The sequence below is a fragment of the Cinclus cinclus genome, chromosome 5 (assembly GCF_963662255.1).
Source record: "Cinclus cinclus chromosome 5, bCinCin1.1, whole genome shotgun sequence".
Classification (NCBI taxonomy): Eukaryota; Metazoa; Chordata; class Aves; order Passeriformes; family Cinclidae; genus Cinclus; species Cinclus cinclus.
The window spans coordinates 10,141,002-10,212,855 of record NC_085050.1 but is presented as its reverse complement, the minus strand read 5'-3'; the positions used below and the strand labels follow the sequence as shown (position 1 = coordinate 10,212,855).

Here is a 71,854-nt window from a genome sequence, read left to right as displayed (position 1 = left end):
TAGTATGACTGCTATGAGCATTGAAATTATATAAGCGTATGTCTGCTTATATGTGAAAAGGTAGCAGGAGTATATATGTGCTTCCAGGGGCTAAGGAGGCACTTTTGCAAGCCCACCACAGCAAGTCTGAGCCTTCTGGTCTCAAGTAGGTGACTGTTTCCAGCCTCATAAGTGCAAGTAAGACTGAAAGGTATGAAGTATTATGGGGTCGCTGCCTGTAAATGGGAAAGGGTCAGCAGAGGACTCACATGCCACAGGAAGTTATGTGCATAGTCACATTAACAAAATTCCACTGAAAGCAAAAGGAGAAATACAACAAAGTCATATCTACTGGGTTTTTTGAGCCCAGAATATTGTTGCAGGGTATTATACAACTCACTGTACATGTGAAAAAATCAGAATATTTTTCTCCCATCTTTTTGCCACCTGTTTATTTTCTTGTCTTATTTCAATCTATCCTTTCTGCATCAGCTTTAAGAAACAATTCAATCTTCATTTGAAAAAACTGCATGAGAGAAATTATGTATGTATGTATGTATGTATGTATGAGAGAGAAAGAAAGAGACAGAAGTTGTCCTTAGTCTGGATCTAAGAGGAAACAGCTTCTCAGGTAGCTATCAGTGAGGGAACTGCACTTCTAGGTTGTCTCTGTGATGATATAAAATAGCATCTACCCCACCTGACACCACTACTCAGACAGCCTCTGTTCCCAGATGGCTAACATAGAAGCCCCATAACCCTGTGATTCTGTTAAATGAAATATAGGTCATATATGGGTTCTGTCTAGTAGGAACTGTAAGAATTACTGCTGTGAGAGAGGGAGTAATTGCAGAACCTTTGCTCTGTAAGGATGCAGCCAGGTTCTTCCACAATGATTCATTTCTTCCTAATCCTTCCCAAAGAGTGTTGGCTCTCTGATGATAGAAATGCACCAATTGAACTCTGAGAAAACTGGTATTGTCATGCTTTTATAGATTTCTTTTCCCTCAAATGCTTAGACAGATATATATTGGATTTTTGTTCATCAAGCATAAGCCCTGTCAAATGTATCTGCACTTTTTAAACTTTGGAAATGACAGCTTTGTGATCAAAGAAAACATTCATTTTCTTTCCATCCTGAGGAATAGTACAGTACTGGTTCACTTCCAAATAACACATCTCATGTCTTGTTGCTTTGCTCTTTCCTTAAGACGTATTATTTACCATAGCAAGCTTTTCAATTAGGGCCTGATCCAAAACTTTAACTACTCTTGGGGGAAGAAATGCCCAACAAAACCTGCATTGCCTTCAGGCTCTTTCAAGCAGTTTTATGTACAGTTATTCACACAGTGGTCACACTTGCGTGACAAGGCTACACTGTAGAGACAATATATACAATACAATATTTCCTTAGGATATTAATAGTAATTTGGATAGTAGGAAAGCTACCTTTTCTTCTCCTTTTTCTTCATGTCAGTTCTGGCGATCAACTGTAAAATGTGACAGTGATTAGACATGACAGCTTTTTTCTGTACCAGTATTTGGATTCACCAAAACTTAGACACTTAGACTCTTTTCTCTTTTTTTTTTTTTTTTTTGGGGGGGGGGACACTTAGCTATGTGATCCACATTTCTGACAGCTGCAGAGTGGGAATTTCTGTTCTCTTTCTTGTCTATATTTTCAGCTTTTGCCAGAATGTGATAACAGAAAAACCTTTCTGACTACCATACTATCGTGTTATCAGTGTGACTGGAAAATTGTAAATAGAGACACTTTAGTTTTCCATATTGTGCCAGCATCACCCTGATGTAGGGTACTTATTCAACCAGGTGGTGAGCCAAAGCACTCAAAGTGGAGTCTAACCGAGAAACATCCCTCACTGCTGGCTATCTGGTGTGAATACCCAGAGGGCAATCGTAGCAAGCATTGTTGGGTGAAAAGGACACGCAATCCCTCAGATGGAACGGGGGAAAGCCTGCCAAGGGGCACAGACACCAGAGTTCGAGCAGGTTTCAGGAGCGATAGATACAGCTGGTGCGTTCACAGTGTGCCCGAGCACAGCGCAGTGATCAAACTACCAGTAACTCATCTCCAGGTCTGATCCGTCCTGAGCTGCACACTAGCGGAAAGTTGGGCTTCCTGCTGCTCTCGCCTGCGATCCGGGAGTGGATAAGCCCCACGCCGCGATCCCTGGCTGAGCCTGTGCCTCGCAGCCGCTCGTCTGCGCATGAGTCGCTGCGGGAAGCTCCGCGGCTGGAGTATTTGAGGGGCTGGGCAGCGGGGGAAGATGCTCAGAGCCTGCGGAGGCCGCGCGGCCGGCGGAGCGGAGCCGCGGCGGGGCGCGGAGGGGGCGCGGGCTCGGGCGCTGGGGGGGCCGCGCCCCGCGGCTTGAAGCCGGAGCGGAGCGGCCGTCGGGGCAGCGCCCGCTTCAGCACCGCGGACAGCGCACGGCGAGCACCGCGCCCCGGCCCCGGCTCCCCCAGCCCCGCTCACCGACCCCCGCTGCCCCGGCTCCCCCAGCCCCGCTCACCGACCCCCGCTGCCCCGGCTCCGGTCTCCGGGCGCCTCGGGCCTCTTTCCTCCAGCTCCGATTCTCGGGTACCCCCATCTCCCCGCTGTCTCCCGATCCGATCGCTGCGTGCCCCAGAGCCCCTACCCTCGGCTCCTGCCACGCTCCTCCCGGGCTCCCCCGCTGCCTGACTCTGCTGTCAGAGAGCCCCGGCCCTGCTGTCCCTGTCCTCCCCCTCTGCCCCTTCCAGCCGCCCAGTGCCGCTCCCCTCGCCCCTCTCTCCGCTCCCCGCCCCTGCCCTCCTCGCTGCCCCCGGCGCTGTCCCCGGTCCCTGCCCCGCTGCCGGCACCATGCGCGGGCGGCCGCGTTGGGCGGCAGGCGAGGCTGCGGTGCCGGCGCGGGTGCCCCCTTCCTCCTGCCCTCGCCCGCTCCAGGCGACCCGCTGAGAGATGGACTTGGCAGGCGTGCTGCTGGCGCTGCTCCTCGTGCTGGTGCTGGTTGTCTCTCTGCTCTCCAACCTCCTGGTGCTGCTATGCTTCGTCTACAGTACGGAGATCCGCAAGCAGGTCGCCGGGGTTTTCCTGGTGAACTTATCCTTCTGCAACCTGCTTCTCACCGTTCTGAACATGCCTTTTACCCTGCTGGGCATCCTGAGGAACCAGCAGCCCCTCGGGGGCTGCGTCTGCAAGGCGGTGGGTTTCCTGGAAACTTTCCTGACTTCCAACACAATGCTGAGTATGGCAGCGCTCAGCATCGACAAATGGATTGCCGTGGTGTTCCCCCTAAGCTACACCAGCAAGATGCGGTATAAGGACGCTGTGATACTGATGGGCTACTCGTGGCTCCACTCCCTCACGTTCCCCTTGGTATCCTTATTTTACTCATGGGTAGATTACAACAGCGTTTATGCCTCTTGCACCTTACACCTGAAGGAAGAGACGGAGAGGAGAAGGTTTACAGTGTTCACCATTGTCTTTCACTCCACCAGTTTCATGCTGTCTCTGGTGATCTTGTGTTTCACCTACTTAAAGGTGTTGAAAGTTGCCCGGTTCCACTGCAAGCGGATAGACATTATTACCATGCAGACTCTGGTTTTGCTGGTGGATATCCACCCCAGGTAGTGCGTGCACGTTCGGATTCACAGCCCCCGGTCACTCGCGGTAGCTTCCCCGGGAGAAGCGATATCCCGCCTCTCCAGCACCCTTCCCTGCCTGCTCGGCCGCGTGGAGAGCGCTCCTGCCGCTAGTTTCAGACGCTGCTGACAGTGCCGGGAACGCTAGCTTGTGCATCTGTAGCCTTCTCTGTTTAAACGCTGCTCAGGCTCTCCGGGTTATCCCACTTGCCTGAGCTCCCTCCACTGCTTTGCTGAGTGCGATCGTCCCGAGGCTCGGCGGGGCTGGGGCTGTCCTTCCCCGGGGCTGCCTTCCTCTCCCCGAGGCGACTGCCTTCCTCTCCCCTTCCCTTCCTCTCCCCTTCCCTTCCCGTCCCCGGCTCGGGGGCTTTCGGGCGTGGAGAGGGTTCTTGGGCTCACGTCTCACCTCCTCCCTTCTTGCTTTAGCACCCTTACCGCTCTTTTCCCTCCGTAGTGTGAAGCAGCGCTGTCTGAACGAGCAGAAAAGGAGGAGGCAGCGGGCTACCAAGAAAATCAGTATTTTTATAGGGTCGTTCGTGATCTGTTTTGGTCCTTACATTATCACCAGGTTAGTACCCCCTGCCGGGGTGGGGGACTTTGCGGGATCAGGATGTCCTGTGATGCGCAGGTGCCCGGGGGTCCTACAGCTCATTTTGTGGTGCCAGAGCCAAACGGATCCCCGGGGCCGGTGTTGAGGGGCAGAGCACGCAAACATACACACAAACATCCTGACACGCCGCTCCTGTCCTCCCACCCGGTTCTAGGGGCAGCCCCGGCAGGACCTGGCTCTCCTTCCCTCGTCGCAGCCAGGTCTGGGAACCTCTGCCGAAAGAAAGTGGCTTTTAGGACAAGTACCGGGAATTAATTACATGCCAGTGGGAGATAAAAGCAGTTTAAAATACTGGCCACCCTTCCGTATTAGCATAACCCTAGCAATAGAGAAAAAAACAGACTTTCCTGATTAGCTTAGGTTTTCTTATCTGTGTTTTTATTTTCTTTTTTTTGTTTGTTTTTTTGGAGGGGGGGTGTGGTTGCTTTTTTTCTTTTTTTTTGTTTGCTTGGTTTTTTTGTTTGTTTTTTGGGGTTTTTTTGGGTGTTTGGTTTTTTTTTTAGGCATAAGGCCAAGCTTGCTGCTATTGGAAGCTGTGTTGATTTAATTTAAATTTGTCTAGGCTGATAATTTGTCAGATAAGATTTCAGGCTGGAAACATTAATGCCCATATTGCTGATGGTGCAGCACAGACTTGTGACGAGGTGTAAAAGTTATCTCCCAGGAAAAAGAATAATTAGACTCCTTAAATGTATAGGAAACACCATGTTCCTCAACTGGGCAGAATTATAGGCATCCATCCTGGTGGTTTGAAGCTTTTGAAGTGTCCATGCATCATTTTTGTTATCTACTTGTGTAGTCTTCATACAATAGATGATTATTATTATTATTTTTAAATCTTGTATAAACCAGTCAGCTGGAAGTCAGTGTAACTACACTGAATTGCAGCATCCCAGCATTTAGCCTTTCATCTCTAAAGTGAAATGGGCTACATCTTTCACAAGTGATTTTTATAAATATTTCCCACTTTCACAGTGTGTTCAAGACAACCTTGAAAAGTGCTGACTTGTGTTGAGAGAGGTGAAATAGTGTGCAAAACCCCCTGGTGAGGGCTTCTTCAAGGTTGTTACCAAGCTTCCAGTGTCTGCAGCCACAGCAGCTCATGGAAATTGGACAGCTTTAGTGCTCTGATCTCACACAGTCACACACATACAGGCCATTTATGGTCAGTGTCACTGCCCTTGTCTGAGAAGAGTAGGGGACAGGCTAAGGTCAGTGCACTAAGCAGACAATATTTTTAAAATTTTTTAAATGACATTTTTTTCAGTTCCCATTTATATGTTGAAAGGGTTTCCTTCCTGATTGCCTGGATAACTACATCTTTTTTCTGCAGCTGAAAGGATTATTACAAATATTAACACGACATCACATAGTTAAAAGGTTAATTTGTCATTGTTCAGTACATTTTGGGTCATGTTCTATTTACTTTTGCCATAATCAGTAATTTTATTGAGCAAAGTGGATTTTGTCATTTTCTTTCCATCTGAACATTACCAAGCTCAGCAAATTCCAAAGATGGCCACATTTTTCAGGGTGGAGGTATTTCTCATAAACTTCTAAAATAAAAGTTACTTCCTTCTTCAGACCTTGCATTTGGCAAATATGAGATGGTGCATTTTCTGTGTGTGACAAACCGGTACCTACTGAATCACTACCGAGAAGGCTGAGGGTTGATTTATGGAAATGTGTGTCAAGGCACAGCTTCTGTCTGTCACAGGGACTGAGCTGGTTCAGTGACAGCAGAATGGGAAATATCTGGGGAGGACATCCTAAAAGGCTCCTTGTCTCAAAGACAAGACAGTGCCAAGAGAGCACTTCATGAAAGGTGGTGATGGAGGTGAGATTGGAGGACTTGCTACTATGTCTGTTTCTCTGCTCTTCCTTCATTCTGGTTTTTAGGGGGGTGGCACTGAAGCAGTCTCTGGGGAGGCAATGTAGAAGCCATCCTCCCTGTTGTCTTGCTCTTGGCCTGGTGACTCAGGTTGCATTGTGAGCTCAGTATTTGCTCCTCACTTCAGAAATTTGAATGAGATTAGACTTATTAGCAATATATTCATCTGTTCACTGAGAGACAACAGATGAATTTCATATCTTCTGTAACAGCTCTGAAAACAAGAAAATCATACCAAGACGCATTCAGATAGGTATTTTTAAGTCTTGACTTTTTTTGGCCAGACCCTTTATCTTATTAAAATCCATGTAATTTTTCTTCTGTTGGCTTCAGTGCAATTAAGTTTGGATCCATAATGCATTAATGGGAACATAGCAATACATCTATTTTTCAAGACTGAAAGATACCTTACTCTTCTTATTTAGTGTCTTTATAAAAACATCAATTGTGTAAATACCAATTATATATTTCTTGTATTAGGATGGTATGCAGGATTGGATAAACCTAAACAACCACGTAGCAAGTGTCCTTTATTGTACATTTATTTATCATATTTTTTATCTTCCTGTTCCACCTATTCTGAATTCACTGGAACATTTTCTGAGCAGCTTCAAACAGAATTCATCTGGTGTTTTTTTATGTACTTGACATAGGAATTATTTAACTTTTAGTCATATAAGTAAGAAACTTTACTGTCACTTGTAGCAATGTTCAGTCCAAATGATGGTAAGTCAGCTTTTCTATGAGGAGGGACTGGAACAGCTTCAAAATTCAACACCCTGCAAGTAGGGAGCTCTGCATTTTGGAAAGAGGACAGAAGGTTCTTCAAACCTCAAGAAAGCTTCTGATCTCACATCTTCAAACAATGATGTCTTAGAGTAAAGAAAAGGGCTATTTTATCTCCCAGAACACTTTCTTTTCTTCTGGGATGAATAGAGCAAAGTAGTACACTCTTGTTCTTGCAAAAGGTTTTACAAAAGATATACACAAAATAAAAATTCTTCATCCTGTTCTTTCTTCCTGGAGGATTTGCCACTGCAGATGAGCTGGGTGAGACATTTGCTGGAATAGTCTGAAGGATTGCCCTCACTTCTGTGGAAAAATTGTTTAACTTAGTTGTGGTTTCTGCCCCCATGATTAATACATCCCTCTCAGATGAGGTGCTGAGGCCACTAATCATCTGTGAAGCACAGACCAGGAAACACAGGTCTGGAGGTAGCTGATTGATCATATAACGATGATAAAAGTGTTGTCTCCTTGTTTTCTCTGGCCAATCTAGAAGTCAGCTAAATGCACACAAAAAACTTCCATGGTTAAGTAGTTGTAGGTGTGTGGCTAAGCATGCTGTGGGATTGCAGGTGCCAGACCTCCTTGAGATACTGCCAGATTGTTCTTCATACTGCAGTGCTCTGACATGAATCCACTTTACATCCGTGCTGATTCACCACGGTGGTGTAATGAAGGTTTGTTGATCTGTGTCTGAGGGGATGGATTCAGTGACCTAGACCATATTTCTGGTGTCATTTGAGATGCTGCATGGTATCCAAGCCCTTTACCTAGGCTGGCAGATATACCACAGGATCTAAAGCAGACCTACCAGGAGCAACAGCCTGATGCCAATGGGGTTATGTCCGAATGTCTCGAGCGTCACTAAACGGCTCTGCTCAGGAAATTGAGGTCAGTGAGTCTGGGTGCCCTGAGTCATATGTGTCTATCTCAAGCTTGCTGTGGAAGAGTATTTATGTCACCACAATTTTGACCACTTACCAGCACAGCTCAGTAAATTCAGAAAGTGAGTAGTAAACTGCTGCACTCTCTTATCTCCTCTGCACAGAAGCACTACTACTGAAAAAAAGTTTTTCCCTCTTTCCATAGTAGGAATTGATTTTGTCTCCCAGCTGCCTTGCTAGGAAAGTTCTCTTTGCCCTTATTGAATGTGAAGAGTACACAGCCCTTCTCCTGCAGGGATTATGTACTGTAAGAAAATAAATGTTACTTGAATGTTTCATGAAGCCCAAGTTGAGCGCTAGCCTCAGTGTGAATATAACACTCAAGTGTTTCCATTTCTCTTTAATGTTTAACAGGTTGATAGAGCTCATTCCTTTTGTTACCATAAATTACTACTGGGGAATTATAAGCAAGTGCCTCACCTACAGTAAGGCTGCATCAGATCCATTCGTTTACTCACTTTTACGTCAACAGTACAAAAAAGTTCTGATCAACATCGTCAACAGGATACTTAAGAGGGACCTGTATCCATCATCGGGGTACAACAGTTCTCTCGACACTGAAAACGACTACTGCTTGCACAGAACAAACTGACAACATGAAAGCATTCCCATTCCAGGGAGGCAGGTGTTTGCTGCTGCTGGAAAACTGCCTTTCTCCTCTCATGCTGACAGCACTGACAGTGTCTCCAGGGTGTGAAGGCTGCATTAACATGACACATTTCATCATGGACTTTCATAAAAAGGCTCTTCCCTAGTCTGCAGCCAAGCACACTTCATGGCAGCCTTGTTCCCAAGTGAACAGAGTTGGCTTGAGGGGTTTTAATAGAGCCTTCTGAGGATTTAGAGGAGCTTAGACAGCTCTTAATGATTCATGTGTAAAGACTGGGTATGTCTCGGAGTGTTCCATATCCGACATGATGTTCCAGAGCCTTCTGGGAGCACAGGAATCCCCACAGTGGAAGGACAGGTTCAGAGTTCTCCGTGCTGCACATGTAACTTGGCAGCCCAGGATCTGCTGTTAGTTTTGAACATTGAAAATAGATCTTTTAATTGATTGATTTATTGTATTGGTGCCTCAAGTGAGTCAGCACTTTGAATCTGAGATTATTGTTATTATTATTATTATTATTATTATTATTATTATCACGATCATTATTATTATTTATTGCTAGGCATCATGATTGTAACATAGCCTTTAGGAAGTGGTACATATATTTGATATGCCAGTATTCTATCAAGCATAACCAAAGTCCACATATCTGAGTTACTAATATTTAGCACTTCAGTGGTATGTGATTACAATAATTGCAGCAACAGTAATGAAGACATGTATGGAATTTAGTTAAATAGCACTTAGTTCCATCACTGAGCTAGTACTCCTATTCAAGCAAGCTTTTTATTGAGAAAGAAACAAATCAGTAGAAGTGACAGATACCATTGTGTTAAAGATATATTACTTCAGAAGATATCTGTTTTCAGAGGAAAGGCAAAAAATATATTAATTCTTTTTAAGGGATATATAATGTGTAAAATATTTCATGCATTGGCTATATATGGTGGGTTGTCATAATACTGTACAATCTTTTCTTTAATAATGATCAATTAGTCTGGTGATTTTAAATAACAACAAGAGACGTGACAAATATTATAACAGACCTGCTGCCAAATACCCAGAAATATAAAGCTGCTTATTTATTATATGTATTTTTCTCTTTTATTTATTTTTAAATTTAAACAGGTTTTGGGAAAATGTGGGAATTATTTTTGAACAATATTCCTTTGGCTATGTAAGAAATTAAAATTTCAGAATTCTATGGCATTCAATAAATGACTATTTTCTAATTGAGTACATAAGGAGCAAAAAAAGAAATTCTAAAGTATATTTTAAGAAAAATAAAAAGAAAGATGACAGTAAAGTACTCTTATTTTTTATGTAACAATGCACTTGACCTATAAAGCATTGAGAAGGCTATTTCTGATAAAACTGAGCATATAAGCATGTGATTAGGCACAAATATAATTTTCTTTGAAGCTTACAGTTCTATTTCCATGCTAAAAATTAAGTACACACTCAACAGTTTTGCAAAATCAGTGTTGAGCTGTCAGCACATTGAGAGGGTTTTTCCCACCATCCACAGTGAGAGAGTGTCTTGTTCAATCCCACTGAAGTCAAGGAAAGATGATGCTGCCTAACAAATACAGTGTTCTCTTACCTCCTGCTTTTAGTCTCTGGGGCCTTTATGATGCTGTTTTTTGGGTTTTTTTTTTTTGGTTTTTGGGCTTTTTTCCCAATGCAAATACCTAGGCCTCTGTGCTTTGCATCTATAGTTCTGCCTGTGTTCAGATTGAATGTACTATAATGGTTTTGTCTTCTTAGTAATGTATTTGTACTCTCTTCAGTTTTGTGTAAATACAGTATTTCAGAAAAAAAAAACCAACAAAAGTTGTCTGTGGAATCTTTTCAGTTTAAATGTCTTCCTGTCTCCCCATGCCTCCCCCTCTTCCATGCTGCTAGAAAAACCTGATGTTTCAGTCCCTCATTTCAGCTGCAACATAAGGACCTGATAACTCTATGGAGAGTGGGAGGGATGCTAAATTTTCAGTAACTTTTAGTCAGTTTTGTGCCAAAAAGTTTTTATAGCCTACGGTGCCTGTCCATGAATAAACATGAGCTTAATGATACTTACAGTTGTTAGTTTACTCTTGGTTTCCTAAACAAAATGGTCCTCACTTTGGGAAAGGAATATGTTACATACAGTTAAGGGTATTAAATTGTCACCTTCAAGACATACAAATGAAATAAAGTGTTATTATTAGAGAAAGTGGAAGAGGAGAAAAAAATAATAAACTTTAAAGCTATTACAGTAATAAACTTCTAAAGCTAATAAGCTGTAAGCCACATTTTAAAGGTATAAAACAGAACCTAGTTAAAATGCTACCTCTGTTATTAGCTTAATTAATGACACTTCCATATGTCAGTCGAGAGTGTACACTTTACAATAGCACTCAACATCAATAAGCATTGAATATTCCTGGAGGTGCTCAGGTCTAGATGGGAAAAAAAAAATATATATATATATATATTTCAGCCTGCACTAGGTGTTGCAGAACATCTTTTAGATTTCATTTCCACATGGAATTAGGAAGCCAAGATCTGCAGTGCTGCAGAGCAGAAACTAAGGAAGGGCAAGAAGAGCTGTAGTGCTCTTAGTTCTGATTTGCAATGAAGATTAAGAGTCTTGTTTAGCATTACCAAAAAGCATCTCCCCCTGCTCAGTATTCAGGTAATTTTTAGCTTTCTCTCTTCTCACCACCCACTCCCCACCAGAGAAGGTCTTGCTCTACTTTTTTAACAAAACAGGAAACAGTAACTGAGAGGTCTTGTTTTCATTCCCTTGGCTTCCTGACATAGGCAGAGCCCATTAGGTTTGTGCTTCATTCACCATGCCGTGAGTTATTCAGGGACAGGAGGAGCTGGGGGAAACCACACTCTGTCCCCATTGTTCTGGAATGCCACAGAAAGTATCCAAGGATTTAGTGCTACATATATCTTACACGATGGAAACATTCACCAGAGGTTGTGGGCTCCCTCTTACTGGCATACTGACATTTTAGATAAAACAGGGTGCACAGTCCAGACAGCAGGGTTTAGTTTGGATCAGAAGATTTCCAACAAAGCTGAAGTGTGGTGTCCAAAATGGCCTCTTGCCATTGCCACACTCTTGCCAACTCAAAGGTAGTGCTCTGGGAAACTGCATCTGCATTTCCTGCCCAAGGGCCTGGGGTGCCTTTGCTAAGAGACAAGAGACTGGCAGATCCTCAGCAGGCTTGTTGTGGAGGTGGGAATGCCACAGGGGTCAGCAGGAACTGCCTCAAACTGTGACTTCCTTAGCAGGAGGTGCTGTCACCCACCTGTGGCTGTTGAGGGGAAAGGATGGTAAGTTGTTAAGAGTGTGCATAGGAAATTTTCTCAGAACATTTGGGTCCCCAAAACGTTCCTGAGTGTAGTTATTCAGTTCCTGGTTGCAACTCAAATTCACAAAGTCCTCTCCTCTTCTCCAAACTTGTATTTTGTCTGCAGAGACTGGAGCTGAGAACTGCCCCTCTCCTGAATGACATCCTCCACCTAATGGCAGTCAGGGTATAAACTCTGCAGCACAACAAACTTTAATTAGTCCATGCAACTGAGGAGACAATCAACTTTAGTTCTTAATGCACATTCACCAAAATATTTCCAAGCCTGATGATTTGGATAGTTTCAGGTGAGATCCAGGATGGCATTTTGAATCTGCATTTTCAGAGGAAGAAATTGAGTCTGTGTGCCTCACTTCATATGTGAGTGCTCTGATATTCATTTTTGAAAAATGGGGTCACCTCTTCAAGAAGAAAATAAAGCTTTATATATAATATATATATATTTTTTTTCCCCAGGTAAGCTCTGAGACTGACACACTGAGTTTCTGAGGCAATGCAATCAAAGTATTTCCTAGACTACAGATTCCCAAAGGTTTAGGTATGAGCTGGCTTCCAGCCTGCTAAATCCTGACAGGATGGATGTGCTTCATTACAAAACTAGTTTTCTTGGATGAGAACTTTAGTGTCTCTGAGCTTAGATGGCAGCTGAGCACTGAGGACCTTGAATTCTGTGAATTTTCTCTCCACAGATTCCTTAGCCTCACTGAAGAGCAGGCGTGTTATTCATCTGGGTAAATGAGCATCTAATAAACATCTGCAAATAACCTGTGCAGCTCAGTAATTACTAAATACATATTTACCTCGTCTTAACATGAGTAATGCTGCTGTTGAACTTAAATTTCAGAGCTAATTGCAATGTTAGGCTTGTTACATGGTTAAATATGTTTACAGTTGGAGTCTGTAACCTCAAACGTAATTTCCAACTTTAATGGCTGTATGATTTTAAGTGACAATCCAAGTTTCTTAATGCAAGTGCTTGGATATGACTAGAGACTTATCATGCTTTTTACAACTGCAGGTTAAAATTTGAGCTCTCTGATTAATTTAGCAGCACTGAGCCTTATTGAAAAAAAAAAAGCCCTATAACACGATAATCAAGCCCCTATATGTGGGATGCTTAAAAAAAAAATCAAACACAAAACACAAACTGAAAAGAACTATTTAGTGTGAGTGGGAAGGTTTGACTACATCACCTAGAGGGCATATTTTCTGGTGTATTTGAGGTGTTTTTTCCCCCTCAAATAATTACTTGCACTTCTGCACATGGAATGAACAAGCAACTGTGTGTCTGTCTCAAAAGCACATATAATATTTCAGTATTGTGCAGAGCAAATGGCTTGTTCAGTCTGGTTCAGGAGGACACCTGGTTTGTGGGAGGTGTTAATTACACAAGTAAATTAGAGGTTCTGCTTTTTATTTTTGGAAAGTAGTCCAATTAATATTTAATGGCTCAGCTGGAGACACAGCAGAGATGACCTTAAGAAAGGTTGTAAATATATGAATATCTTTCAGTACCAGAACCCTGGGGGAGAAAAATGTCACCTGGCACAGTATATGCAGCCAGCTCCTTCTCCTAGCTGGAGCTGCTTTTCCCTGTGGCTTATGAGTGGGAAACAGGCCAAATGACTGGTCCCATTTCTGCACATCCCTGATTCTTCTCCCTTTAATGTCAGATTCTCCTTGCCAGGACAGGAGGGTGCATGATGCAAACTTGGTGCTTCTGCTCTTTTCTTCAAGTGAGCAATGCATGAACCATGAGCTGCTCCCAGCCAGGCTTCTCATATATTCTCTATGCAAATGAAACATATTGCAAAGCAGGTATGTTAGATGTCATAGGGCCCATATGCTTTTAACAGTAGTTTTGAGTGTTGAGAACTACAGATATTCCAGTCCACTGACATCACTTTTTAACTAGATGCCTTAAAATATTATAAAGTATAAGTGAAGCACCTTCATTTCAGTGTCCAATCCATTATTGCAAGAGTTACAATTGTTAAGCAGTCCACTGTGGACGGTAAAGATACCAAAAAATACCCAAAAACATCTCCTTTTGGACAGAAACTAAGTTTTGTCATGCATGTTTCACCCATCTCACTGCGTCCTGCCGTGTCATATACAGGTTTGTATTCAGCAAATTTGAAGCAAACTATCCAACATATCTTGAAGTTTACAAGTTTCCTTTCCTTTATTAAATGGATTGAAAGCTTCAAACACTTTCCAAGAAAACTCCTCATGATTAACACTAGAGTAGTTTTACTTATCCCACCTTCCCAATTTGATTTTTTTTTACAACCAAGGCATAGTATTCAAATTGTACTTCAATGAAGCTTGACCATAAGTGGCAGACTCATTACCACCCTCTTTTCACTTTTATAATTCCAACCCCTTACATATCCAACCCCTCTGCTCTCTTTGCTTGCAGCTGTCAGCCCTGATGCACATTTTCAGAATGTTGTCTGAAACCAAATAAATTGCTCAGTGTCCTTGTTCCATGGCATGGACTGGAGATTGGGTTTGTGTGGCTTGTGTGTGTGTCTCCATGGAAATATTTAAACATGTTTTAGATCTACGTTTCACATTTTTCTTTTAACATGGGAAAATAAAATCTGAATTAGTGACATGCGACCTTTGTGTTACAAAAGGCTGTTGATCACTCCTTGCAGCTCTTAGCTCAGACTGGCTTTCAGCTTGAAATCTGGCTTTTTCAGCTAATCAGACCCTTATTGTTATCATTGTTAATGAAGCCTGTTTTAGGCATTTAAAATATTATTTGGGTTTCTCACACAGTAGTCTGAATGCTTCATTATCCTTTTATTCTTAATACCTTGCTGGAAGCCAGATTAGTATTAGAACTGCTGTTCTCAGGACACCTGAGGCAGAGACAGATGAAAGAGCATACTGCCAGGAAAGGATCAAAATACATGAAATGTGGTTTAGAAGATACCTAAGAATGAAAGACAAACAAGGTCATCCTGAATCTGTTGGTTGATCTTTTACTCAAAGTTTGTCAGGCATTTAAAAATGTGCTTCTCATAATGGTTAAGTGCACTTGTAAGCTCCTTTCTTCCAGACCCAGAAGAACACAGCGACAGTGGTTCTGAAAAGCAATTCAAACACAGGTTCCTTCCTTCTTAAACCCCCTGTTTATTCTTCTTGTTCATAAATTACCTCCTACTCGATTATTTTAATCTCTGGCCTTAGAGCTGAGCAGAGAGACAAACAATATTTGCCCTTTGCCAGCCTGTTTTCCCTCATCTACTGCTGGAAGCTCAGTCAATTCCCATGCTTCCTCCACCTTTGTCAGCTTATAAAGTTTCTACCTGCCCTGTGGCTTCTCATGTCAGCTGAAAGGCAGGCTATTCAAACCCTTCTTTCCTTGATGCATTCCCTTGGACTGTTGTGATAGTACTCTCACTTTTTCTTTTCTTCCATTTTTTGCTTGTTTGTTTGTGTTTCGTTTAGTTTTGGTTTGATTTTTTTTTCCCTGTGGTTTTGATTTTCTGTGAGGTTTCTTTGTTGTCTTTTATTAGTTTTCCACTGACAGCCATTTCAGTTTTTAATTTTGTGCAGCTGAGCAGGATTACAAAATATAAATTAAAAAAAAATAAGAAGAAAGCTGTGTTGTTTTTTTTTTCTTTTTTTGCTCAAGAAAATAAGCTGATAAAGGAATAAACCCAAGAATCTTACTGAATCTTCTTTGTCCCTTAGGATTACAATCTACCAATTTCTACAGTCGGTGGTACGCAGAGACTAATAATATGACTACTGTCACATTATCACTTTCAGATAAAATTGCCAGATATCCATTTATGGCTGAATCAAGGTATTCAGCATGAATTCCTCATAAAAATAAAATTCTTACCGATAGAGCTTTCATAAATCTTCCCACCTGCTGTCCTAATAAGCATAATGAAGGGGAGATTGGATGGAAATTCAACATACCCCATGTGGATGCATAGTGGGTTTCTTCAGGCTCTTTCTGCAATGGCTGAATGTCTGTAATTGCCTGGGCACTTCAGAGTCTCTATGTCCCAATCTGATGCTCTCATGTTCAGCCCTTGAGTATCAGCCACGTTTTGATTTTCAGTTGATTTTCATATCACGATATGAACCTGCAAAAATCCCAGATAAATAGATCCCAGGACCTTCAGCTTTGTAATTCCTCCCATTGCCATGACATTGATTTGGTGAGCCCTGAGGGTGGCTGTTTTTTGGCAGCTGGAAGCAGAAGAAGACTGACAGAAGGTGGAGTATGTAAATAGTTTAACACCCTGGCTTCCTCACAGAGGTTGGACTTGCCTTCTGGTACCATGCAGTTTACTCCAGGGAGAAAGGGGTGATTTGAGCTCTGTCTAGCACAATAATCTGCAAGGAAATGGGGAAACTCAGGAATTTCTCTGGATATCTATTCTCCAAACTTGTCCTGCTTAGCAGCGCTTTAAAGGAACGTCCTGACTAATAAAAATTTTGACCAGTTGAGCTAATCTATTTTGATGAGACACTAGTTCTTTTTTTGCTCCCTAATGATAGTAAAAAATAACTCAGTGATAGGAATGGCTGAGGAAAGTTAGAAAAACACTAATTCCCAGTTTTCATAAGGATCTCAGCATCACAGTAGCTCAGGTGTTAATGGTATGTCTGGAGCTACCAATGACAGCCTTGAAGCTGTTAAGGTCCTGAAGCCTTGTTGGCTGAAGAAATCTCTCCCATAGAGTTCAGTCTGATATGTGGATGAAAATGCATTTCTCATACCTGTTCAAAATTTAGTGGTTCTGGATCAGCTCTTTAAACAGGGAAACATGATGATATCACTAGCTCTAGATTACTTTACACTGGCAGAAGTTTTATTCCAGCATTCTGGGTATTTAGAAAAGCAGAGGAGAGTATTTGACTAACTGATGGAGCTGTTCCCAGAGTTTAGCCCATGACTGGTATTGTTGCCACAGTTTGGCCTGTGGCTAGTAATTAATATGTTATAGTTGTTCTTTTACTTTCCCTACTGCCTTGTCATGACTGTCTTGACCTCTCGTAACTCTGTCTTGTCCTGCTCTATCCCAGTTATTTTTTCAGACCCTTGGCTATCAAATTAATCATTATTTGGCCAAGAAAAAACAAATTCAACAGCTCAAATTATTTCTCACGATGAGTCAATGCTTAAGCCCCCGTCCAATTTGCTACCTCTCTGCAAATGCTTTCCAGTTTGTTAACGCTTTTCCTGAAATGGAAACACTCGTGCTCCTCACATCGTTGGATGCACAGTAGCCTGAGTGAAGGATGGCACACAGCAGTGTTTGCAGGACTCTGTACTCTCTAGTGGACCCTGGGACACGCCATGAGGCAGCTCTGGAAATGACACAGCACCACCACCTTGCACTTCTGACACAGGACTTTGTGCAACCTACACTTGAAATTGCGATCTAGAAACTAATGAGTTTTTTACAAATAAATTGAGGAGCCAGGATGCTGCATGTGGGTCTGGCATGAGTTATGCCCATGTAGACATTGGTGAAGCTGGGAGAACAACACTGGGGTCAGCAGGCTGTTTGTGATGGCTCTGTGGGGCTGGGTTTTGTGCTGCTCAGCACCCCGGCACCATGGCACCCTGCACGACATCAAGGACAGCCTCCAGCCTGGTCTCTGCCCCTTTGCTATCTCTATCCACTACCTTTGGTGCCTATGGGCAATTCAGCACATCTTTAATCTGAACATGATGAGTGGAGTATGCCTGAATACCACAGAATGGAGATAATGTCTTCCAAGGATTGTCTGGTAAAAAAAAAAAAATGGTTTTATATTTGGTCTGAAGTTTCCACTGGTAGATGTTTTGCAAATTCTATTAATAAATGAGGTAAATAAAATTTGAACTAACCCCCCCTTATCTTTTGAATGATTCTCTATTTTTTTATACCCTGTGCCACTATAAAAAGTTGGAACCTTGATATAAAAAACAAATATTAAGACAAATATTATCATGGCCCAGATACTGAGTGTGGTATAGATCCTCAGGACAGTGCTATGTAATTTTAAAGTGCTTAAATATCTTTTAAAACATTTTATTTTTGATTTAACACATTTTTTTCTCCTGGTGTAAAGTCAGACCTGTGCTTCAGAAGTATTTCTGAAAGTGCAGTTAAAATCCTCAGAGCTGTGATGATAGTATCATCTGAAATGGCTATTGGCTCTTGCTATCTGAGATGAGCTCCCAGTTTTCTGGGGAGTGCCAGCCTTGGAGGGCCTTATTTTTCTTTGGAAAGTGTCAAGGATCTGCTTTAAAAACATCAGGGTCTCTTAAGTACTTCCCCCATCAGGTATCTTCAAACTACAGCACTCCAAATCACTTTTTCAAAATGCTTCCCAGCACCTCTGTGAATGTGAAAAGCAAGCCCCAGAGAACTTCTTTTGAATGTTTTGGCATTAATGTTCTGAGAGACAGGGATAAGAGATGAAGTGAAATGAGTCTCAAAATAGGACTGTCAAGTTCTTTTCTGGTAGAACTTACATTAATTTTTAATACTCCATCTGTGATCAGAAGAAAAGAAAGATCTTTAGTTCTCAGCACAGATCTTTTTTGAGCACACATTTTTCCTTGTAGCTGTTATATATTCAGTTCTATGATTCACTAACATATTTGTATTATTTTTCTTGCTTTATGGGCATCAGGCAGAGTCACCTTTGGGCCTCATCTTGAACAAAACCAGCAAAATGCATCACCAGTAACCCCTCAGCAGTAATCCTGCTTTGCTACTTTACATGTGGGAGTAATAAGAGGCAGCCTTTGAGAAGATAACAAGGTCCTTATGTCAGCTCTATCTTTTTAATGACTGAATTTAAATAATATTGTGTGCTTATAGCAGGATCTGGTGATAAGTGCATGTTATTTTGCACATGTTCTCCTGGATATAGAATCATATTTATTACTGTTGTCCCTTTGTGGTCTCATTCTACCATCTGGTGCCAAGTTCTCTTCCAGTCTTTTGTATCATTTCTGCCTTTGATCATGGCTGAATTTTAACTAGATATAATTTTCTCCTGTCATCAAAAGAAACTTTCTGAGTGGCTTCATTTCTTACTGATCAACTCAAACAAGCAGGGAGACCACATGAAGGGTAGGCTAAAACAAAGGCATGAATCCAGTTGAATCTTTTGGGGATGGTAGGGCCTGCTCCTGTTTTAATTGCCTTCTTCTGCTTTATGATAGGATCAGTTCAGTAAATCACCTGGAAATGGTATAAGCAACTACTTTTGTGGGTCAGTTCTTTAGTTAATCTGTGACAAGTCAGAAGATTAAAACAAAATTTTTATTTTCACTGACAGTACTTGCATTGAATTTAAATAATTTAAATATTTTTCAAGAGCTGCATTTTTTAACATGCATTATATTTAATCAGGAAGGAAAGATGTAGCTGTGACTATTATACTAAGTGAGGGAAGTAAACTCACCCACTCATTGCTTGCTTTTGTTTCCAGCTTATGAGGAAAAACTGTGGGAAAGAAATTGGGAAAACCTGTCAAAATTATGAAAATAAAAATAAAACCATGACCAATTTTGAAGCCATTGCAGGAAATTTAATTTTTTGAGTTTGGGGAAACCGGTTCACAGTGAGGAGGTTTACTGGAGCATTATTCTTTCTCTCTTAGTGAGTTGGGACAAATATGTACTTGTTCAATAATGAAAAATAAGTGGTAGAAGTTACAGGGCATTTTGAAGTATTTGAGACATGTAGGCAGTTGTAGTCCATGGTCCATTTTAGGTTAAAATTTTAGGGTACAATATGTAGGAAAACAGGAAAACTTTTCTTGTGGTCTTTTTCTTTACAGCCTCTCAATGAAATTTCCAGCACTCAATGTTTATCTGTGGCAGTTCCTAAAGCAAAGTTTTTAATCCTATGGGTCATAAGGGGAACAAATTGAAAGTTGAGATAAAAGGTTCCACTGAAAAAACTCTCAGTGAGAAAGTTAAAAGCTCCCCAAGTGTAATGTAGATGGTCCCAGAAGGCACAGAGAAACATCCCAAAATATCTGCTTAAGTGCAGAGCTCAGAATAGCCTGTATATCTTTAGAGGAAATTAGCCATCTCTCTTATCCACATGCATGTTAATTTGAATTAGAAATATTTTTTTTGAGAACAAATCTGTTTTCCTTTTTTAACTTAGCAGATAGAAGCTGAAAGAAAAGCCCCTGTGGGCCTTTTTCAGTCCTCTGCTGCTACATGAAGCTCAATCCGTTCACAGGGAGATAAGGTCTTGCAAAGACAGGTAGAATAGGGTTGGATTTTTTAATATATTGCTGTTGCTCTGTAGGAAGTTCCTGATTTACTCCATCTGTCCTGAGAGCAGTTCCTCTTCTCTGCCCTGTTTTGCAGAAACTGAAAAGGGAGGGGAAAAAAAATAAACCAAACCCACAGAATGCAATTGGTTGCTTCTGTGCAAATGAAAATATCTCCTGGATTAATTTAAACTACTGTAAAGTCCTAAAACCACAGCTGCTGACTTTGTGCAGGAGCAGATGTGATGTGATGCCAAACACTTTCTGCCAGCTTCACTAGCACCCAGTGGGGGAGAGAATAACAAGCCACGAAGGAGCATTTTCATCTGGTCTCTGTCTGTTTGTCCTTCAGAGAAGTTATCTAGACAGCACTGCTTCTGTTTAGTGTTCAGCCTCCTCTCAACAGAGTCCAAATAAAAAAGAACCCTTCAGGTAATGAAACCCTGTCTAAATCTAAGATATTCCTCTGCTAAATTTCTCTTAGGATAATAAGAATCATGAGAATGCAAGCAAGTTAAATGTACTGTATTTAATCCCACCTTGAGTACCTGCCAAGGACATAAACCATTTTTGGTATTTAGTCCAGTCTGAGCATTTCTGGACTGCTGCTGCACTGTGGACTGCAGGCTAACAGAAAGGTCAGATCAGGAAAAACATACTCAGCAATAGCAGCTAGTGAAATTATCTACCTTTATTGCAGTGATTCAAATGCAAATGGAACCCAGGTGATGGTATTACAACTGCTTAACAGTCTGGGGTCCGCTGGTTCATTTTTAAGATTCTTTTAGAATTGGGATGAAAATATCATATTCAACCATAAGCCAGAACTTGTCAAGTTTCTGAGAAGATTGGAAGATTTACTAAAACCCAGAAATGAAAACAGAGAAGTTGAGAAATCCCTCTATTCCCAACCATCCCTAGCTGTTTTTAATGGTTTTAGGTTTGGTCATGCAGCTGTGTCCTGCTAGTCCCATTTGATATAGTTAGTGTTAACACACAACAAAAATGTGAGAAGGGCAACAGATACACACAAACTGCTTATAATGGGCTGAAAAATCCAGACAAGTTAGAAATGCTGGGTGGCTAGAAATATTGTATAAGTGGTAAAAGCAGTATCTGAACTACTGTTCCCCTCAGAAAGGCACAGGTCTACAGAGGTGAAAAACATGTCAAACCTTCACAGATAAACACACTGTAAACCTGGGATCAAATCTCTTGGAAAGGACGACAAGAATAAGCAATCTAAGCTAAAAGTGAAATAACCCTTCCAGACCTTCTCTCTTCTGTACCTTAGGGCATGCAAGCATGGAAACATTTATAGATGGTAGTGACAAACTGATAAATTTACCTTTGTTTTTAATTACCTGAATGTCATTCTTAGGACCCTATCTATCCTACTTATGCTCGAAATTTTTTATCCTGGTATCAAATAGACATCCTGATTGAATAGAAAAAGTCTGTGAAATCTGAGGAACAAAGAAGCTTGGAGCTTGCCAGCTACTGACAGCTTTGTTTAGTTGAGGCAGTGGAGCTTGTCAAGGATGTGATGTTTGTGGTGTCATCCAGGCAATGAAGACATGTGCAAGTTCAGACAGAAATGAGGGTGAGTACCACAGTGGCAAGCACACACACATGATTTCAGACAAGCTGGTTTGCCACCAGCACTCACGTAAGTGCAGAGAGCCCAGTCCTGCTGTCCCTCCATGGCTGCTCAGCCTGGAGGCCCACTGGTGAAAACACACATGCTGCCACTCTGGGTTCACGGGTGTGCTCACTCCCACAGCCTCCTCAAACATCAGCACAAGCTCTCAGGTCATGTCTGCACCCTGGGCCCTTTAGCCAGACACTGATCCACACCCTTCGGTCTTTCCAGGTCAGTCCTCTCCTGCTTGCCTGCTAATCCAGACTGAAGTTTGCTGGCAAACTGCACCTGCACGCACACATGGACACACGATTGTGCTCACTTGGGAAATACAAACACATCCAGGTCTCTCCAGAGGCTGGCACCTAGACCCTGCAGCTTACACCTCTGTCTCTCAGCTTGTTGGCATTTTTGACCGTTCAGCTCGCACACCTAGGTCAGAGAGGGAGAATGCATAGTAAGAGAAGAAAAAGAAAGGCTTCAATATGAAAATAGACTTCAGTGATCAGGCACAGGACTCAGTCAGACAAGTATACAGCCTGACAGCCTACCTGTCTTCAGCCATTCCTTTTCATTTCCTCCTCTGATTTTCCTGCTCTTGGCCTTGCTGGCCCACACCGGTTCTTCCCTTTACTCTTTCCCCTTAGCAGGCCATCGTAAGTTTTACATGATCTGAATTCGTTCCTAATATCCAATAATAATGACGTTAGCCACATTTTATGTTTCTAATTACTGACAAAGTTCAGCCTGACCCTCCTCAAGGCTGTGCCCAAACTATTGCTTTAATAGTGCATCAGGCACTGACCAACATGTTCTAGTTCCTGTCAATGTCTCCTCCATCACTTGGTTGTTAATTCCTGAGGGTTGTGGGTTTAATTTATCACTTGTTTATTCTGTTGTTCTGGATGGTCCTCACATTGCCTCCATATGAATCTGTTGAAGTTGATACAAAGGCCCAAAGGATGATTGGACTGGGTGGGGTGGTGGTGTGGGGAGCTGGAAATTGATTCATGGACAAGCCACAAATAATATTTGGTGGATACAATATCTTGAGAACAATATATTACCTAATGTCTGCCACAACATTTTAGTTCAGGGAAATAGCAAATGAACATTCCCAAATAACACCAAATCAGTGTTCTCAGTGGGGTGAGACTTTGTCTCATTAGCATTTGAAAGTAAGTATGAGGGACAGTATGAATGTGGAGTATCACAGTGTTAATAGCACTGGTGAAAGCAGGTGACAATGGATTGCAAAATGTTTTGGGGGATCCTAGTAAAAGAGGCTTACACTTGCTGGTGCTTTAAAATACATGGTCCCCAAGTATGTGGCATCTACAGTGGCGGGTGGCTGAAGTGAAGTGGAGGGGAGAAGGTGCTCACAAGAACAAAGTTCTAGGCTGGAGGATAGGAAACATTAAAAATGCAGGCAAAAGCCCTGACAACAACAACAACAACAAAATACTATAGATAGTACAGGATTAGTTCTGCAGCAGAGTTTACTGCCACAAGCATTGGAATATATGCAACAGAATCTCCCCCCACACTCTCAAGGGCGGCATAAATATGCAGTAAAGACATGAGCATTTCCAAGGGCTGAGGGTTGGCTTCTGTTTGCAGGTATAACCTCTGCTGCCTTTTGTTGTAAAAAATTGAGCCACATCGCCTTGTTTAGTTCTGAGCAGCTTTTTTTCCCCCCCTTTATCACAAAATGCACAGGATGGGCACACAACAAGCCTTGGGCTGGGACACACCCTCAGCTGTAGCTGAGCACATCAGGTATAAGTGTGGCAGATTGGCATTCAGAGCAGTTGTTGGGGGGTTAAGCAGAAGGTGAAATATTCCTTCCGTTGGAGGCCACACTTCCAGTGCTGTGTTGTTCCTTTTTTTTTTTCTTTTTTTCTTGAGGGTCCAGTCATACTGCTGTGTAATCAGGACAAAAAATAAGGTAGGTAAATAATATTCTTGTCCTTGGAAGTTTGTTCTTTGAACTCCAATAGGCTTTGGTAATGTTTAGTCTGTTAAGACAGGCCAGACTCTGCAGTATCTAGATCTAGAAGGAAATCCTGGAGACAAAATGCCAACCTGCCTTGCAGAGCCTGGAAGCAGAGGACATACTTGACTGCTGAGCTTCTCAATGCATCTTTTTCAAATGAGATGAGACATCAATTACTTTTTGAGACACACACAGCTTTCTCCTGCCCTGTCAGCCTCTTTAGTGAACCCCTATGGGGGGTTCATTTGATTACATTATCATACAGCACCATAACTCCCTACTGATCTCCAATACTGAGCAGCAGGAGCCAACATGCTCCACCTGCAAGGACAGATTCTCTGCTCAGGGTGTAAGCAGGTGTCTGTTCTCAAAGAAACAGGCACTGCCTGAAAAAATAGGATGCTTTTGTCTGTTTAGGTCCAGATTTCTGAGGAAAAAATCCTTTTTTCCCCCCCTGTGATATGTTTTCTGATATGTAGGTAAGAAATGAGGAATTTGCATCATAACTGAAGTACGCTTCTCCACCATACCTGTTGCACAGAAATAAAAACACACAATATATATTTCTCTAAAATATACTGAAAAAACCACCAAAACCAACTAAACAAGAAATTAAAAGAACCGTTTACTATTGACTTAATATAGATTTACCGTCCAGTTTTAACCTTATAATGCTGTCCTGGAGTCCTAGCTACACATTTGTGAAGTTATTCTTTTTTATGAATAGACAGAAAATACTGGAATCCCTCCAGACAACTCGATCTTATCTTAAGTAAAATGCCCAGGAGGAGCATGCAGAGGGGGATCCTGGTGGCTATTCTGTGTGTTCCCATTCTCTGTGTGCTGCAGGGGGTGCAGCTCAGAGCCCCTTCACTGCCATGGTATGTTTTAGACTTGCAGTTAAGCGTGTGATGAAATACCACCGCTTGAGAGGAAAGTTGCTTTCAGTTGTTTGCTTTTCTCTGTCTCTCCCCTCTGCTCCCTACAGACAGCTCTCTTGGCTTCAGGGGAACACGTTCTCAAGAATGTCCCTCGTCCCTTAGGAAAAGTACTGCATGAAGACCGAAGGGACCGGCGGAGGGGAGCGGCGGGGCACAAGCCTGCGGGGACCCCCCTTCGCTGAGCCTGTTTGTGAAACTGTAAACCAGGCTGCAAGAGGGAGACGGTCTGGAGACAGAGGGGAGGGGGAGCTCATGCCTCCTCCCTCTCTGTCTCAAAGCCTTTTGCTTTCCGAGCCGAAGTGCAGCTGAAATCTGACGCCTGGACTGCACGCACTGTGAGACGTGGGCATGCCCTTGCAGTGCTCTGATTTCCTCTGCAGCCCGGAGAGCCAGAGCTCAGAGGCTCAGCACAGGAGCCGCTCCATCAGGCACTGAGTGCCACATCACTGTGCTGCCTGTGCAAGGGGCTCCAGCATGGTCCTGAGGCTCCTGCTCCTCCTCGGTGGGCTGCTCAGGGCCACCAAGCCAGCACCGCGCTGCGAGACCGGCCAGGAGACCCTAGGTAAGCCTAACCACCCCAAAAGTCCTCCTTCGTCCCTTCTTCCTTCGCCTGGAGACAAGTAGAGTTCCGCCTTCAAGGAGAGGGAGACAGGAGCTGTCACTCTCCCCTGGAAATGAGGGGGATCAACTCTTTGGAAATCTGCCCGCTGCTGGTGGTGAAACTGGGGTTGTGCTTGGGAAGTATGGATGGGAAGGTGGGAGGTGTGTGGCTGTGCTGCACAAAAAACAAGGCTGTGATGTAAGGGGCCATAACGATTCCTCATCACCCTCTGTGAGGCTGTGGCAGAGATGTCTTCCTGTCAATCTGTGAAGTTCCCTGTTGGAAGGACCCCCCTCACTCTTACGGGGAATGTAGAAGGTTCGCTTCATCCCTGCCCTTGCCTTCTAGGAATGTGATAGTTAGATTGCAAGAAGGTGAACTTTTGACCTCCTGTATGCTTTTCTGCTTAAGAAAAAAAAAAAAAAGCGCTTTCATTTAGCTTTAGGTCATTTATTTCAAATCCAAAGTATGAGATTTATTAGGATCTGACAGCTGTAGGGTGTGTTTTAGCTTGCTATAAGCAATATGGAATTTGTTTGAATTGATTGGCTGGAAAAGCAGATTTACCCTTTAGAATAAAGGTTAAATAGGAACATCCTGCTAAATTAATTGAAAATTTTTATTCAGTTACCAGTTGACTAATAAAATATATTAACAGTGCCTTTTAAAAATACATTTTTTTTTTTTAATCTAGTGTGCTTGATTATGTGGGGACAGTAGAGACAAGAATTTCAATGTAGTGACAAGGTCTATTCCAGGAAAACTATTTTCAGAGAGTTTAAACTTAAAATGAGTCAGAAAAATATTTATTTAATAGGATTACAGGAAGAGATAAGTTAACCTGAAACTGACCTTAATGCTACCCAAGGAAATTCAACTGTATTTCAGTGCTTAAATATAAACCATGGTCTGTCACTGGCCCTGAACTGCTACACAGTGCAGTCCACGTGCCATGTACTGCATATAATTTGAGAGTGCCGTTCCCACGAACATCAAAGTGAGGTCTACCACAGCCTAAAGGGATTTTATTTTTGGATAAAGCTGCACAAAGAGAAGAGTTGTAGACTATTTACAGCCAATTACAGGAAGAGGCTGTGTGGTTTGCAGCATGGCCTTTCTCTGTGAGCTATGATTCTGCTCCAGTTCCAGCTGATCAGAGTCTTGCCATGGGATATTAATCCTATCAACCACGAATGTATGGATCATTGAGGGTGACTCTGAGAGTGTTTTGTGTGTGTTGACAGCTGTGGTGTCTTAGGGCAAGGCTTGCAGAAAGGTGGCTGAATATACTGCCAGAGTGATGGCTAGAGGTAGGGAAAGGGAGCTGTCAATGGCACCACATTGTGTGTGGTTTTATAGGCTATACCTCCAGCTGCAGCAGTAGGATTTGCTCTCCTGTTTTGGGATCCCTTGTGTAGGTCTTGCTGTATCCCAGTGGTCAGACCTGTAGCACCCTGCAAGAGGAGACCAGCCTGGAGCAGCTCTTGCAGGAGAGAATAGCAGGAACCAGCACAACTGTCTGACTCCCAGCAAGGCTGGAGCTGCTTTCTGCAGGCTTCCTGGTGGTATTTTTTCTGCAGTGACTCATTTTGCTTTTGATTTTTTTAAATACGAAGCCAAAAAGAAACATGATTTACAATACCAAGATCCTTTGAAAATGCTTTGTGTTCTTCTTTTAAGAAAAATAAGGAAATGATTACTGTCCTCCAGCTCCACAATATGACACAGGCATCATACACTATATGGTGAGATTTTTGGGCAGCAGCTGGGAGCTGTGGCACTGGGAGAGGGCATATCCCTTCTCCATAGCTGTATCAGGTATCCCTGGGGATTCAGTAAGCTACTGTCTCTCTAAGTGATAAGATGCTACGAGGTCCATTTTCAGGCCATTATGATTTTAACTGGCCTCTTGGACTATAGTGTGGGTGAGAAAAGTACAGTTTAGCATGTTTCCTCTGAGAGATGGCCAAATTTTTTCAGAAGGAGCTAATAAACCTGGTTGCTCTTTATCCAAATTGTGCACCTCTGCTACTGACTGATGTAGTCCAGGGGTAATTAGTTAAATGAAGTGCTTTATAAATATTAACAACAAAACTGAAAACCCATAGAGACAGGTTGAAGTGATATGTCTTCAAATAGGTGACTTTCCTTGCACCTTGGGACATCTCTACAATTGATGCCACCAAGGTCAGGCTAAGGCTGCATAATAGAATCATAGAATAGTTTGTGTTGGACTGGACATTAAAGGTCATCTCGTTCCAGCCCCCTGCCATGGACAGGGACGCCTTCCACAAGACCAGGCTGCTCCAGCCCCTATCTAACCTGGCCTTGAACACATCCAGAATGGGGCATAACGACGGAAAAACCTTTATCAATAGTGATGATAAAGGCAATAAATCCTTTCCTTTCCTGTCACTTGTATTCAGGGAGCGCGTTCCTGGGGAATTCGGGAGCAGGGGTACCCCGGTGTTGCGGTGGGGTTGCAAATCCCCAGTGCTCACCGGGGAGAGGATGGGCTGGGCCGGGCCGGCTCAGCCCCGGTCCCGCGCGGCTCCGGACTGTCCCGGTCCCGGTCCCGCACGGCTCCGGACTGTCCCGGTCCCGGTCCCGCACGGCTCCGGGTGTCCCGGTCCTGGTCCCGCACGGCTCCGGGCTGTCCCGGTCCCGCACGGCTCCGGGTGTCCCGGTCCCGGTCCCGCACGGCTCCGGGCTGTCCCGGTCCCGCACGGCTCCGGGTGTCCCGGTCCCGGTCCCGCACGGCTCCGGGCTGTCCCGGTCCCGCACGGCTCCGGGCTGTCCCGGTCCTGGTCCCGCACGGCTCCGGGTGTCCCGGTCCCGGTCCCGCACGGCTCCGGGCTGTCCCGGTCCCGCACGGCTCCGGGCTGTCCCGGTCCCGGCCCCGGTCCCGCACGGCTCCGGGCTGTCCCGGTCCCGGCCCCGGTCCCGCACGGCTCCGGGCTGTCCCGGTCCTGGTCCCGCACGGCTCCGGGCTGTCCCGGTCCCGGCCCCGGTCCCGCACGGCTCCGGCTGTCCCGACAACCTCGCCGCCGTCTGTGGTGCCACCGTGCGGCTCCTGGGCTCGCACACAGGCTGCGGGGCGGCACCGACCTGAGCCGCCTCAAACCCGGCGGGGCTGCCCGAGCGCTGGAAGGATGGTTCGGGCAGGTGGCACAGCCTGTCTGATGCCGGATCTGTGGAATTGCTGCGGTTGGAAACGATCGCGATGATCTTCGAGTTCAACCAAGAACCCAACACTGCTGAATTCAGCCCCAAACCGGGTCCCTAGGCAGCACATCGTCACTTCTTTTAAATCCTTGCAGAGATGGTGACTCAACCTGTTCTCTGGGCAGCCTGTTCCAAAGATTGACAACCTTTATGTGAAGAAATCTTCCCTAATACCCAACCTCAACCTCTCCTAGACCGACCTGAGGCCGTTTCCTCTCATCCTTTTACTTATTACCTGGGAAAAGAGACTGACCCCCTCTTCCTCACTACAACCTCTCTTCAGGCAATTATAGAGAAGATCCCCCTGAGCCTCCTATTCTCCAGGCAGGAGTTCAGAGGAGTGGAACTGTTTAACCTGAAGCTGTGAAGGTAGGAGAGCAGCCAGAGTGCTGCTTGGCGCACCTGTCAGTTCCAAGCACTTTGTTGTTTTCATCATTTTGGCTTTCTCCTGAGACAGACATTGTCCCATCCTGAGGATCTCTGACCTTAGCCACTGGAGATGAGAGGGAGTGTGGAGGTACAAGGAAGAGAGATGAGGAGTGAGAAACCACCAGGGGAGGAGGCAGGGGACAACTACAATATTTATTCTGGAGCCCAGAGCAGATTTTGCAGCACTGGCTCCTCTCTGAGCTACAGCATTGAGTAAGACTGATTGTCAGACTGACAGAAAGTTTTCTTTCCCCTCTTCTTCTCTGCAGCTCCAAACTCCACAACGTGCCACAGTTTTTGCTAAGTAAAAGGCAAAAAAAGGGGAAAAGTTATTTCCTCCCATGACCTTCATGCTGGTCCATGCTCCATGAGACCTGAGCAAATTTGTTCACCTGCTGTGGATGTTTCTCATGCTGGTTTCCTGGTGAAATCTGTGCACACACAGAGGGAGACCCCCTCCAGCTGCTGCTGCTCCTGTGATTGCACTGAGTGACCTGGCAGTGGGCTGGGGTCTTCTCCCTTCCCCAGTGGGGTGGTCCCTCACCCTGCTGTGGCTGGCACTGGCAGGTGCTGACATGGAGCATGACCACAGGACTATGCTGTTACATGTGGGAAAGCCCAAGCTGCAGGAATCCCACTGGCTGGACCTGACATGGATGTCCAAGTTGTGTCAAAAGAAAAAAATGCAGAACTAGCATCTACATCGTGCTCACTCATGAGATGAGAAATTCCTGCTCTTTGTGAAGCAAGTTGTCATCACTGAATCATGTGAACTCTGCTGAATTCCTGCCAGTGGCTCTAGGATTTCTACACAATTATTATTTTAGCAACACTGGCCTTCAGCTCCTTTTAACATGGGAAATGGGATCAGAAATGGACACATGTAGGGAAAGTAAGTTTATATTGAAAATAAAATACACAGGTATCTCCTTATACTGCTGAAATGATTTATGCATGATTTTAATCTGAAGGCAAAGTTTTCTTCAGAATACTTGTACATACATCTAAAAAGTGCGGGGGTGTGAATACATAGAAGTCAAAATTTGAACAAAACCCTGCTGCTCTTAGTCACAGCTAGGCTTTTAGCAAGACTTAATAACACTAATAGTTGATCCCCTATAGCATTTCCAGACACTACCTCTCCCTTCACACAGTCACAGTGTTTGAGGATGCTGGCTGGCTGACAGCTACCATGGTTCCCTTTGGGCTGCTGATGCCATGTGAGAGCCAACTTCTCCTGAAGCCTGGGCCATATGCTGGATAAATGCCATGTTTTATTGTCTGATGCAGGACTGAGCATGGAGGTACCATTTAAGAGTCACCTATCATGGTGTGAGCATGGTGTTTGAGGCTGGTGGGCCATGTCCCAGTCTCTTTGCCGGCCTTTTGTGGCCCAGGGATTTTATGGCTGCTGAATCTTGTTAGGACAGAATCACCCTCCAAGTTGGATGCAAAGATTGGTAGATTTTAGGGACTTGCGGTTACTTTGTCCACTTCAGAAATAAAACTGAACTTTCAATCCCTTAATTTATACTGTTGTAACTCCACTGCTATAATTGACACACATTTTTTAGGGTTATAATAGGATACAGTTTCTAGGAGGCAATATGAGATTAAGGCACAGATTTAAGTCAAGGTTGTTAAATTAACTGTCAGTCTTCTGTAACATAAAAGTACCACGTTTGGTACTTTTATCAAATGTGATGTTAATTATGATAGTGCTCATACATCTAAACTGAAGAAAAGACAGAGTTGATCTAGGGGGATGGATACACTGTTTAAAGAGGATGGGATGATGTTTTGGCAAATGTTTTGGAAATATTGTGGCAGAAAAGATAAAACCCTCAATTTTTTAGACATGATCTTCTGTCCCTTGGCATTCAACAGTTGGGCTTACTTAAAGGAAAGCTTCTAACTGTGGTAGGTTGTTGGCCAAAGCACTTAGACTACTACATCCTTAAACCATGGGAACTGAGCTGTAAAGAGTGTATGGTCACAAAGTAAAGCTATGGGGGTATCACAGATCCAGAATATCTGATTAACACGTGTTTTCATCCTTTGCCAGGCCACCTGGCAAAAACAATTGATCCTTTAGATGATAGTTGTAGATTTTTTCTGACCTATTCCACCTTCTTACCCAGCTGTGGTTTAACGCCATCATCCCCCAGATTTGAGCTTATTTCCTCTTCCTTCACTGACCAGACCTTGAGAAATGATCTCCACGTGTCTCCAGATCATCCTGGGGCAAAGGAAATGCTTGTTCAGCTGCAGCCCTGTCACACATGCAGCTCACTTAGCCTTCAGTCAATTTGGCAACTGCTGGCCCACTTGTCATCATCTTTGTTGCATTTCGTTTTCTCAATGGGTAATATTTCCATTGGAAAAGATCTCAACTGAGGCCATAAAAAGGCATTTAGTAGGTTTTGTTTAGGGAATTATGTTTATATTCAGGATTTTCAGCTCCTGAAGGACCCCTTGAAGCAGCACTTACCAGCCAGAGACACAGGTGGGGTGACACCAGAGTCATTAGAGGCACCAAGGCAGTAGTGGGCATAGACAGACAGGTAGAAATACACTTCATCAGTTCTTTTAGGCACCACCTACAACTGCAAACATGTTTAAATTGCATCTGAGCAACTAGAAATGAGGGAGAATTACTGGTGCCCACTAAGGCTGTCTTTGTGCCCTTGCCTTGCGACGGGTCTTGGGGTACATCTGCACAGATTTTGACCTGTGGTCTGCAGGTTGTGACCTTACATCATCCATGGAAAAGCTTCAGCACCTTACTGGATCCAGAGCAGTCCTAAGAGAAAAACAATCCTGAAAGAGATAATTGCAGTGTCATTGCTGTGGGAACACCTTCAGTAATACAATAAAAGTGGATGTTTAACCAAATGCCAGGCAGCAGGTGGGTTAGAAAGAAGGGTGATTGGCAATGAATACTGGCTTGCATCTTCCTGCTGTGATCTTGCTCTGCAAAATAAAGGCAGATGAAGCATTAATCTCTTTCAGGTGCTTTCAGGCTTCTTCAAGTGAGGGAGCAGGGTTAAAGGAGGGTTGCACAGAGCTCTTGGGCACTGCTTCTGCCTGCTGCAAACACAGCCCTCCCCCAGGCAGTTACTGCAATTGCTGGAGGGTTAATAACATCTATTCAGTCCTCTACTCACAAAAATCTTTGACGTATCCAGAAAATTGAGTTAACCACGTGGCTGCTTTTTGCAAGCACTCCTCTCTACTCCAGTTTTCCTGGAATATCTTCTCTGTGGCTGGTAATCTTCTCCACTTCTGCCCCTGTGTGTATGCCGTGGGGGTGTAGCTGCCTTCTCTTCTGGGCTTTCTGCTCAGCCATTCTCCCCCTGCCCAGGCTACTCAGCTCTCTCATTACTCTGCCACTAGTCCCCTTATATCCCGACTCCTCCCACACTCTCCTCCTGATGATTCTGATCTATTTAGTGTAATATAATGGATCTTGTCCTGCCCTTGTCTTTCTGCTGGAGCTAGGAGCTGGCTGTGGAAGCAGACTGTGCTTTGTCATTTGAAGGTGCTGTTACAGTGTTTTGAAAAATGGTACAGCTCAGCAGTGTTTGTACCTTGCTACTAAGTTTTCTCTCTTTAGTGAGGAAGGCAGAATATCACTGAAAGACTTACTTGATGAACCACATAAAACAGCCAGGAGAGTAATAGTAATGTGTTAAGGACATGCTTTGTTTGGAAAAGTGGAGGCTTTGACTATAAACAGACTAAAACAAATACGTGTGTTCTTCTAGGTTACAGAAGTGTTTTAAGAAGCCCAGAAAGATAGGAGGGGATATGCTAGTCTTTACAATATAAATTATCTCATCTATTTTGATCTGTACTGACCAGCACACCCCATACCAATCTGCCTCACTGAATGACTTAGATATTTCAGAATTAAGACTTGCCCTCGGGCTTATTCCAGATCATCAATCGCATGAGTCTCCTGTTGGCTTTGCTCTTGAAAAGGCAACTGGCCAGCCCATGGTACCAGAAGTAGCTGTTGAGCTCTGTTGTCTGGGTTAGGGTTAATACAGCAGCTTGCTTCCTTTGGTGCTGAATCATCAAGGGGAAAAAATGTAAGCTTGGCAGTAAAATATGTATGTGCTGCATTGTAGATTTTCAAGCTTGCCTTTGCAAATTAAAACCAGAAGCGTATTTTATAGAGAGAGCTCAGAAAGCTTGAAATGGCTTTTCTCCTCTTCAATAAGTTATTTTATCCAAAATCTTAAATAGAAGCTGAGCTACTGAAAGGACTTTTGTAGCTCTGGTGGAATAGTTAGAGTACAAAAATAAACATAAAAATTGAAAAGGCTGTTCTGGGTCAGGAAGAAGAAAGTCTCTCTGTACCAACCTGTTGGTGGATGGCACTTTGAGAGGAGGTGACATTGTCTTCCTTTGAACCCAGGGAAGCCTTTGCACAAAAAAACCCTGAAAAATTTTAGACTCTTTCAAGCACAGAAGAAGCAGCGATTGAAGCCTGCCAAGTGAATTGGGAGACCTGAGAAACTCTTTGTATATCTGCCCCTCTCATTTTTTTATGAAAACGAGGAAGGGAGTGGCTGATCTCTTCCAGCATTGCTGGAGCTTAGAGAAAATGAGCTGTCATGGGCAGGGATAGGGATTTTGTGGTGATTTCTATGTGCAGAAACCCAGGCCAGTGGATGCAAGGTTGCGGGAACAGACCGTACATCTGCAGCCTGGGAGCTGGCCTTGGAGAGCTTCCTGCTGCTGGCTCTCCAGGCAGGCAGGCTCTGACCCAACTACATATATCCACACTTATTTATATAAGCACACATCCTGCAGAATTATCCTTGGCCCTTGCACAGCTGCACCCTCCAAAACATATGTAAGCATTGGCGTTAGGAATCATTGGCGTTAGGAAACATTGGGAAAGTCAAAACACCACATCAGCACACATACACATTTGTGGCTGGCTATAAAGCAAGGTTTGGTATAAACCAGACCTTTTCTCTCTTGATTTTATGTATACTGACTCTGATAGCCTGAAATCTCAAGCTGTCTCAGTCCTGGGTGTTTACAAGACAGAGCTGTGGCTGGTATATAGGTCATACAGCAGCTTGTATGGTGGGGAAAGGTGGCCAGAAGTTTCACAGATGTCTCTAGTAAGGAGAGACAAAGAGAAAATGCCATGATATGCTGCAAAAGTGTGAGGCTTAAACCTAACTTTAGCTTAAATCTAGATTTAGGTTTAGATTTAGGACCCAGCAGCAAGGAGCCACTTTTGCTAATAAGTGAATGAGTCTTGGTAGCCTTGAGTTTGTAAGGCGCATCCTGGATCACAAGTAGTGGAAAAGCTTTGTTCTCCAAGCAGGGGTATTGGAGAATCACCTGTCTTTATCACATACTGAGATGAATAACTTCAGTTGCCATGGAAGAAGTTTGTATGGTTTTGGTTCCTCATCTAAAAAACAGATTTATCCTCTTCAGACAGCGTCTTTGTTAATGAGCAATCATTGTGTTGCTTAATAGATTTCCTCTCTCTACATAAATATGGTAAAATTATCAAAATGTGGATGGCATGTAACACAGTCTGAAACCAGAGCTGTCTTTCCCTCTCCTGTTCTAACATCTCCTTCTGCTCACAAAAGGAACCAGTCCTCAGATGAACCCTGGGGCAGCATATCAGTTGCATTTCACATCTACTCCATCAGCTCTCCATTGCTTCCCGATGTCTCTCCTCCTGGCCAGCTGGGCAGAAAGAGGCATCTGTTAAACACAGCAAGGCTGCTGCTGCCTGGAGAGCTGGAGCAGGGAGAGCCAGCACCATGTCTATAGCCTGCCTGCTGCATTTCCCCTTTGGTTTCCTCTGCTTGTTCCAGCTGAATAAGCAAAATTCTGAGATGCCATTGAGAACAGGCCTGTGCCACCTCTCCAACTGACTGATGACTATAGCACTCCTGCACAGCAAAAGTGGTTGGAGAGACTGTGTGTGCCTCAGTTTCAGTATTTGATTATTGCATGTCAGAGAGATAGACTAAAAGGACATTTGTAGTTTGGTCCTGGAGCCAGCAGAAGGGGAAATGCCTCTTACCTTTGAGGAAATGTGAGCAGTTGTAGAAAGACCGTTCATACTCCCCAAATGCCCCATGAGGAACTGTGCCCAGTACATACAACCATCTAGTCTAAAATAATATCTACATTAATTTTCTGCTCAGGAGAGGGCAAAAAGTGTGCCAAGTATTTCTCATCCACCCCTCAAGGTAACAGAGGGGATTCATTGCTAATGACCCTGTTGATAAACAGAGATAGTGTCACACTCTGCATTGGGACGTGGCTAAACTCAAGCCAGTGCTCTCCACACTACATTTTCCCCTCTGTAAGGAACATTTGGCTGATTCCAGACTCATGTCCAAGGTCTCTGAAATGTGGGTGTGATGATGTTAGTATATAAGACTTTCCAGATTCAGAGGGTAGTGACATCCAATTTTATCAGCAGGATTAATTGCTGGAGCTCTTACTAACGAGATCAGTTCTTTCTCTCTCCCAGCTAGCATTGTACAAAATGCTATTCCTTGATTATCCCCAGATGTAGCACTGCATGCAGTATCTGGCTGAGATGAAGTTTTTTTTAGAAATGTCTTGACCTTAATAACTAACTCACAGAGGGGATTGTGCCTAGCTGGGGGAAACACTGAACTCTTATAATGGAAGGCACTGTGGATGAACCAGGTATTATTTAATGCAATTATCATAATGTACTGAGCCAGGAAAGGAGTTTGTATGGGTATAATTTTTTCTAGCTTGCTGCTTAACAGGACTTGTTGGTGTTGGGGATGGGCTGTTTCTGCTAGTTCTGAAGCCTCATTTATTTTATGAGGTAATGTGGCTCAATTACAGTCCATAGTATAGAACCAGACTAATTTCCAATTAAATGTCCCCCTCTAAGATAAAATCCCAGGGTTAACTTGGTTCTCAATACAATGACTTTATTTTGACTAAAGAACAATCAACTCATGAGCAATACATATGCTGCTGATTACATTTAAACAAATATGCCAGGAGCAGAAGTTTAAACTCTCTCTAGCAGGAAAAAAAGAAAACATAATGAATTTGGTCTTGTGAGGACAAATGCTTCATTTACTTAGCAAGAAGCTGGATGCCTGTCCCCCCAGTGAGAGCAAGAAGAAATAGCAGCAGAACAGATCCCCACTACATCACAAGAAAGGTGAACCTGGTGCTGTTCAGGCTTGCAGAGTGATTTAGCTCCTATGAGGCACGGGTGCAACCAACTCCAATACCTTGGGAGAAATATATTTCTTTAGTTATATTGGAAAAGGACAATATAGTATCATTGGCTACAGGAGCAAATGAAGCATTTCCTGGGTCATCAAACCATGTTCCTTCAAAATCAAGAGACCATAATTTATTTGACCTAGTAAAAAAGAAAGCAGAGGAGATCTTTGCAAACACAGTGTGAAGGAATGCACCAAGGAATGCAGAGAACTACTTAAGCTAAAGGACAATGCTGGCACAAAAATAATGGAAATAAACTGGCTGCAAATACTTTTAAACAGGAAATTAAAAGACAATTTCTAGCCATTAGAAGAGTGATCTTTTGATAAAGCTTTCCTATGAGAGTAGTTGGGGAGAGAAATAATCAGTTTTAAAATATTATTAAAAGTGTGATAAAACACAACTGCCAGAGATATGATAAGTAGGATGAGGAAGAAATAAAGTCTCCTCATATCTACCAAAGGCTGAATTGCTTTACAGGAAAGGTTTCCACAGCATTATGTGGGACAAAAAGATGGTTTAGGGGAGATTGATAAAACACCTTGATATGTACAGAAGGACTCATGTGGACTTTTAGATTAATCAGATTAAAAAATGCCTAGGTTTTGATTAGTGAAATTTCTTAGGCACCTAACTGTGTGTGGATGAGGGGGAATGGGGTTTCTCAACTCAGCCTATTCTGTGATTCTGTAATATGTGCCTGCTAGGATGTGTGTTTGTTGGTATGGCTGGGCCTCAGGACACAGAGCTACAGCAGATACCAGATCAGCCAATTCCTAACACAAAGGAGGAACCATGTACACACACCCTGCAGTGATTTCTCTTTTGCTCTTTATTTACAGGTCAATGCCAAACTGTACAGAAAGGTATGGAGTGTCTTTCCTTGCTGTTCTTGGAGAACCTCAAAACCATAAGTATTTCTTCATGATTTCCTGACAAGTATACTCATGTTGGTGCTACAGTGGGTTTTGTTACAAGACAAAAGTGCTCTTTCACACAGTGTAGTATTTTTCTGCTGTGACAACAGTGTTTGTTACCAGAGTCGTTACCAAGAGAAGGACACTCAAATATAGACCCATTACAATAACAGCCAGGAATTTCATGAAGAGATGTCTTTCACTCTTCTTGTCTTTTCACTCCTTTTCACTTCTGAGTGGGTTGAAGGTGTTACCAACACTTATCCTTCCTAAGACCTCCTAACCTGATTTCTTAAAATGTATTGGGTTTATGAGAATATACCTGTAATCATATTATGGGTCTGCTCACCTGTGACTTAAGCACCAGAATGACTTTTCATCTCTTTGGGCAATTTCAATCAAACTTCATGGAGGCTCTGTACTTTCAGAGATACTAAACTCTACAAATATTGTGGGGCCAAGGAGAGAAAAGAGATAACTTAGCAGTACGTTCCCCACTAAAGAAAACAACCTGTATGATTTCACACCTACTCAGAGAATACATATGACAATTCAAGGACAGGGGAGAGAGTGATATCACAAATGCACTTTTATTCAGAAATCTGAGTTTTTCTCACCAGCAAGTTCCCACCTTTCTCTTAGGAATTCTCTGGTCAAATTCCTAAGCTCAAATTATATCCCCAGAACCAAGCATGCTTTTCATCATCTTTGAGTGGTTTTAAACATGCAATTCAGTTTGCAAACTGTTTCCAGCCTACCTGAGAGCTAAGGAAATAAGTTCGTTGGACATGGTATTTGCTATGTTCTGTTTGTCTATTCAGAATGTTAGTGAAGAAAGTTATTTTTCATATGTTTATCTCCTTTTCATAGCAAAATGCGTGGATATTGCCCTGAGTTCTTGTACTGATGTTGCCTATACTCAAATGGTGTATCCTAACTTTCTGGATCAGAAGTCTCGAGAGGTGATTGAGTACAGCTCTGAGTACCTGCTTATCAGCGTGCTGCACAACTTACTGCAGGGGGAATGCAATCCTGACCTCAGGCTCCTGGGCTGCTCAGTGCTGGCCCCGCAATGTGAAAAGGACAAAGCCATAAAGCCCTGCAGGCACGTCTGTGAAAACCTCAAAAAAAATTGCCTTCCTGCCTTTGATGCAATAGACATGGCCTGGCCCTACTTCTTGGACTGTGACCGGTTCTTCGCTGGGGAGGAAGAGGGGTGCTTCGACCCGCTGGCAAAGCTGAGAGGTGAGGAGGGAAGGAAACTCTGCTGGCACACCTTGTCTGCACAGCAGGGTCTCATCTCACTCAGCTTGGCTTATCTATTGCACAAAACCTCTTCGCTTGTCATCTCAGCCTGTTGTCTTTGTAGAGCCCTGTAACGGGTCAATACTTTTGTTACACCTATTTTAAAGACTTCATTAAACTGTGCTCAAGAATTATCTTTCTCTCCCTCATGAGAAAAGAGCATCAAGAGAGACAGCTCAGAGCAAGATATTTGGTTGTATTTAGATAAGCCATGTCCTGTATGATAGCTGTCTATAGATTTGAAATATTTTTTAAAAACAGAAACTTCTGTGTGCTTATAAATCTGTGACTGCCTGTGAAGCTTAACAGCTCATTAAAATATTCTCGTTAATGATTGTCACAGATTTTTGTTTGGATGAAGAAGATCCAGATAGCTGAAGACAGATGAATCTCATAAAAATATGATTCACCAAATTTAAAGGGGAAAATCTGTACAATTTGTTACTGAAATGAGCTAGTATGCCAAAAATCAAATTTAACTGGAGACTGCACAAATATTTGTTAGTGTGCATATGCATAAGTAGGATTTTGCAAGCAAAACATGCCACAATATAGTGTGGGATGTACTACATATATTTAAAGTTTTGATTGCATCTTTATTTTCTGTAATTCTTTGACTTATAATTTGAAAAAAAGATCCAGGTTTTCATACAATCCTCTGAGCACTATGGTTTTAAACACTGTGCTATGATTTTTCATTGCAGGGGAAGTAGATGCTGAGGACGATTTGCCTTCAGACTTGCCAGCAACTTTTATTCAGTTCAAACACCATTCATATTCCCAAATGGTGAGCACACTGAAGAAGACTGCTTCTAAGTGCTCCCACATTGCAACAACTTACAGCATAGGTCGCAGTTTTGAAGGGAAGGATCTTTTTGTGATTGAGTTTTCAACCAAGCCTGGACACCATGAACTGCGTGAGTTATATCAGTGCTGATCAGGAGACCAGATTATCCAAGTGAAAATAGGCCCTTTTACTGGGACATCACTTAAACCGTAAAAAGCATTAACTACAAAACATTTCTCCTTCCCTGTGCTCCTGATTTACAGTGATAGTTTATGATTCCTTGTAGAAATTCCAACCCAGCAGCAATTTCTTACTGTTATGAACTCTGTCCATGACCATGCTTGGTAATGCTGTTTCTTGTATCACCCTGTATTTGGTTGCAGTGATATCACTGTTACTTATTTGTGCCCAATGTACAAATCTGGGATACTTTAATGTTGCTGACTTGCCCTCCCTATCATCTACCACTTCCTCACTGTCCTTCACATCCTGAAAAACACAAGTCTTCTGAGAAGGCCTCAGATAGAGAAGGACATTGACTCTAAAAAAGGATGATTCAGCGCAGAAAACAATCCTCCTGAACAGAGATTCATGTCAGAGTAACAGGTGGATGATACCAGGAATTTATTTTATCATAGCCCCTGAATAGATGCTATTATACTATATGCAGGTGCTAATATATACATTAGGATATGAGTCCTCACAAATTTTCTTCAGAGGGGAGCAGTACAAATCTCCATTTTGTAGCTTCATCACTAAGACAGCAAGGGCCAGATTTTTAAATTAAATTTTAAATTTAAATTTGTGTTTTAAATTCTTCACAAAGCAGATAACTTTCTAGGGCACTATTAGGTATCATTTTCCAGTTACCAGCTCTCAGGTCAAAAATTGTCCTTGTCTAGATGTGGTGGATTGCTGTGGCCATCGCTGAGAGCCTCAGACTGTTTCTCACCAGAAGAGCTGCAGCATCAGCAGTGTGGCAGAACTGGACTACATCTGACCTAACACTTTATTGAGATTATGATCTCAGGTCAGGCTGCTGTGTCCTCTGTGTGCTGTGCTGCAGGGGACTCAGAGAGGACAGCAAAGACTGGTCCCTTTGCTTACTCTCAGTTGTGCTGCCTTACATGGTCTAGAGGTATTTTGAGGTGCCTTTAAACTTAATCAGGTCCCAGTAGATGTCATTAACAGAGCAAAGATCTACTTTTTGTTTTCCTGTCCTATCACCCTTTGTCTCTTGTTCAAAGAAAATAAGTTGCAGGTGTCTTTTTATGCTTGTACTCTATTTGCCAGGAAGACACAAAGCCTATGAATCAGGCTTTTAAATGAAAATTGTGATATGGCATGATAAAAGATGGTAATTTAACACATTTCCTAGCATTTTTCTCTAAATCTGTTGCTTCATGCTGCTCGGGACAGCATAAAAGGAGGTAGAAATTGCTCCAGAGCTAGAGATTTTGCCAGCCTGAGCAAGTGGCATAATAGCTCTGTGCCAGGCCCCCTCCAGTGTCTAAAGCTCAAGGCTGGCCAGGATCAAAGGCAAAGATGAAGGGGTAGACAGGAAAGGGTGTCTCCAAAGTGCACCTATTTTCTACTTTCCATTAGTCTCTAAGGAAGGATGGAAATTGAGAGAATAGCTACAGGGAATTGCAAAGTTACGTGTTTCTAATGGGCCTATTCCAGGGTTATTTAGCCTGAAAGACCCTTTTTATGCATAACCCAACTTCTTTTCCAAATAGAGGGGTAATATATTACACATCTGCAGGTCGTTTCTAGGATCTATGACAAAATGAGGCATTGAAGCCCCCCAAGGTAGGTTAGGGTGCCAGGGTTGTGTTTTGTTCTTTCCCAGCCATGGCTTGATGTTTTTGTTTTCAGCATACTTTGCTCACAATTAATGATGATTCTAGCAAAAGCTCAAGAGTAGTGATCGCCTCTTATGGTCTGGAATCCTGATAGCTTGGGCTTAACTTTATTTCACACTATTTAAACTGTTGCTGAACTGGTGTTTAATGGAGAGAAGTTCACCTAGAACTGCTGTGCTATTTGCAGGAACGTGTGCATGAAATTAGCATAAACAAAACTTCGACTCATCAGTAAGCAACTTGGGTTAGTCTGAGTTTGGAAGCCATTGAAGTATAAACAAATAAAGCATCTCATTATTTCACATTCCACAGTCAAGCCAGAATTTAAGTACATTGGCAACATGCACGGGAATGAAGTTGTGGGGAAGGAACTGCTGATATACCTCGCACAGTATCTGTGTTCAGAATATCTTCTAGGGAACCCTCGCATCCAGACCTTGATTAACAACACCAGAATTCATCTCCTGCCTTCACTCAATCCTGATGGGTATGAACTGGCTGCAGAAGAGGTAAAAGGTTTATTATAAGGAGATATTCAGGCCTTTGTGCTTCTATAATTCCCCATGGGAAAGAACAAACTGGGAGGGGAGTGTCATGTAAAGGGGGGAACACTAATAATTGACTGCCAGAATCCCAGGTAGGTTTGGTGGTGCATTGCTTTCCAAAGACGATGTGAACAGAGCCCAGAGGAAATCGGAGCGGTATTTGTCAGTTTTGCTGACTGTATGTGATGATGTGGGAATGACTGTTACTTTTCACCCACTTAGCACTCTCTGCTATCAGTTCTAGAACAAAATCCATGACTCACTATAACGACTTACGTTATTTTATAAGGAAATGCAGTTTAACAGCATGATGATGTTCCCCCTCTTTCAAAACTGTAGGCATAAAAAAATGTGAATATTGTCTGTACTGTCAAAGTTTCATAATGGATGGCAGTTTTCAGAGATCACCTCCTGTCTGATGGAGACCTGTGAAAACTAAGATTTTATTTTTTGTTACCTGACATTCTTATTTTCCCTTCTTTTTTTTTCTTTAAAACCACTAATGTGAGACTAGACCTTTTTTTCTCTGTTTTCGCTTATGTGGTGAGTCTGGAATTATTGCACTCTGCCTCATCCTGTCTTGGGGCATCAGCTGTATTTTCTTTTCCTCTAATCCACTCTGCATGCTGCTCTGAGCAAGAGGCTCCTGTGTTCCTCTCATGAGTCACATCACTGGTGAGTGAAACGCTTCCTAATTGCTAGTTAGTGCATTAATATTCATGGGGACAAAATGTAATTAATTAATAAGTGTGGGTTTTTTAACAGTACAGACATTTTTCAGTTTACTCCTTTTAAAACTTCTCTTTGATTAATCAATTTCCACAAGGTGCTATTTTGAGACAGGGAGCTATTCTGAAATTGGTTCTATGTGACAAAATAGGGGGCTGGTTACAATGGATGGGTCATTGGACGGCAGACAGCTCAGAACTTGGACCTGAACAGAAATTTCCCAGATTTGACATCCGAGGCTTACAGAAGAGCCGGGATTCGTGGGGCCCGTCTGGACCACATCCCCATTCCACAGTCCTACTGGTGGGGTAAGGTATGAATTACACATTTTATAAATCATATATACTACAGAGCAGCTCAGGAATTAAGAGATTGAGATTGCTTGTTCTGAAGTTATTAGCTTGTAGTCAGATTTTATAAGTAGGACTGAAGTGGACAGGCTCAGAATTGGCATGAAAATCATGGTGTAGGCCTGCCCAAAGAGGCAGGTGTCACAAATCATTTGGAAAATTGGTGGATGATATGAACTTTGCTGGTTTAGATTAAGAATAATGACTATTATGAGTGGGTCACAAGTGTGTAATGATTCACCATCAGTGCTTTAAACTCTGGTGTCTGTTAAAGACTTTATGGATTTGGTTGTCATTGCACCAAGCGCTGCACAGGTTTGATGCAATAGGAGTTTGTGCCATGGGAAATGTACAAAGGCTGCTGTGTGGTGTCATCTTCCATTAAAAGAGGATGTTTATAAATGACTGTAAGCATACAGAGCAGTGGAAACACCCTGTCAAGCTGCAGAGGTAAGAAGGGAAAGTTGCTGGAGCAGGGTGGGAGCAGGATGGAGGCAGCACTACAGGACCTCACACTCATCATCACTAAGCTCTGTGTAATGTTATGTCAGGAATGCACAGTTCAGCCCTACCTGTGCTGCTGGCAGCCCAGCAGCCCCCAGCACAATGCTAAGTGTACCTTAGCTGCCCTTGAAAAAGGGATCACAGAAAGCTGAATCAGTAGTTCAGGTATTGGGAGCTCTGCTTTTCTTTTACTTTTAAACTAATTATATTCTGATTCAATATTTATTGCTGGCACAAAGCCTCAGACAGGTGGGGAACAGAATTGTTTCAGCATCTGGTGTTAGCAGAAGATTTGAGAGATCATACCTCAGGTTCCTACTCTGCTGCAGGTGATCTTATCTAAAGCCAGGTCTAAATCCCAAAAGAATCCCAGATGCTGCCCCAGTGTTCTGGTACCCCATTTCACAGTAGTAAAATCGAGATAAAAGCACCTGGCTTCCTCAGGATAATGTGCATATGAAGAGGCAAGGCTGTAAGAGGCTCGGTAATACACAGTGTATTAGACCACTAATTTCTGCCATAACTATGCTCAAGTACTTTATTTTTGCATGTAATCACAGATCCCAACCCCTGGCATTGAATTTCTGCATGGGTATAAGGTCACGAGCTTTGAAGTTTTCAACTTTCGACCGAATAATAACACATAACAGTGAGCTGGTAAATGCAAATGGAGTTCAGAGGCTCAGGTGGTAAAAAAGGGTTGAGAGCTGTGGAGCAGAGCCTGAGGCCAAATGAAAATAGCCGGGAGGGGGAAAAAAGAGGATTTTAGGAGAAAAGTCAGAGATATTTTGATTCACCCTTGTGGTCAGTTTCCCTAGCTGGATGCCAGGTGCCCACCAAAGCCCCTCTATCACTCCCCTCTCAGCTGCACAGGGGACAGAAAATGTAACTAAAAGCTCCTGGGCTGAGATAAAGACAGGGACAGATTGGTCACTAATTAACACCAGAAGCAAAGCAGACTTGATTGAGGAAAGTTATTTGTATCTATTTTATTTATGATGACTCAAATCAGAGTAGAGTAATGAAAAATTTTAAAAATGCTTTCCCCCCATGTCTGCCTTCTTCCCAGGCTTAATTTTACACCTGAATTCCATACCTGCTTTTCCCCCTGTGGTGCAAAGGGACTGAGAATGGGGCCTGTGGTCAGTTCATCACCCATTATCTGTGGTTCTCCTTCCACCTGAGGGGGAGCACTCCTCAGACCCTTCCCCTGCTCCAACATGGGAAGGAAAGGATGGACATCTCCCTCCAGCCTTGTGCTTACTCTCTCTCTGTGTCCAGAGGTGAAGTGTTGAGGACCCAGGCAACACTGCGGAAGGACAAACATGTCTTTTGACCCCCATTCTTATGACGGTGTCTGGTGCAAACTGTGAGCTTGTCTCACACTGTGCAGCCCTGTACAGAAACCCTGTAACTCTGGATTTTCTGGCTCTAACCTCCTCCCTCTCCAAGTCCTGCTTCTGCCCTGGTTCTTCTGCTGACCTGTGAGAGAGATGGTCAATGGCAGGCAGCCAATTGCAGAAGTCATTTTTACAACCTTGTATTTAGCTTTCTTAAACACTCTGCAGCATCACAGCGGTTTATAGAGGCACGGGTGGAGACAGCCTAACATTGCTCTCACAGCTCCCACCACAGCTCTGGCCCGGCTGCAGCATCGCCCTGGGTGATGTGTCACAGACAAGGGACCAGGGAACCTTGGCACACAGCCACCCCTCCCTGCCTGAGCTCTGCCGCAGTGCGTGCTGAGACCTGGGGTTACAAATACGTCACTTCTCCTGCCAACCTTTTCTTGCTTTTAAAGAAGAAATAAGGTGGCCATCCAAGGTGTTCCTCAGGGCACCTAAGCTTAGGGAACTTCTAGGTGCTCTCCTGGCCCCAAAGCTGGTCCTCACATAAACAGCTCTCGAAAAATCTCAAAATGCATATGCTTTACAGAGCAAATGAGGGAACCAGTGGGCCTCTGGCCTTGGTGGCACCACAAATCTTCTTGCTGACTGTAGTTTCCTAGAGTTCACAAACCTGGCAGTTAGTGGTCTCAAAGCCTAGTCTCTCCTCCGCTGATGGTACCATGGCTCTGCCAAATCAGCTTTCCTTTAATGAGCCTCATTTTTGTCAGGCAAATGAACCCATGGCTCTTATAGTGTTTCTTTGTGCTTGCAGGAGCATTAGGTGGAATGTTTCAACACCAGCCTCTCCCCTTTCATGTACTCAACAGTGTTTGCTACCTGCCTTTTTAAGGTAATTACCTGAGTGTTGGAGGGCATTGTATAAAGATCAGGAAGCAGAAAGCAACCTCTCAGCCAGAACTACTGCTCCCCGAAAGCCTGGCTTCCTACAGCATGCTTTGTTCCCATTTTTAGGAATTATTTTAATAAGTGGTCTGAGGGCTCAGGCAGTCTAACTTCAGGCTTCATCTAAAATATAGTCAGTTCAATTGTCTTGGTTCAAACAGAATTCAGAAGTCTATACCAGTGGAGGCTGGCATACTCTTTAGAAAAATTAGTCTGGCTGCTTTTAAAAAGGAAAAAAGAATCTTTGAAAGCCATGGAGACAGTGACTAATCACACTGCAATTGACAGAAATGAGATTCAGGTTTAAAAAGGGTAGCGGCCCTTCTCTATACTCATGCAGAAATAATTTAGTTGTTTTCTAGTTGTGCTCTGAATTGTTCTTGTGAGATGGGTACTTTAAAATTGATCTCATCTAACTTAAAAGCAAAAGTTCTGGTGAAAAAAAAAAAAAAGAAATTAAACGCCACAAAACCCACATTAAAGGAAAAGTCAAAGGCCAGAGTGGCACAGATAACATCTGCTATCGTCCGGTGGAGATGAGCCAGAATATGCTCAGTTCAAAGCCTTAATCACTGATGTCACTGAAATGTTATTAGGATAAAAATAGCGACATTGAAACTCCTGCTTTTTCACAACGTTCCCTTCAGTAAGACACTGCCTCTGTGAGACAGCACTGTCTTGGGGCTTATGCTTAGCCAGTATCTGCTAAGATTAAGGTATCTGCTTAGCCAGTTGGCTGATCAAGTTGAAGGACTGAAATCAGGAGCTCTCAAATAAAACTGTGCATTTTATTATTGAAGAAAATGCTGAATAGCAGAAGCAAGTTGAACATCTTATCAAGGCCCAGGGCTGCTGTTTGAAAGCAGAGCTGATGCTGTGTCAGGCTGGGCAGCAGGAGCTGGGGTAGCTGCAGCAGGGCAGGGAGCTGATGAGATTTTGGGGCAGCAACCTCCTCAGAAGTGCTGGTGCTATGGACTTAGATGGTGTGAGCTTGTTCCAGTGCTCAGCCACCTTGAGAAACTCCCAGAGTGCTCAATCCATGGGGCAGGTACTGACACTTACATCCCCTTACAAGCCATCTGGGGTCTTCTCTTCAAAAGAGATGAGCTCAAAGGATGGACTTCCAGGGTGCACGTGGAAGTGGCTCTATCCCAAGCACTTCTGGAATGGAGATCACGATCAGACCATTTCAGGACACTGTACAAAGGCAAGAAAAACAAATACTTTGGTGCAGATAGCATTCTTTGGATACTGCCATGTTTCTTGTCAGGAAGCCTGGGGGCTGCTTTCTTCTGCTTCTGCATTGTATGAGTGGGTGTGTGAAACTGCAAAAAGTCCTTTCCTTTTGGAATGAATGCCTTTTATCTGCCTTTTTTAATTGGTTTTTCTTTTTTTTTTTTTTTCCTGTCATGCCCTCCCTGGAAACTCCGTGTTTCACCTTCCCTATTATGTAAAAAAATGCCTTGATTAGGTTTCTGGTGTGCAAGTGTATCCTGTGTGTTCCTTAGTTGATCAGATTTCACCTGTTACATCCCATTTTTTAAGTTGCCTCTTTATAATGCCAAAGTTGAAAGGGTTCTGACAGAGAAATTCAGGCTGATAGAGAAAATGAACCTAACCTGTTTCTCCTGGGAATCAGTGGCACAAACTGCTTGTGTTCACATACTAATCACAAACCACTGATTTAATGATTCACCTTGCAGCAGTGGGAAACTCAGGATACCATTTCTTCCCTAGTACAAGGTACAGCCTTTCACACTTGCCGTGTCTAAAGGCACTAGTTCAGATCAATAGCTGCAGAAGGGTATTTTAAGGAAACCCAAAAACTAGAAGGACTCAGTTAAAAACTATGGCATCTGCAAGGAGGTAGTCTCCTGCTTATGTCAGGAGCAGACAGGGCAATATCTTATTAAATCATTCCAGGTAAAACTGTGGCTTTGACATGGCTTTTTCCTTGGCTTTCTGCCTCATTGATGGAGTTATAATACATCCATGGTGCACCTTCACAGTGTTTTTCTCTGCTCCACACCTGGGTTTTGTGGATCTCCAAAGGTTTTTTTAACAATAGCAGATTAGGGACTGATCACAGAAAACAGGAATTACTATTGTAACACAAATATGTAGGTCTTTAGGAGCTTTATTCACATTATTTCGTAGTTTTTATCTTGTTTGTTCTGGATGTTTTTTCTCTGTGCACTATTAGTCACTTGGCCCTCAGGTTCCCTGGTTGCCTGGTCTCCTGACAGCTGATGGAGTAAAAGCCAAGGGTGATAAGCAATCCCTAAAGCAGCCCTAAATAGATGCTGGACTAAATTAATCTAACAGATATTTCTTATTTTTATAAAACCTGCTTAGCTGCAGTGGTGCAGGGTCCAGATGAGCAGCCTCTGCCCTCCTCAGGTTTTCCCCAGGTGACTTCCCCCAGCTGCAAGGAAAAGAACCTCAACTGTCCCGGGGAACTGGTGTGAGTCCGGGCTTGCAGGGACCGGCCACCAGGTGCCACTGTTATCCCTAAGAATGAGCTAACACCGGAGCGGGTCCGCAAAGTACTCCTCAGAAACGGGCTGAAGGAGCCTCCTGCATGTGGGGCTCCTGAACATCTCTTGGAGTCTGCTGCCCTCTCCCTTGGCCACCCTTTGGTTGCTTACCTGCCACAGTTCACTGCAGGTAAAACACAGGCAGTGCTGTGCTTTATCTGCATTAGTTTTCATTTGTTTACAGATTAACCTGATCTTAAGGGTAGCAAATGCATTTTCAACAAGTGTTGAGAATTGCAAATTTATCCCCCAATTCCAGTTTATCCATTCAAAGTCAATCCTGCTGATTCAGAAATGAAATTAGATAGGGAGTTAAGTAAGTAGTGAAAAAAAATGCCACAAGTTTTCCAGACTAAAGTACTGCCATAATATCTGAAAATGTCCTGGTAATGAAAAGTTTCTTCTTCTTACAATTTTCTTTGTTGTTGTTCCAGTTTTTCCACAGTGAATAATGTGTATCATCCATTCTCTGGAGAAAACTGATTTTATACCCCAAGTAACTTTTGGGGTGGAAGAGCCAAAGAGCTTCAACATTCTCCTATTGACACAGTTTTTTCTCCACTGGGCTTCATCCTGCCCAGGATCAAATCCCTTTGGATGAATGGCTAGTCACAGAGTTTCTGTATCTTTTTTTCCTGGATTTCAGGTGGCCCCTGAGACAAAAGCAGTCATGAAATGGTTGAGATCTATCCCATTTGTGCTCTCTGCCAGCCTCCATGGGGGTGAGCTGGTTGTGACCTATCCTTATGACTATTCAAGGCATCCTATGGAAGAAAAAATGTTCTCCCCTACACCTGATGAGAAGGTAATATTGTTTTTTGCAGGGTTAGGATGTGGTTCCATTTGTGGAATCATGTACTTTTAATAAATAACAAAGTTTAATTTAGATCATGTACATGTGTGTATATGTATGCTTGTATGTATTAAATATGCAATAAATAACGTATGTATATACATAATGGAAGTCTATATACATATATGTAGCATGATATCAGCTCATTTGGGTAGAGCTGATGCTAATAATGCCAAGGTCATGTGTTCAATCCCCACAGAGGCCTTGTGGATTCCTTCCAACTCTCAATATTATGTGACTCTGATTTATACACTTACTTAATGTACTTTAAATGTAGGATTGTTTACACACTATCATCTTGGTTTGGAAAGATTTACCTACCTTTTGCGAGACCAAATATGATTTCATAAAGCACAGATTGGGAAAATCCAGGTTTTAATTTTTAAAGGGAGTAGGCTGAGATATTTTTACCAGTGGTTTCCAGAAGAAAAGGAACAAGCCTGACCAGCAGTGTTATTTTCCTGTGGAATCTATAAGGAGTGGGGGAAAAAAGACTCATTGCCGTATGGTGGCAGCCTTGTAACATTTATTCCAGGTCAGATGAATGGGATCGGTTTCCCCCTCTAGTCCCTGGAAAGTTTCTCATTTGGGACTCACTGTAAATTTTCTGTGAAAATTTTTGCCATCTTTCCTATTTCCCTTTGGTTTCCTCAATCTAGTATTCATTGCTGACATGCCCACTAGGAGAACAGCCAGCTATTCAGCCTTCTAGCATGTGCTAAAAATGTCTGTGGCCTCTTAAGAACAGTGGTTCTTTATATAAACAAAGAGCAGTGGAAAATAGTCAGAAGTTGATCTTTGACTTGAAGCATCCTTTATCTCTGAGTATATCTCTAGGCTGACTTCTTCTGAAAAGACAGTTCTCACTAACATGTATTAAATATTTAAAGATGTATGACTGTTAAACATTTTCTATATCAATCCATTTCTTCTGAGCTGTACAATGCCTGCTGACTATGTGTGTATGCAAGTGATTTAGCAGTAAAATTAACCAGGCACTGCACAGCAAAAAGCTTGCATAAGAAATATCTGGTGGGTGCTAATGCAAGCTGCAGGACCTCTTGCTGAGGATTGGGGGAAATCATAAAATTGTGCTTTTACATCCCACTGCCTGGGCTAGGGCTATGCTATGCACAGGTGGTGAAGGAATATCTCCATGTGTGCTTTATCAAGCAGTTCACCCCTGGAATGGAAGTACAGCAGTACTTCCATCATTTCCACTCAGGGACAGCGTGTGTATTTTGAGTGAGAGGACACAGCCACACAAAGGGCTCCATCCCACTGTAGTGCACAGCTGACAAACCCTAATGGCACTCCTGGCTTGCAACACAGTAAGACAGGGAACCCTATACAGGTGACTGCTGCACAGTCAGTGACTGCAAAGTCTGGGAATTTGGCTACCAAGCTGAAAGTTTAGAACATACAGGGGAGGGTAGGGGATGTCCTCAATGAAAAGCTGATTTTGCAAATGACTCATCACAGGAACCTTAACAGCGCTGTCAGTATCACTTTCAGTTTTGCACAGAAAGATATAAAACCTGTACCTGTGAAGTGCCCTACATTCAAGTAATGTGATCTACAGCTGCTGCTGTCAGGGAGCCTGCATACCAAAATACAGCAGTTTGGTTATCTGCCATACATTGGCCACGACCATTGCTCTGAGTGCTGACCTGCTCCATTTGCTGTGCAAGGGGAAACTTGCAGACAAAGGTGAAATGCTGCAGAGTAAATGATAGCCAGGTATTAGAAAATCAAATTTTGAGAAATATATTCAAACCATGTTTCCTCATTTGAAAATGCATCTGTGCTTCCACCTCCCTGTGTCCATCAAGGTGCATGTGTGGAAGCACAAGGATCTGCTCTTTCCTCTGCTCCAAGACACTGCAGATTTCAAGTCTCTTTTTGGACATGCACCACAACCTGGACCAGTGCTGGCTGAGAGCAAGGAGTCTCAGAGCTGGACCGTGTCCTTACACTGACATTCTTGCATCTAGTTCAGCCCACCTAATTAAAAACTTCCTATATTTTGGGGTCTGTGGAGTGGATGTTTTAACTCTTTGTGTTGCACAAGAAACTGAATTGATGCCTCTGCTTACCAGAGCAGAAATACCCACACCAAATCAAGTTTACTCTCTTTGGTGAGTTGAAACACTCCCTTCCCTCCCCCTGAAAAACCCAACCCGTGACAGTCAGTGGGGTAAAAGTTCTGGCTGAGGTTACAGCACTGACCTCACTTTACTAAGTGAAACTTCACACTACCACAGTCGCAAGGATTCTTCTGTTTTCCACCTTTTTGTTCCTCTGTATTATACCGAAAAATCTAAGTTTCCTTGAGGTCCATACATTAGTGATGTATGTGATACTTATCACTCCTAAGTGATAACAAATGTATTGCTATCCAGCAACTTTTTATTTTTTTAAGCATAACTCTTTTTTTTTCCCCTTCTTCTTCTTAAGTAGATTTCACTTGCTTTTGGAATTCTCACTTTCTCTTCTCACTACCACTTGTGTTTCACTTGAACTAGTGGCCAGGCAAAAACCTTATCCTCTTGATGTGAAACAAGAAGAGGCTTGGTCACTGGAAATAGGACATCTGCAGATGCCTCTGTAAAAGGTGAGGCTCATACTCCTAACTCCCATAAGAACCTTCTAAACTTTATATAAAATACCTTCCATGGAAGGTTCAGAACTGGGACCCAAATTCCTGTAGAAATTAAAGATATTGAGCCTGGCACTGAACTATTGCCAGTAAAAGTTCTTCTTAATGTATTTAATTAACATCTATTTCTTCTCAGCAAAACTTTGAAGGACACTTAATTTTCTGGTCTGAGCAATATTTAGACACATAGAAACTTAAGGGAGTTGCAAAATCGTTTTCTATTAAGTCTGGAATTTTAGTTTCTGGTCATCAGAAGTATTTCAGTAAAGTGTCTTCACACTTACATTAAACTCTTTCCATCTTTCCTTGGTCACCTACCTGATCCTATAATTGGCTCAGCCATGTGATTATTAGAAGCAATTACAAATATCAATCAATGTTGTGTGCTTGGTCATTTTGGTCTTTATCCTGGATGACAGAACTAGGATAAAGTTTTACGATCACTTCTAAAACTAATTTTAGCCACCAAACTCCTTGCATACGTTGTCTTAAGCAATGTGGAATGAAACTCATGTTGATGAATATTAGGAACACGTACCATCTGATAACTGCTGTAATTTCAATTTTGAAATCTGAGAGTCTACCCTTAGCAGATGAGGTTCAAATAAGCAAAAAGAAGAGGAAGGATTTTTGTACAAAGTTGGAATAACCATTGGAGAAGGACAGGAACATGATTCAAATAAATGGTTTCTTCAGATAACTGCTCTTTCTTCTGTCTTCACTACATGTTCTGCCACTGTTCCCTTCTGTGTGGTGACTGCTCTGCTCTTCATCAGTGACAACACTCTTTGGAAATCATTGGTGACATCCTACATCACCACATCCTATCCTTCACTTTTTAGGAATGGTTCTGCCCCACACATAAGCAGCTGTCTCTGAGATCAAACTGGCAGCTTTTCCTGTGTGAGTGATAAGTGCAAAGCACATTGACACTGACTATTTTAAGCAGCAGCATTCAGGGTGAAGATTTAGTTGGACTGAAGGTAATATTGGTATTTTTTAAGGGGTAAAAATATGAAAACCTAAACCAAAACCTAAAGGAGGCCTAAATTTCAACTTTAAAACTTGAAAACCTGGGACAGCCAAAAATGTCCTCTGCTCCTGCTAGAGGTGATAGATTGAAGCCAAGTATAAAAAAAATCCACTGGTATTTTAAAAGTTTCCCCTGGATAAATATATTTGGTTGAAGAGAATAATCCTAGAGAAAAAGACAAATCAAAATTTCTTAGTGAAAAATGAAATTTCCTTTCAGAGCAACTCATCACCTCCTTCAGTCTCGACGATGCAGTGTGGCTCATTGTCTGACCTCACAACAGCAATAGTTAATAACAGCAGTGGCAAAGTTTTCAGTTTGTAAAGGCAAACATATTTCAATCCTGTCTGTTACAGGTGTTCAAAATGCTGGCTAAAGCCTATGCAGATGCACACCCCGTCATCTCGGACCGGTCCGAACTTCGCTGTGGTGGGAATTTTGTCAAACATGGGGGTATTATAAATGGTGCTGAGTGGTACAGCTTCACTGGAGGTAAAACCACTTTACCATCATATCAAGTGAGGTAAAACCTCTATGTGACCTTTGTAAGACACCAAGGTTTGAACAAAATTAATTTATTCATTTCAGTTTGGTTAAAGTCCTACACTGCAAAACATAATTTGTAGGGATTTAAGTAGTAAAATCTGTGTTGGTAATGTTTTATGCAGATAACATGGGATGCATTCAAGCCCAATGGGACTTGAGGAAAATTAACAAGTTATGCAAGGGTCAAATTTGTTATATCATATGATATTTTTATTTTTAAATCTGACATGTAAAAATAAATGCTTAATGCTGTGCTCTCATTCCTTAGCAGCATGAGCCTGAATCCATCTTGTAGACTATGCATGTGCTGCTTTCTCTTTTTAAATAAATTCTTTTTTTGGGGGAAAACTACAACAGAGACAATCACCAAATTCATTTGTGCTTCCATTGTTAATTTGATTTCCCCAATAATAGTATTTTGTTTTCTTTAGAATTCCTTCAATACAGGCATGGATAAAATATCAGCGTTCATAAATTTTCAGCAGTGCTTTGGTTGTGTTTTCCAATAGGACTCAGCTGGATCCCCAAATAATTATGTTGAAACTGGACATTTGGAAATCTTTGGGGCATGCATGAGAATTAGATCTCTTTGACTTACATTCTTCCCAAAATTATATCCCATATCTTTTGTACAGAAACAGTTTTGAACATAAGAATGGCAAAAGGTCATTTCTGTTCTGGTCACCCTTGGCATCACCTCTGATACAGCCAAGTATACAATTACTGTGATTAACCAATCTTTATTGCTGTATTACTACTTCTTGGCCAGGTCAATAATAATGTAAAATTGTGTCATTGTCATTAGTTAATTTATAATTGAAGCAAGTCTTTGAATTCTGAATTTGTTGAACACTTTTTATATATTAGCAAGCACTTCTTACAGTGTAATCACCCACATCCATGGGGACAGCATTCAGCTGTCTGCAGCAGCAAAGCCCAGTTAAAAGCTACATGGCTATTCATGAGCTCTCCTCTTTCTTTTTAAACCTACAGGTATGGCAGATTTTAATTACCTGCACACAAATTGCTTTGAAGTTACCGTGGAGGTAGGATGTGAAAAGTTTCCTTTGGAGGAAGAACTGTTTACAATCTGGCATGAAAACAAAGGTGCCCTTCTGAATTACATGGAAATGGTACTGCTCCACCTATACAGACCTTTTTTCTTTCTGTTTTTCTTTTTCATTCTCTTTCAAAAGTAATTTCTGTACTGTTTTCCTGGTCAGCTCTCAAGATGATGCTGAATCAATCACCACGCTCCTCCAGGGACCCCAGTGCCTCAGTTTGTCTAGCAGGACACACAGGTGGTATTTTGTCTATGCTGAAGAAGGGATTGAGATTGAAATTGAGAACTGCAAAGGCCTTGAAAATAGTGAGAAAGGGAATATCCTGTGAATACTTTGGGCAGCATTATTCATCAACTGTCCAGAATTTAACATTAGAGAAAAACTGAATATTCAGAAAAGTATAACTCAACCTTGCTTTTGAAGACTAAAGTAGCAAGATCTGCTCTCCAGAGAACTTCCTGAAATTTTCCTTTGCATATTCCATTCTTGTGTCCCAAGTCCCACAGCAAGAAATTTACATTCAGCTAAAATCTTGCTAGAAATGTCATTTACACACTTTCCACCTTGATTTCTTTATGCAAGTAGTTATTAAAGATCTGAAGCCACATCTTCTAAAGGAAGAGCTCTGTGTCTCTGAGCATTAAAAGATGTCACTTAAATGTCATTTTTAATAACAATTTTAAGCTCAGCAAAAACAAATACCTCACTGACAATAAGTAAGTGAGCACAGAAATGGGAGTTGCTCATCTTTCTCTCAGCCATTAGTAGATTATCTTTCTGTCATGCCTTGTTTTGATAGAGTATGCAGTAATTTAAAATTGTTAGGAGTGTTTTTATGGCCCTTCTAAGCATCCTCTTGCTACTTGTGGTAAGAATTATCATTCAATAAAGTCTACAGTACAGACCACCAAACTCATTTCATTTTACAGCTGTCTGATGAAAATGAGCTTTAGTGAATCCAAATGGAGCTGGGTTAAATCCATATATATTGCAATTGAAGTCTTCAAGATGTAAAGATTTTATAGTGTGAGATACTGTAGAAGTGTGTGCCGGGAAAGCTTTTTGAGTAAATGCAGGACAGTAAGCAAAACAATTTTGCAGATAAGGATGACTGAATTACCCCCGATAAGGATTAAGTCTGCCATAACCAATTCAAACTTTTCTTATTCTGATATATACCAGGCTGTTTGGTGTGTGTACAAAGCTACTTGCCTTAGCACACAGAAGTAGGATTCATTTTCCTAAACGCTGATCTGTTCCCCCCATCAGAAACAATATCAAAACACCCTGCCTAACTTGTTACATGGATTTGAGGAAAAATTAACTACAGTACATTTACCAAAGCAAACTAAAGAAAGATTGTTAAAGAAATTTCAGTTTTGTCATTTTTGTCCTGTCATGTTATAATTGCAAAATTATTATTGAAGCTGGATGAGGTCATACGACTTTGAGTATGTCTACACTGTAAATTGAATTTGAGTCTGAGATGACTCTTCTGACCATATTTACTCTCTATCCATATGATAAATCCCCAATTTCATGCTGCAAAGCAAATTGCAGTGTTTCATTATAAAGGATAGTTTTCAAATCCTTATACTGAGTTGTTCCTAAATCTTCCAGTGAACAGCTTCACTCAGTGTGGAACAGCTGCTTAACAAGAACAGTGATAACACAGTCTCAAAAACCGCTCTAAGTAGTCTAAACTTTTTTTTTTCAAGCTTTTTATTATCAATTACTGTAAAGTTGGATACTTTAATGGTTATTTTTTAACATCTTTATATTCCAACAGAAAAGCACATATGTTTTTTCCCATTATTTTGATGCTTTGTGGGTTTTTTCTTCTTTTATGACAAAGGGAAGGGAAAGTGAGAGGAAGAGAAAAAAGAAGGTGGTGAAGTGAAGTAAACATCTCAAATTGGTTGTAGCTGTTCAGAGAAAAAATCAAAATGAAATTATTTTTCACTTAAAGAGGTCATATAGATTTCCTGATATAAAATATTTTAAATATGGAACTCTGTAAAAAGAGAACCTTAAGAGGATTAATGTTTAAATACTTTGAACTTTTTTTTCTGTTTTGTTTCATTTTTATTCCAATACATCTGTTTGTGCATCTCCTTGTATGACAGAATTCACATTGCTCTTTAGTTTGTCACCAAGCACATTTCTCAACAGCTCAAGCAGCTCAGTTTTGTGCTTGTAGAGAAGGGAAAATGGGTATCATACACACTGCTCTCATGACATTCTGACAGGCAGTGAAGTGTAGGCAGCAGAGTGATGATGAGTCACAAGTACATGAAGTGATGCTTTCTCATTGTGTTCAGTGCATCAGGTTTTGAAAGCCTTAACTTTTCATTTCTTTGTGGTTCTGTGTCTAGGGCAGACATTCAGAAACAATCCTTAAATACTGTGGTCAGACCATGAGGTGTCAGTGATTTGTGCAGAGAAGGGTCTCTAAGGCAGAGCCACATACCTATCCCAAAAAAGCTCTGGTTCATTATCCCTTTCCCTCAGTCCCCTTGGACCTCCCTAAATAGGGGACATGATCTGAAAAGGCATTATCTCCTGAGAGCCTCTAGATGGGTTGAACTTCTTGACAATTGTTTCCTCTCTGCAAAGGTTTCCTTGTGATGAGGAGGTGGTATTGTATTAAGTGACTCCTGTCTAACTTTCCTTTGCTTTGCTTTACCAGGTTCATCGGGGGATAAAAGGAATTGTGTCTGATAAGTTTGGCAACCCGATAAAAAATGCTCGTATTTCAGTCAGGGGCATTCAGCATGATGTCACCACAGGTAATATTTTTAGTTTAAGATTTTTCCTGGGGCAGAGTGAAAGTACTGAGAGCTTAACCTGCAAAAGTATTGTCATGTTTGGTAGAAATGGTACCTTAATGGAAAACTGAAGGCTTAGGTGGGCGTTCTCTTCTAAAAGAAGAGGAGAGGAGACATGCCAAGCTGGCTGCTAAATCTGTCCTGTCTCTGGGATGATGGAATTCTTGATGTGAAAAATTTCACCTGGAACAGTCTGCTGTCCACTAAAGTCAGTGTTTGGGGAAATACGGCAACAGCTCTGCTCAGAGGCTGTAACTCAGCATGTGGAGATGTGGAGCCTTGATGGAGTAAGTTGGATGAGATATTATGAACATGGTGTAGGTAGTACAGTAGGATCCTCTCTGATTTTCACAACTAGAATACTTGCAGAAATTGGAGGGTCCACAACTTTCCTGTTCATATGGAAATGCATGAATATGTGCAATTTTTGGACAATTATTTTTAGAACACTGAATTATGTCCACTTTATACCAGTCACCAACAGATAAGCACATATTGGGGCATATGCAACTGTTACTTTTCACAGTCATAAAGTTCTGAGCTCTTAGGCTGTCACTGGAATCAATGCTTTCTTTTTATTATTGATTTCAGCGAGAACAGGGTAGGCCATAGAAGTGCAAAATAGAAGATATGAATGGTTATGTTTTGCTTTAATGATAGTTGTTGAATCAATTTAGAAAGCCAGAATGGCTTCTAATGTAGTGGAGGTTTTCCAGCTTTCAAAAAAACTAGCACTATAGGGGATACAATAGTGGAGATAATGCAGATTCTTGAGGCTCGTGGGAGACTCTGGCATGAATTAGGGTCTTTTTCAAACTTCTTCCTAGACAGTGGTTTCCCATTGGCAGTGGACCTTTAAAAGAATAAGAATTAAATAAAAATATGTTTCCACTGTAGGAAAGAGTACTTGTTCTGAGTTAGGTGGGGTTAAAAATGTCATATGGTTAAAAAGTTTTTTGATTTTAGTGTTATAAAGAAGAAATTCCACGAGAAAATAGTATTAATGCAACACTCACTGAGCTAAGAGACTTGCCATTCAAAATAAAGGAAATATAAAATGATGAATAAGTTTTTCAGTTTTAAAGCTCGCTGCTTTTGCCTGCAGGGTCTAACCTTCAGCTGGAGGAAATTTACACTAATGGCAATTTATACCATTTTACACTAATGACAATTTATACCAGCTGCAGCTCCAACTCCATAGCCTTACATGAAGGAATGTCTGCAAAGTAATTGAATATAATTTAATAAAAAGAGGGATTTCTTAGCTCCTTAGACATTATATATATATATGTATGCATGTATATACATTGCAGCCTGGATTCTGACTTCACTTTCTTAAGTTTCACATAGTTTAAATTAATTTCTTTGGGAGTTATTCCTTGTACCCTTGGGAAAAGCAGCATGAAGGAAAGCATCTCTTCCCTGTAATACAAGAACAGCAGTTACTGCCATTTTGTATGTGAATTTTACTCCATTAGTTCCCAAGGGCCAGGTTTTCACAGGCAAAGTCTCTTCTTGTCATGTAGAGTTTGCCTTCAAATATTTTTCAAAATCTGAGCTGTTTCCACGGCCCGCCCCTTCGCTGTTTGAGCCATGTGTGTGCCCACGGGTGCGTGTGCAGCTGCAGGAGCTGCGAGGCTAAACCTCAGCTCGCTTTTGTTGTGCCTGTGCCTTTCCCAAGCCGCCGATGGAGACTACTGGCGACTCCTGCCTCCGGGGACGTACATCATCAGCGCCCAGGCGCCGGGGTACAGCCGGGTGATGAAGAGGGTCACCATCCCTGCCAGGATGAAGCAGGCCGGCAGGGTGGATTTCGTCTTGCGGCCCGCGGAGGCCTGGCCCAACAAGCTCCTCCGCCGCTCCATGGAGGACGCCTACGACCCTTACGACCCGCTGGAACTTTTTGACCCTCACGCACAGCACGGGCAGCCCGAGGCTCGAGGAGGGTCCTCACCGGGCAGGGAGAAGCCCTGGTGGTGGTCCTACTTCAGCTCTCTGGATCTGCACAAACCTCTGTGGCTGCTCAAGCAGCGCTGAGGAGCATCGCCACGCTCCGCTCAGCTCACTCCGGTGCCCTTCCACTGCGCTCCAGACGCCCTCGCTGCTCTCGGCAATATTTAAATGTTTCATTTGAAAATATAATATTAATTCAAGCACGCTTGCTTCTGTTGTTTTCTCTTCACACACAACTGAGTATATTCAAGTGGGTTTTTAAGTATTAAAGACGACGGTGCATATCCATTCAAAGGCCAGATTTTATGCAGGTTTTTTTCTTAGTAATGCTCTGTACTTCTGCCCATGTAGTTAATCATCACATTCATTATTTATTAGGTTCTAAGTACCTGCAGGAAAATATTCCTGATCCTTTAATGCATTTTTGTACATGTTTTAATACATTAATGATAACATGATAGAAACAACATTCAGAAATACTCAGAAAACTCTTATATTTTCCCTTTTTACATTAGCATATTAAGTTCATTACCTCTTCTAATAATAGCTCAAAATGTAGGGTCTTTTTATTTAATTTTAAATGTTTCTATAAATTTAAACATAGGCTTGTAATGTATTTAGCAAAATACTGGAAAATGCCTTTACTGCGGGAAATAACACACATCCTATAAACATGTGTGGACATAGAAAAATACATGAGATAATTCCTGAGACATTTTGGTTAAAGTGTGACATATTACAGTAAAGTTTTTAACATCATGCACTGTTCTGAGCCTATGTACACATTGATGGAATGAAACTTGTAGGCATCAAAGAAAAACTTCTTTTCGAGATAGTTGAGTAAAGCTCAGTGAATAGTGGTCTTGCAAGATGCTGTCATCTCTCAAATATCAGAAGCAATGTATTTTTTAAGGTTATATATATATATATGTATAGAAAGAAGTCCTTGATTTTGATGAAACACATAGGCTCACACTTCCTTTTAGCCTGAACTGTTAATGAACTCCCTATACAGACTGTGTTTCCCCCTCTAAACACCACAGTGTGTGAATAGTGTGATTGTTGGGGCAGATATACTTTCTGCAGGAGCTGCTGGATTACCTGTATGGATTGCCCTAGGAGTTCTAAAAACTTTTTTGCTCATCTTAGATAAGGCAGCCCCATTGCATGTACCCCACAGTCCACATGCACGTATCTCATGCTATAGCTTCCTAGGAAGACCCAAGAGATGAATGATCTTAATTCTGCAACCAGATGCTGCACATGGCTAAGTACTTTATTGCCAGTTGTAATCTGATTGAAGTTAGGAGTCTGTTATTTATGTGCTTGGATGTCTGCAGGACTGGAGATTATGTTAAAATGAAAGAAAATTATTTCAGCGCATTAACAAAAAGTAATTGTATGGGAGTGAATGTACTGCATGCACATGGATAAGTGTTCCTTGTCCAGGCTTGCCAAGTTAAAGGAACTCTGAACCCTAAATATGCCAAAGAAAATTGAATAGGAGATACACCTTCAGACTTTATTTCCAGTAATAGGTATTACTGCTGTTTTCTGTGGTAATTTTTTTCAAAGCCAGCTTCCTGTGAAAACAGTGATGAAGCTAACAAAATCAGAACAGTATGCCAAATTTCTAAGTATTAACTGCACTTATCAAGCACATAATGTGTTGCATGCTTAAAAAGATGTTTTCTCTAAGTATTTCTTAGATTCTCAAAGAGCTATTTAGAAATTTTTTCAAGTGATCACAGCAAACCCAAGCCCACTGAAATGCAAAACAGAATGACTGTGCAGAAAAATCCATCTCTTTCCTGCAGTCCTGAGTGGAAATAGCAGATGAGAGTCAAGACTTGGGAAATATGACTTGTGAGTAGGTTGTAAAGACATCTTAAGTTTGAGACAGTTTGAAAAAGTAGTTTGCTGTAGTACTGTGCCACTTATGTGAAAATGGTATGAGAGAGCAAGAATAGCCTCTCTCCCCACCTCAGTCATAAAAAGAGGTGTCCAGCAGAGGAAAAGTTAACATCAGAACCTTCTGCAGGTTCACCCTCAACAGCCTCCATGGAAGGGATGTATTAAACTGCATTGATGTAACTGTGAGGTTCTTGGGAAAAGGTGTGCTTCAGTCTTCTGGAACTATATGATCTTTTTCATAAGAGGAATTCTTTAGTTTTCAGTTCCCTTGGAGGTGGAAAAGACTGGTGGAATGACTAAGTAGCTCCCAAAAATCCATTTTACTTTAGACGTGATTTAGGACATATTTATTGTTGCTTTCAAAAGAAAAGCAAAGAAAGAAAAGGAAAGAAAGAATTGGTCAAAGACAGCCAAGTAACAATTTAACCAAAATTAGTATCACCATTCTATTTTTATTAGACATTAATATCAACTTATTTCTATATATATGTGAGAGAAAATATTGGTTTGGATGTGTATCCTGAACTGAATTACACAAATATTCTCCAACGTATATTTAAATCAAGCAATGTGTATTTAATACCAGACAGTTTTGTTAAAAACAAACAAACAAACAAACAAACAAAATAACATAGCCCAAAATAACCCATCCGATGACTGTAATATGGTTCAAAGGATTTTTAAGTGGTGGTGAAATTTAAGCAGCCATAGGCAGCTCTGTAACTAATACATGGACATGAACACAGTGATCAGCTCTCTCGTGCACCTACCTCTGTAAGATGCTCATATAGAGAGTTTAATGGAACATAAATTTAGGAGAATATTAAATATTTTTTAAACAGAAAGAGAGGTTAAAATGATTCAATGAAACATGCCCTCCTACAAGTGAAGTGAAAGTAACATAGGAAAGAAGTGAGAAATAACCAAAGTTCTCTGGCAGTCTATGTCATGCTTGAACCCTGCCTTGGAGACTGGGCTTGGCCTTTTTCCAGTGCTACTTTGGATTGTGGCAGGTTCAGCAGCCAGACGGTGCTGTCAGAAATTATAGTGTGTGTTCATCAGTCTCCCTCTCCTTTTAAGTCAGAGTCTACATAATTTTTTTCAATTACCTTCCAACCACATATTGAACAGTATTGATGTATATTTTTGCAACATCCTCCTTAATAATTAATTTCCCAGTCTCCATATTTATTTCAGAGGGATCTTCTCTGTCGTGGAGCCAAACTTTTATGCACGGTCACACTAATAAATGTTTTGACCTGCCAACTGTCCAGACCTCATTGCTCTGCCAGCAATGAATCTTCCCAAGTCAAAGCATGTAAATCTAGCTAACAGCATTACAAGCATAAAGAGTGAAGAGAAAGCTCTGCTTATGTAATACATGCAATTTCTCTTCCACTCACATGCCAGAAAAAAAGCCAAGAACCCATAAAAAATATCAGCAGTTAAATCATAAGCTGCGTGCATTAATTATAAAAAAGAAGATTTGGGTCTGTTTGTTCCATTCATAAAACCTTTTGAGATCAAAAATAGCAATAATAAACAAAATCATAAAAGTTTGTAGCTGTTTACATCTTCATCTCCTGTAGCAAAATTTTCTTCCAAACTTGGGCCTCCCACATATAGCAAGGAGCATCTTTGTTTTCCTGAAGACAAGAAAGAAGAGAAAGATGTCTTAAGCTAACTGCTGAAAACAGAACTTAGAGTATCAAAATCACTGAGTAATAGAAGCTGTTTCTGCTATCATTTTTCACAGTGTTTATGCAGTTTTTCTCCCTTTCATGCCTTGGTTTAGCAGCTAAAGGGAAGCACTCCAAAACAATATTGCAGTCTGTTCTGAAGTACTGTGAACCAGCTGTCGATCAAATTTCACCAAGCCAGTGCCATTTCTTTGTGTCCATCACTCTAGTATTGCACCGCAATTCAAAAACAAGCCAGAGATGTCTTTAGTGGTTACAAAAGCAGCCATCAAAATGAGACAAGTCTGTGTGTCTCTGAGGTGATGCTTGCAGACAGACTGGGAGATCTCTGTCATGGGTGGGCATTCACCCCACAGCACTGGAGATTCAACCTTTAGGAAGGAGGAACAGCAGGGATCGGAGCTGTTCGAGTGTCTTGGATGGAAATGCGAGCTGAAGCTGATACACCTCTTTACAAAGCTCCTGTCAGAGGTACTCTCATGCTGTTTTCCTTCACTGTAAGATGTGCCTTTTGAAGCTTCCACAGAGTAAAAGGAATGGATGGGGACGTTGCATTATACTTCTTCCCCTGCTGTCCTTGTCTTCACAGCATCTTGGAGGAGAGATCCCCTTTGACATTTTTCTTTTCTGACATCATGTAGTCTCAAGTTGTGCAGGCAAAGGGCTTCTCATTGACCTCCTTGGTGGGGCAGCCAGACCTCTGTGAGGAGGTGTTTGTTCTGCCTCCAGCCATTCCTCATGCTTAGGGGACACCAGAAGGGCTTCTCTGTAGCGGCCCTTTGGTGACCTTTTTGATCCTGGGTCCAGGTCTGTTTATATCAGAGTGTAAGAGCATGCAAAAAGGGGTGGGGATGTTGGTTTTAGTTTTGTTTTCTTTCTCACTATGCTGCTCCATTTTTTATTAACAATAAAATCTTCACCAATTCAAGTCTGTTTTGCCTACAACAATAAGTGGGGTTTGAGTTTCCCTAAGCATCCGGGTCTTCAATAAAAAGTCATCATAATTATAAGGACAAATTTTTTTTGCCTATTTCATAAGCAGGTGTGAGATATCTCCTAAGGAGCTGCTGGCAGTACTGTCAGCAAGAAGCTGCTGAAAAAGATAAGAGATTGTTTTGCAGGGAGGTGATGATATAACTTTATGAAGGAAAAGCATCTAATGAGAATTATCAGACATTAATAGTTTTATTATGGTTTTATTATCCCTTTTCATCAGCCTCTCTTACAAGAACCAAGTTGGCACAGACTTGTTACCCAGACTGGCTCATGCTGACCATAAGATGTCTGGACAGGTCATCAGGAAATCAGGAACATGGTGGTCTTGAGGGCAGGAGGGTGCTGAGGACTTTTGCTGCCACCCAAGAGAAGGGAACAAACTAGCCCAGGTACTAACATAACTATTTCCCTGGGGGAAGAAGAAAAAATGCACTTCTGAGATGATATGACTGTGTTCACAGGTAAATTCTTGCTGGATTAACTGCAAATTGTACCTTTGGCTGAGACAGTCAGAGTAGCAGAGAGGAATGCAGGAAATTCTGGTCTGGATCAGACCAGTGGCCACCTCCACGCACTGCTCCCTGAGGCTGGCAACTAATCCTCCCCGGACAGGTGGCACAAGGCATGGCCAGGGAGCCTCTGCCTTTAAAGGAGGGTTTTTTATGGATGTTAGACACTTTAGGCAAACAAAGGTTGTGTGATGTAGCTGCATTTGGTTCACGTTTCCAGTGCTGCAAATGCTTCTGAACAAAACCTTGGCCATTTCCCCCAAGCAAAGATGTTTAAATTGAGCTGATATATCACAAACTCTTTTTGGGAAGTAGAATAAAGCCAGTGGTTGTGTCTGTGTCAAATAAACAAATATAACAACCTCTTGCCAAGGTTTAGTTCTGGGATGTCAGCATGTCCTGTACCAGGGCTGGTACCAGCCTGTACCAGCACTGAGGGACGTCCCCCCGTGTCTCTGCATCCCTGTGCACATGAAGTAAATTCTCCTGGGTCTTTAAGAAGTGCCATGAGCTTTTATTAACACAAAATACAATTTACTCTTTTTGTCACTCATGGAGATAATCCTCTAAATGAACTCAAAATTTGAAAAGGGTTTTTATATTTATTAAATTTTAAATGTCACCAACTAGGACTCCAAAAATTAGAATGTGCACATGCACATACATGGAGGCATATATTTGTAGGATGTACTTATAAACAATAAGGGATTATAAGTTACGTCATATACTGCTTATTATTTTGCATTGCAATAGAAAGGTATTTGAGCCATTAGTAATAAAAAAGTAATATTGTCTTAATTTAATTTAATTATTATTTCTGAAGACTTAATAAATTATTTCAAATCAAATAATATCTTCAGAATTAATCTTCAAAAGCAGATGAGTCACAAAACCTAAGGTATTTTTCTTCATTAATTTTTTACCAGCTAAAGTGAAAGAAACGTTGATGTCACCAAAATATTAATATTTAAGTTTTCTGCCAAAAATTAGCACTAGTACATTAATGCAAGTGATTTAGTTAGTTCTTCTCTTTTTATTAATGTGAAATACCAGACTTAGGCAGTTCACAAGGTGGAAGCCTTCAGTAACAGAATTACTAATGAAAAAAAGGCAAGATCTGAGCAAGTTAAAGCAGCAGTAAGGCTTAGTGGTTAGGGCTACCAGGAAGCAAACAAAAGGAGAGACATGGCAGCTAAAACAACATTGTTTTGTGACTAATACAGTACTCAAGGCAACTCTTTTGCTCTCCAGTAGGTAACCAGGAAATTAGAAGTTTTTTTTGACAAAATTTTTATTTTTTCAGTCATGTTGAGATGAATGGAGAACGGAGAAGCTTACATTAAAAACTGAATGCAGACTCATCTGTCTCTAGGAGATAAATCACTGCAGTCGGTTGAAATCACTAACAAAACATTTGTCCCATTTGTGTAGAGGACACATGAAAACCCATTTCTCGCCAGAAGGCCATTGTGTTTGAGGCACAATAATGGGACAAACCCAAATTCTAAAATATCTGAGCCCTTGCTCAGCTACTCCAATTTGTGCACCAAAAGAATGCAGGATACCTTTCTTCTGATGTTAGTAACACTAAAACGTGTACTCGGTGGCTTGCTCAAAATCATCAGTCATGACATGCTTGGGGATACAGCTCCTATTTCATTCTCTGCTGGGATTCACAGATTGGATTTTCCTCTGACTACCTTTCCTGAAAGGCTTGGTCCAGTCAGCACTCATGGTGCTCATCCAAAGACTGCAATAGCTCTGTCGACTTGCATTTAAAACCCAGCTAGAGAAGGAAGAGCCTTCCATATCCTTCTGTTGAAAGTATAGCTAATACAGCCTCAGCTCTTCATCCATAAAAAGTGCTTTGGAGCCACCTATTCCCTCTTACCGGGGTGTTTTCTAGTGATTAGGCCCTTCCGGGTAAGCTACTTGAGATTTCCTGAGTTGATTTTTTTTTTTTTTTCAATAGATCTTAGTGTCAGAGAATCCTAGAATAGTTTGGGTTGGACAGGATCTTAAAGTTCATCGTGTTCCAAACCCCCTGCAATGGGAAAGACACATTCCACCTGTTCCATGAGAACAGGTTCCACAAAGCCCCATCCAACCTGGCCTTGAACACTTCAATTTCTAAAGTTAAAATCTAAAAAGTTCTAAAAAATTATGTCAATTTTCATGTTAAACTCCTGTCAAGTACTTTGCTTCAATTCTACCCTGAGGGAATGATTTTCATAGTTTGCAGATATTTTAATGATCTTTGTTTTTTTAAGATGATGTTGTAATTTACCACCTAAATAAAGCTAAGCTTCACTGCTGAGTCAAGGGACAGGTTTCAGGAACTATGATGCAGAAGTCTCTCTGGTGGGAACTGGCCCGTTGCCCCTCACTGAATGTCCATTTAAATACTTTGAGTAAGGATGGGATTTTTGGCAAAAGGTGGACACAAAGCAGGTATGGCATCTTGGCCCTGAGACTGTGAGAAAGCTTTCAGGCTGCACTAGACTGTGTGATAACTTTAAGTCTTACATTTCATTAAAGACACATCTTGAGTAAAGGTCAAGGACTCCTCTGCTTTCCTCCTGCTGCTGCTAATATCCATTCATCTCTTCTGCTGCTGCAAAACTGAGAAACTTGTGGCTTTTCAAGAAGTGAAAGGGAATGAAATCTTTGAAGAACACAGTGCAGTTTTGCTAGACAATTTCCAGTGTCCACGTGTACTTGGGCTTAAAGGTAATCTAGGTAACTCATGACCACTTGGCACAATAGTATGGAGTAGAGCTATGCCAATAAATACATCCTCCACCCTTAACCATGACTGATAATATATTTGAATATGGATGTAAATGCAGAGATTTGAAGCTGGCATAGCACTAGACAGTTTTCTTCTTTTAATACATGCTAAAAATGCAAAAGGGTGATGCAGGCATGCTCCTGACAGTCTGGTTTATAAAAATGAATGTTGTGGTTAAGTGGGTGGGAAATAAAATGAGGAGCTGAGGACCAAATGGGAAACGTCTCCTGGTTGAGGAATGCTTTTGCAGTCTTGATTTTCTGTGTGCAAAGCTAACCTTGCAGTGTGCAGACTGAGACAAGAGACCACACAACCCTTAGGAGCATGTGGGAGTAGTCATTATGTGGACTCAGGAGTATTTGCTAAGATGCCCTAATAATCAAATGAAGTAGCTAAGCTGCCTTGTCTTGCCGGAGAATAGATTGGATTCTTATGCCATTTCCAGAAAGAACACAGAACAGATTTTTTTATTGTAATCATTTGGATTCAAATTCCTCCATCCTTCATCACTTTACGCATTTTATTTCTCTGTAGACAATTCCGCATAGATAAACTCTGGATATTTAGAGATATTGTACACGTGTTCCTGGAGCTTTTCAAGTATCTGACTGTCTACATCAACACTGACCTTGGAGTAGTGGGCCAAGATATTGGCTCAGTTCCTATTTCCTTAGGCAGCGGTGGTGAGGCTGGGATGTCTACCCTGGCTCAATGTTTTTGGATGTGTTACACCAGAAAAGGCATCCAAATGTGCATTCTCTGGGCTTAACTAGAAGAATCAGTAGGAATAAGCCAGGAGAGGGTCTGCTCAAAAGATTTTTGGCAAAAAACATCTTTCAGAAGGAACTATACCCCACCATGACAACACAGGTACCCCTGATCTGCCCTGTCTTTAAAAGTGATATAGCTCTAAATATGAAGTCTGGGTCAAATGAGGTTTAAAGTTGCTATCTTCTTTAACTAGATGTAAATGAAAAATGTAAAAGGACTCCCAGATCAGCATGAGCAAAGCAAATATGCTGGTGGCAGCAGAAAGTTGTAACAGCTCAGAGAAGCAATGGAGAGTACACATAAATCTGTGAGCATAGGAACCAAGGGTGCCTGGTGTCCTATTTGTGTGTGACTCAAGGCAGAATTCCAGAGATGGTCCCCCATGTCAAGCAGGGATAAACTTACTGTGAAGTCACCTTCTCAGTAGGACCCTTAGCAGGATTTCTTTCTTTTGAGATCTTTCTCTCAAATTTTGATTGCAATTGACCAAAAGTGGTAAGTAGAGATAATTTCATGAACACATATGCACACACACACTCCCACAAATCCATGTGTATTCAGGACTTTTACTGCAGAAACCAACTTTATACTCTTGGAAATGCAAACAGATCTGCCCCACAATATTGGGATGGACTGTTGCTCCCTCCTGGGCACAGGGGTGCTCTGCTGCTGGGAATCTTAAACCCATCTAGAAGTGATGAATCATGTGTTTTAAACTGCATTGCCAGTGGTATAAATAAAAAGTCAGGATGAGCTTCTTCACTTTACAGCAGTGATAAATGCAGTAGAAGCCACTTAATTAGTCTATGATAAATTGCATGCCCAATTAATTGTGATGATTGCCTAGGGGACAAAAAACAACTCGAGGCAGTCTGATGACTCCACAGTAATGGTACATTTAGTGAACACTGGAGAGTCTCTTTCCATGCCCTTTCTGCAGTTATTGGGAGTAAACTGACAGGGATGCATTCCCTTGCACTAACTTTGCCCCAGTTTGACCTTTTCTTCATTTTATTCTGGTTAACGGAATCAATATTATCTTAATACAGGGTTTCCTTTTGTCCTCCCAGTAGCAGTGCATGGCTACACTGCAGGCTTAAAGTGCAATCAATGAAATATTAAATGAGTGCAATGGGATTCCTTATCCCTTAAAGCAGTAGTTGGGAATTGGGAGGAAACATGTTAAAGGTTAAGAAGTTACCTAAATGTTAAATCAGGGCAGATCTGAAAGTTGTACTTCATAAATTTGTGTCCAGAGACTGGGAAGCATGACCATGACAAACAGGCTTGTACCTGTTTGAGCAGAAAGGTAGTTTTAAAATGCTTGTGCTAAACTGGTAACAAAGAACATGCAGACATTGCTCTTTCAGTTTCAAAACAGCAAACTTCACAGGGCAGCATCAGGTCCCAAATGTGCCATCTGCCTGGCTGTGGTTTGTTTATTTTATACATGATTGAGTGTAGTGCTCATCTAGGTTCCTTTTACATAATCATGTTATGATAACCACATAATTAATAATTTTAGTATTTAGCAGATAAATGAGATGAAAACAGAGAGAGAGAAATATCTGATGCTTAGAAATTCTTCTCAAGTGCTCAGTAGAACCCCAGATTTATTGTATTATATTTAATCTATAATTTTTCATTTATAGTATTTGGAATTAGCTTACAGTTATAGTCAAGTTTGCTTATGAATCATTACTGGGATGTTAATGCATGGGTCAAACAAACTTTTTTTGCCTTTTTTTTCCCCCCCTCCCCCATTATTTCTTCCTCCCAGATGTTAATTTTCCAAGATTTCCCAAAATTTCATCAGGAAGTAGAATAAAGTGACACTTTTCAATATAGGCAAAAAAAATTCACTTTAGCTGAAGAATCTCCTGGAAAACTCATGAAATGTGTGTTCTAGAAAATGTATCTGTTTTCTTCAGACCTTCTACTCCTGCAAGCACCTGAATGCTTATGCTCTCTTGCCCGTTATTTCTTATACAAATGTGGAGCTTATACTCTTGCCCCTTCTTATTTGGAAAGTTAACCTCTCCACAAATGGAACTAGAGTTTGAGCAGAAACATATGGAGAAAATACTTGTTCTTCTGGTTCCATGGAAAGTTTTGAAGTGGAGGTGAAGAATATGAGCTTAGTGGGGGAAGAGGAGGTCAATGAGAAATTTGTCCCTGTTTTAAATATTTTCTCATCACAGACTAGATTGGACAATGTTCTTCCTAGGTCAGGATCATGGAAATGTGTCTCCAGTGATTTGACTTCAGCCTCTCGGGATGGATTTCGGGCAGGAATTCTCGTATTTCCTAGTGATGTTTTAAACTGCAAATATTCAGATAAAGAACTCCATCCATTCACAAAAAAACTGAGTTCTGCAGAATTCTGTAGCAATGAATAAAACTGATGTCTGCTATTAAGAAAGATTTTTACAAGAATAATTTTGAAGTGCCATTATACATTATTAATGGAGACAAATCTGATGGTGAAGAAAACTATGTTTGGCAGAAAGAACATTTACTAAAAATGTCATTAAAGAATTTAGGCTGTTTGCTACCAAGTATTTTGTAACTCCCTTCACTGACTTCTTGGCCTCTTTATTTCTTTCATGTCTGGTAAGTAGCTTGGGGTGGTTGATAAACGTTGGAACTGAGGAAGCCTGGCTTCTCACTGCTCTTTGTCTAAAGGTTTTTTGGCTTTGACACATAAGATGAAGGAAGATCTAACCCAGACCGTGCCACATTTTTGTGCATTTAGAGCGTTCCTAAGGCTTGGCTTTCATGTAGGTTTTATGGAGTCAAAAGAAGTAGGGGTTTTACCATAACCAATTACTCGGAGGAGGTAAATTTATGCATTTTTTTTCTAATAATAAGAGCCTATTTCCAAAATTTAGAAAATTTGAGGTCTCTTCCAACCTTCCCTGACAAATTTACATCAATACAAGTGGATACATTTTGCTAAAATATTCCAATAAATGATAAAGAAAAATAGAAAGTACAGTGGGCTGTAATATTCACTTAGAATGATAGGACCCATTTTTTAGAAACACCACCTTCTAAAAGAGAAGTTTTATGGGATATATTTAATGAAATACTGCATTCAATGTCATCTTTGGGGGGAAAAGTGTAACTTAACTGCTGCATCTCTTCTTTTTGAAATGCTGAGGCAGTGAAACGAAATAGTTACCTTTGAAATGAAATGCAGCCTCAAAGGCTGGTTTACTAGGACAAAAAGTTATTGGTCTACTCTGCCCCAGGTGATCCTTGGGACAGACTGGAATAATTGGAAATATAAGTCTTGCTTATACAGAGCTCATTTTTTATTCAAAAGTAAAGGTAATCCTATTGTCCTTTCAAACTGACCTGGAATTCATGAGCTGTAGATTCTATGACCTTGATTCCCAAAAGTAAGGAAGTTTTAATCGTGGAGACTTCCAATTCCTTAGGGAGTGATAAAGGCACAAGATATTTTTCCAGGAGCCCCATGATTTTCCCAGGTGGATGAAGTGCCTCTCCTTATGGCTTACAAGCAGACTTTTCCTTACAGGTCAGTCCCTCTTTTCAGTTTTACTGGAATTTGATGTTGGCCTTACCTAAACCCTCCCTGGAGCTGAGCGAAGCTGCTGCACTGAGCACTCCCCTGTCCCCAGGGAAGCTTCATAGGGATATGAAGGAATGGGTGAAACCCATGTGTGAGAATCTTCCTGAGGCAGGGTTCAGTTTGATCTCCTTTTCATGGAAGTACTTAAATATCTGTAATGCCAGAGGGAGAAATAAGGGACATGGCACTGCTCAGGTAAGGCCAAGCTGGGACCTGCTCCAGGGGATGTCCACGTTTCCTGGGGAAGCCCGGCCACCGGTAGGTGTTGGCTGGGAAATGACACCTGCAGAGCCCAAGCTGACACTCCTCTTCCCAACAGGACTGCCAGAGCCTCACCCTGAGCAGAGGGGCTCTGGGGGCATGGCAGGAGCAGAACTCACGGGGCATTAGACATGTTGACAGAATGCAAATGTTTCCAGTGGCAGATGAAAAGAGCGAGGTGCTTTTGAAGAGTGAAATTTGAGCAAATGCACTCCAACCCTCTAGTCTATTCAGGGATTTAAATCCCTCTGTGGATATTGGCCTATATAGAGAGCCGCTGGACTGTGCTTTTACCGAAGATCCTAAGTGACTTTGTAAGCCTACAAGCACTTCCAAATCCTCCACTTTCA

The 71,854-nt window shown here is 41.9% G+C and overlaps 2 protein-coding genes across 2 annotated transcripts; both read left to right on the top strand.

Annotated features, from left to right (window-relative positions):
* The first annotated feature begins 2,938 nt into the window (after nt 1-2,938).
* GPR78 (G protein-coupled receptor 78) lies at nt 2,939-8,444 on the top strand. The gene is made up of 3 exons (XM_062493442.1): nt 2,939-3,606; nt 4,076-4,189; nt 8,207-8,444. Exons 1-3 carry the CDS (start codon nt 2,939-2,941, stop codon nt 8,442-8,444), a joined length of 1,020 nt encoding a protein of 339 aa, XP_062349426.1.
* A 16,701-nt stretch (nt 8,445-25,145) lies between these two features.
* On the top strand, nt 25,146-59,048 carry CPZ (carboxypeptidase Z). Its single transcript, XM_062493353.1, has 11 exons — nt 25,146-25,233; nt 37,041-37,064; nt 37,986-38,360; nt 39,125-39,337; nt 41,385-41,581; nt 42,498-42,659; nt 48,675-48,833; nt 52,930-53,065; nt 54,113-54,252; nt 56,873-56,972; nt 58,693-59,048. Exons 1-11 carry the CDS (start codon nt 25,146-25,148, stop codon nt 59,046-59,048), a joined length of 1,950 nt encoding a protein of 649 aa, XP_062349337.1.
* Nucleotides 59,049-71,854: the final 12,806 nt, after the last annotated feature.

Excerpts from the sequence above, each read along its gene's own strand:
- GPR78 (XM_062493442.1), top strand. The coding sequence starts at position 2,939 with ATGGACTTGGCAGGCGTGCTGCTGGCGCTGCTCCTCGTGCTGGTGCTG. Across the intron at positions 3,607-4,075 it reads CTGGTGGATATCCACCCCAG|TGTGAAGCAGCGCTGTCTGA; the intron begins GTAGTGCGTGCA and ends TTCCCTCCGTAG. Across the intron at positions 4,190-8,206 it reads GGTCCTTACATTATCACCAG|GTTGATAGAGCTCATTCCTT; the intron begins GTTAGTACCCCC and ends AATGTTTAACAG.
- CPZ (XM_062493353.1), top strand. The coding sequence starts at position 25,146 with ATGGTCCTGAGGCTCCTGCTCCTCCTCGGTGGGCTGCTCAGGGCCACC. Across the intron at positions 37,065-37,985 it reads ATGCCAAACTGTACAGAAAG|CAAAATGCGTGGATATTGCC; the intron begins GTATGGAGTGTC and ends TCCTTTTCATAG. Across the intron at positions 48,834-52,929 it reads CCCCTACACCTGATGAGAAG|GTGTTCAAAATGCTGGCTAA; the intron begins GTAATATTGTTT and ends TGTCTGTTACAG.